The 72,089-nt window shown below is 35.8% G+C and overlaps 3 protein-coding genes across 3 annotated transcripts; all 3 read right to left on the reverse strand.

Moving 5' to 3' along the window:
* Nucleotides 1-6,238: 6,238 nt before the first annotated feature.
* Nucleotides 6,239-9,663, reverse strand: LOC119189537 (the record flags this gene model as incomplete). The annotated part of the gene is given in 4 exon segments (XM_037439514.1): nt 6,239-6,388; nt 6,666-6,727; nt 7,432-7,600; nt 8,926-9,663. Coding segments are annotated over 4 exon segments (1,119 nt in total), but the record flags the coding sequence as incomplete, so codon positions are not given.
* A 3,538-nt stretch (nt 9,664-13,201) lies between these two features.
* LOC115443116 lies at nt 13,202-16,292 on the reverse strand. Its single transcript, XM_037439761.1, has 2 exons — nt 16,126-16,292; nt 13,202-13,780 (listed from the first exon to the last, which is right to left on the reverse strand). Exons 1-2 carry the CDS (start codon nt 16,265-16,267, stop codon nt 13,605-13,607), a joined length of 318 nt encoding a protein of 105 aa, XP_037295658.1. The 5' UTR covers nt 16,268-16,292; the 3' UTR covers nt 13,202-13,604.
* Nucleotides 16,293-19,223: 2,931 nt separating this feature from the next.
* On the reverse strand, nt 19,224-25,329 carry LOC115443110. Its single transcript, XM_037439792.1, has 2 exons — nt 25,203-25,329; nt 19,224-19,399 (listed from the first exon to the last, which is right to left on the reverse strand). The coding sequence occupies exons 1-2, from the start codon at nt 25,327-25,329 to the stop codon at nt 19,224-19,226; spliced, it is 303 nt and encodes a 100-aa protein (XP_037295689.1).
* Between the last annotated feature and the right edge of the window lie 46,760 nt (nt 25,330-72,089).

Genomic DNA, 72,089 nt, shown 5'->3' on the forward strand with positions numbered 1-72,089 from the left:
AAAGTTGCTACACAAATATAATAAAGTAGGCTTAAGTAGATGGAAAAAATAAATGATTCCACGTTTCAATAAATTAAGATTGAAGCTAATAAAAAAACTTGTCTCATTCTATTGTTGCTGGTGGTAGCATATATTTTATATCCGCCCGGTGAGCAACCACCATATACAAGGTGTTCAAACCCGCCATAATGGCCCACGTAAGTCTGTCGCGTTCTGGGATCAGCCTGTGTACATCCGGTTCCAATATGGCGGCATAATTGTGTAACCTGTCGATGGGTAATCATCTCTCATCAGTCGACATTCTATTGAACTACATTCCACTTACTACTTACTATCAATTGCCATGGGGTCTCTTTGCCTCATAAAAAAATCTGATATTTAAAACTAAATCATGTCGTGCTGTAATAAGTATGCCACCAACCCACGTTTGCCCAGCAGTTATGCATTTTAATGACGTCGACATAGCACAATACAGTCTCGGCGGCGCGTCATTTTCCTAAATGTATATCACGTGTTTTCAGCGCTCACAATTATTTATACGGAACAGGTCTGTACCGGCCTTGTAATAATTATAACAGCGTTAAGGTGATCTACAAACGAAGCACCAACTTGTATTTACACGGCAAAAGTATGTTTAGACCCTGCTGTGTATTATACTTTGAATTTCGCCAATAGATTCTTTAATAATAAGTTTGAATATCTTCAGCATGTCTCGTTCCTACGTCTTATGATCAAATTAGCCAATAGATTACAGCAATGAGTTTAAATGTCTCCAGACGCCTCAATCAAATCCTCTAAATTTATCCGACATCAACCACTGATATATTAATATGTTACAGGAACACCTTTCGTTCCTGATTTCATTTCACTCAGTTTATCTGTAACTTGTAACTATAATATTATTATTAGGTAGTAACATAATTATATTTAACATAATATTCTTTGTGAATTATCGATTGCTTTAACGGTGAAAGAAAACATCGTGAGGAAACCTGCATACCTAACAAGTTCTCTATAAGAATTTCAAGGGCGTCTGAAGTCTACCAATCCGCACTAGGCCAGCGTGGTGGACTAAGGCCTAATCCCTCTCAGTAGTAGAGGAGGCCCATGCCCAACAGTGGGACAGTATATAATATAGAGCTGATATTATTATAACATAATTATTAAATCAGAGATAAATATTTTTTTAAGTCCCTTAGCCCTCAATTGAAATATCGATTGTTTGTTCTATTAAGTCCTATTTATTTCGTTTTTTTCGCGAACTAGACAACCTTGAATAGCTGCACATGATCAGAAAGTTGGGGGGGAAAGGTCCACGAGGACAAAGGCCTGATAGTTAGATCAGGTCCCTAATGCGCTGAAGGTCCTCATTAATGCAACACTTCATCGGGTAAAAGGTTGAAGCCGATGTAGAAATGCCAGAGCAGAGTGGAATACCAAACAATACTTTGTAATTCAAGGTGTTGGATGGTGTTTCTACTGTTTATCGGCGGTCGGCTTACTATCAGACGAACGGCAAGCTCGTCTCGTAATTCAAAGAAATCAAAAAAAAATCATCAAAACAGTTGTGTCACGATGCTCAATAACGAGGTACCGCGCTGGAGTTCGTTTCTCTGTTAAAATATCAAGTTGATTAAAATGTTATCCAATTTTGCGTTTTTCACGTCACACACGAGTACATTGACATCCAAACACGTCACGACTCAATTGCGTATCGCGTGTCTATTGCCAAAAATGCCTGAACGGAAATAACGTTGACGCCTTATTTCCTCTGTAGTAAATTAGACTACCTACACGAAGTAAAGAGGTTTTTGCTTCGAAAATAAACTGTATTTTATTAGGATGAAAGGCGTTTTGAAACTGGCATTTAAATGTATGAAAATGGTGATATTGAAGTAAGATAAGGAAGGTAATATTCGTTTAGATTTGCGAGTTTTTCCGCTATGTTTTGAATGTGTGGGTTCTTAAGGCTCAGATTGGCACGGGATTTAAACTACGGTCATTATGTCTGTGTCTACCTAATTGATGGCTTCAACCAAACATTTAATAATAAGTAACATATTTGACAACACAATATCAGATTGTCTGGTAATGAAAGCCTATTGAATTAAGTTTACCTATACCCAATGTTTAAACTGGTAAACATATAAATAAACAGAACTTATTTTAACAGGATCTACAATAAATAATTAAAATTAACAAACAAAAATGACCTTTAAGGTCAGGGATCCCTGTACGGGGGCAAATACGTTTTTTGTAATTATGGGCGTTCTAATACTTTTCACCTTTCTTAGGTCGTTTAGGTAAATAGCGGATTTCTAGGCCTTTTTATCTAAACGGCTATCAAACCTTTTCAAAGACGGAATAGGGCTCCCTTACCTCAAACTCTCTAACAAAATTTTAATAAAAAACCGCCAGTCATTTAATTAAAACAAACATAAAACCCACGGCCCTTCGCATATTCTCATAAGGTGTATAATACTTGACGACGCGCATCGTACTAAAGCGTGTTACTAAAATTTTATATTTCGTCGTCTGAAGGCAACGCGAAATAAAAACGTCAATAAATTCCGTGTCAAAAACATAACGCGAAAGTAAAACGCCGCGAACGATGTATTAAAGACTACGGATATAAAATATAAACGCGCGGGAAATTGCTTACGATTTACGTATAAAAGAATTTTTAAATTATAAACTGTTTTACTTATCATATTTTGCTCACGTGTGTTTTGTTCGTTTATTTGACCTGTGGCAAGATGGAATAAGTTTAAAATCATCTAAATATACCTATTATAAAAATAATATCAGCCCTGTATTATATACTGTCCCACCGCTGGGCACGGTCTTCTACTACTGAGATGGATTAGATCATAGTCCACCTCGCTGGCCTAGTGCGGATTGGTACGCAGGTTTCCTCAGGATGTTTTCCTTCACCGTTAATGCAAGCGAAAATTCACAAAGAATACATATATAATTAAGATAAGTGACAGATGCGTGCCCTTGAGTTCTGAACCTGCGGACATACGTCTCGGCAGTCGTATTTAGAGGTTAAACTAGGAAACCAGTCCAACCGCCCTGTGGAATGGGGGCGTTTGGAGAATTCCACCACGGTATCCCTGCCTGTCGGGACGGGCCGTAAAGCGGCACCGCGCAGGGGCGGCTGCGGTTGCGGACTTAGATACTTCAACGTCAGAGGAAGCCCGCAGCCGTCCTAAATGCGCCGAAGAGGGCCACCGCGGAGTTTTAGCTGGTAGGCCGTGCATAGGTTTAAGTTGTATATAGGGTTAGGGACTCGGCCCGGCGGTCGCCCGAAGGTCACCATCAAATCCGGGCGGCTCAAAGCCGGGCCGTAAGGCACGGTTACCCCAGCATAACCACTCAGTCGCCCCCCACGAAGGCTGGGCGGTAGTAATACGGCACTTTCTCCGCGAAACGAAAAAAAAAGAGACCAGTCCACCGAGCTAGTTTAATTTCGGCGTTCGAGTAAGTAATTTTCGAGTTCGAGTAAGTAATTGATGAAAAACAAATCTCCTACGTTGACTGTATAAATTTTTTATTTAATAACTTTATTGTACACCAAAAACAAAAATAAAAAAAAACAAAGAAGATAAAGAAAAGATATTATTGTCGATAGTGTCGCTCGAGGCAATTCCTTACAGACAAGACAAGCATTACACGGGATAAGAGAATTCATGAAAAAGGGCAGTTTAAGGCGTACATATTAGCTAATAATATTAGTGTATGTATTGAAATGAAATATTTTAGTTATGTTTCTATGTATGACTGCCGCGATGGCGTTGTTGTATTACGTGCCCAGTATAATTATGGCGCTAAGGTCTCGAATTCGAACTGGGAGTTGAATTCGAGACCTTTGAATAAGACATAAGAGAAAGACTTTCCCGCCCTCACACCCACCACTACAACTCCTGTAAGCCAGGACCAGCAGTGGCACGCATTTTATGACTCCTAACAGTGGAGCTTGAGTAAAACGTAGTAAAAGGGGTCCAGGATGTAATTTACTACGCACATTTCCAAACACAACGCAAATACTGAGTAGAACGACCCAATATCACTGCCCGCCCGGCAATTGAACCCAAGAAGTCAGCAATGCAGTCGCACTATAATAAAACTACGCCACTGGGCACTAGTATTTTATTTATTGTGCCTTCTAAATGTAATATTTGACCGTACCCTTTCTGAATCCAAATCTAATTCTTTGTAAAATTTAATTTGGTTAACCTTTATATTACTATACAAGATTTCGCTTGTAGATTTAGATAAGTTATTTAGCTCTATAATAGGATTTAAAACGATTCAACAAATAAAATACAGAAACTACTTTTACATTTATTTGGTTACCCTTTTCGATTAACATCCAAATATACAAGAAATTGCTAAATAAATCGAATGTCTTTTTAGTCCAATTGGCAACAAAGATTTAATAGTTTATAGGCTTGTTGTATCCACAAAGTGTGGCCTTAAGAAATTTTAAAGACAGATTACACAGTTACTAGTTCAATTATTTATTGATTTAAGGACCTCCGATGAAGGATACACGACATACAATAAAAACAATGTTGTCGCATTTTTACAATTAACAATGTGACGTGTTTCTTTAATTATAAGAGTAACCACAGCATGCAAATTTATATATTGGTACAGCGGCAAAAAAATAATATTTGTTATTAATATTGCTTAGACATATAAGAATTTATGAAAGTTACAATTTGATATAAAACATTTTTTGAAAGGAATTTAAAACCGGGAAAGGAGAATAAAACATAATAAGACATTTGTTCTTGAACCTTCTAAATATTCACGTAATTCTAATAAACAAATGATCACTGAATTAAAAAAAAAATACTCAAATCAATGCTTTCATATAAAAATGCAATCCTTAAAACTGATACGATCAAAGCCTGTTCTAACTCCAGATTTGATGGCTAATTGGATGTTATGTTGATCAAAGAGCACTGTACGGAGTCCAATCAAAGTGGAATTGGTTGCGTCCTATTTTCAAAACCTACTTGGACATATCAATTGAGACAAATAACACCTCGCAATAAAAAAAGTGGATTGAAGGAGATATTCAAAATTCAAAATGAATATTCTTTCAATCGAAATCTATTAAGCATCCACTAACAACTAGCTAACTAGCGGCGATAGGCTGGTTGGGCGTGGAACGGACTGCCAAGACGAATGTCCGCAGGTTCAAATCCCAAGGGCACACACCTCTGACTTTTCTAAAATCATGTGTGTATTCTTTGTGAATTTATCGTTCGCTTTAACGGCGAAGGAAAACATCGTGAGGAAACCTGCACATCTGAGAAGTTCTCTATAGGAATTTCGAAGGAATGTAAAGTCTACCAACCCGCACCAGGCCAGCGTGGTGGACTAAGGCCTAATCCCTCTCACTAGTAGAGGAGGCCCGTGCTCAGCAGTGGGCAAGTATATAGTACAGGGCTGATATTATTATTATCCACTAACAACAAACCTTTTTTATACAGCCACCACAAAGTACCCCATGGCACCTATTGGTAAGTGAAGTTTGGTCCAGATAGATTTTCGACTGAAGAGAGACGATTACCCTTCGACAATTGACACAATTGTGCCGGCATGTTGGACCAGGCTGATCCCGGAACTGACACTTACGTGGGCCACTCTGGCAGGTTTTAACACATTGTGTACGTTGATCGCTATCAGGGCGAAAATAATATATCCTACCACCAGCAAAATTACCACCAGTATGATTGAACTAAAGCATTACAATCACATAAATTATAATAAAATATATATAAAATATTACAATCACATTTGAGTAATATATAGGTAGACAAACCCATGACTATTTCTACAATTGAGTTTATATCCAATAAATAATTATACGCAACATCACATCTTTGTTTTGCATCGTAAAACAAACAATTACGATATATACAAAGAAAATTTTCAAACAAAATAAATGTTTTTATTACTTTTATTTTGATCATTATCGAAACAATGTTTGTTACTTCAATTTAAATTACTGAATGGCTCCGATAAAAGCGAAGTATTCATTTAATACGTTATTAAGTAAAGTGCAATTTATCTACCTCTGGCATCAAAATAAAGAATCGGGTGGTAATGGATTGTTTTCATAATTTAAATGACATATTGCCCAACGCCCGTTAATTATTTGAAGTATATGCATAATTAATAAACTTATCATTACTTTTTTATAGACTTGGGCTATTTTAACCGGGTCATGATAAAGTTCGTTGCGTAGGACGACCTCCGTCCCGCTGGTCCGACGATATTCGTAGGATTGCCGGTGGACTCTGGATAAGGAGAACGGAGGACCGAGCAGCGTGGCGCGCTTTAGAGGAGGCCTATGTTCAGCAGTGGACAGCTGTAGGCTGATGAATCATCATCAGCCTACCATCAGGTGATGATGATAAAGTTCCATCTAACTATCTGACACAACGCTGTCAATAATGTATTTTTCCGTTTCACCATCACATTGATAAATTCAGTGGTAGATATTCAACAACATAACATTATATAATTCGGCTTTAAATGGCTTTATCAAACTGCAACATTGCGATCACGAATGAAAGTCCGACGCAGATACAGGTAGGCAATAAAGCCATCCCCATGTTAATTTTGGCTATACAGTTTATTTCCACCGGGTTCTGGGCCACCATCCGAGAGAAGTTCTTGATTCTTCCCAATTCTGGCCGATTTGGATCTGCAATAAATGCAATTATATTGACACTGATTATTATTTTACAGAAACAAATGACGATGTTTAATAAACATAAGATAATATTATATTTCTGAAGAACAATAAATTTTATTTTCAGATTGATATTTAGGAGTCTATAATATACAATTGACTGGTAGTACGACGCCAAAAATTCAATAACATGACTTAACAAAAACGACGATAGCCTAGTTGGGTATGGAACGGTCTGCCAAGACGAATGTCCGCAGGTTCAAATCCCAAGGGCACACACCTCTGACCTTTCTAAAAAATCATGTGTGCATTCTTTGTAAATTTATCGTTCGCTTTAACGGTGAAGGAAAACAACGTGAGGAAACCTACACATCTGAGAAGTTCCTCTGTAGTAATTTCGAAGGTGTGTGAAGTCTACCAATCCGCACTAGGCCAGCGTGGTGGACTAAGGCCTAAACCCTCTAAGTAGTAGAGGAGGCCCGTGCTCAGCAGTGGGCAAGTATATAATACAGGGCTGATATTATTAACAAAAACATTAGCAGAGCTGGAAAAATATGTACTAACAGAAAATCGTGCATAAAAATAATTTTAGTAAGCCGACGCCGAAGCCGCAACAAAATTTAAGGTTGTAAGCCTATACATACGATTTAACTATCGATTCGTGCTAATGACAATATACATCACAAAGAAAAGTAACAAATCATCATGATACTTACACGCTGTCAAAATGTTGTAAAAGCTAGCTAAAATTCTTTTAAGTACAGGAACTCCATTTTGGACTCTTTGCGCTGCAAGCATTGCTGTTGTCACGGCAGTCAAATGATATGTGATATCAAAGAACATGGTCATCATCATTGTAACACCGCCTCCTTTTCCCTTGAAATTCTGAGATAGGAAAAAAGTTCTACAGTACCTACGTTTGTCATCTATACTAACAAAAAAACAGTTGTATTAAAGAAATCCCGCTGCCACTAATAATAAACACCCATTCATATTAAAAAGAAGTTGTGTGTAATCACACGAGGCCTGAAACAATTCAATTGTACTCATCATCATCATCATCAGTCCTGTATTACAAATTGTCCCACTGCTGGGCACAGGCCTCCTCTACTACTGAGAGCGATTAGGCCTTAGTCCACTACGCTGGCCTAGTACGGATTGGTAGACTTCACACACCCTCAAAATTCCTATAGAGAATTTCTCAGGTATGCAGGTTTCCTCACGATGTTTTCCTTCGCCGTTAAAGCAAGCGATAATTCACAAAGAATACACACATTTTTTTTTTACAAAGCTCAGAGGTGTGTGCCCTAGGGTTTTGAACCTGCGGACATTCGTCTTGGCAGTCCGTTCCACATCTAACTGGGCTATCGCCGCTTATTCACTGTACTAAAAACTTTTTCCCTAAGCTCTACCCAATTTGTACATTGAAAATCAGACCACGATTTAAAAGTGATAGATGATTTCTGGTATTGAATACTTACGCTAAGCAATGTTAGCCAAAAACGAAATGACATTAATACATGATGTAAAGTAAATACTGCAACAGCAACAGTCATCTGAAAATTACCAACACAGAATAAATTATTTTCGAACAATTTTTAAAAGAAATAATGATAGCCATGAAACAAAATTATATGCGTATTAACTTTTACATTTATTCACTGTAGATAAAATTGTACTGTATTATTTACTGCAGTATTGTAACTTAAGCACAAACCTTCGCTACTACTAAGATGCAGTGGAGGCCTGACAGGCGGAAGAGGGGGGTCAAAAGGAACAACCGTCCGAGACCATGGTATCACCATGGTCTCGGACGGTTGCTCCTTGGGAAAAAGGGTATCAACCTTTTTTTAGGAGAACCTTTTTTATTTTTTTACATACGAAACTCTTAACCTTAAACCCCACTGTGCCTGATGGTAAACGGAGTGGAGTCCAATAAAATGTCGACTGACAAGAGATGATTGCCCCTCGGCTATGCACAGGCTGATACCGGAACGCGACACACTTACGTGAGCCACTATGGCGGGTTTTAACACCTTGTTTACGATGGTCGCTATCCGAGCGGATATAAAATATATCCTAACAGCAGCAAATTATTTTCCGTGATACTCCAGGACCATAGCGATCGAAATCATTCATTAGAAGGAATCACACGTGACTCAACCTTTAAAAAATAATACAGGTAATAACTATTTTGCAGAATCAGTTACCTGACCAGAGAAACACTTTCTAAACGCTTTACTGATCTTCACGAGGTCTCCGTACATTTCGGCCCATTCTTCTATTATTTTCAAATTAATATTATCAGTAATTTTTTCACCAGCCACAATTTTCTCATCTAGTTTTGTCTTCACTTCATTCAACAATATATAAAACCGCTTAAATAACTCATAAATAATTGTCAAATATAATGAATATACAAAGTATTGAGTAAGGTAACAATAACTCATGGCAATCTCACTAATATACTGCAGAACATCAAAGACAATTAAATGATCAAGGAATACATAGTTCATTCTTTCGTACAAAACACTTAATGTCAGCACTATAAAATACACGACGGGTAATATGCAATGAGTATTCATTTTCTTTAAAGAATTAGCGTGATATACGTCATCTTTGAACTTGTTGTGCATCTTTTCTAAAGTATTGATTAGTTCTTCGAATGAACCAGATTGGCTAATGCCGCATACAATACTCAGCATAGTATAAACAGTAAACTGAAAATGGTATATCAAAATTAAGAAAAGCGTGCTCAAGTTGCCTCGGAAGTATTCGTATGTAACATAAATATCATTAGCAACAACCGCGACACAAAAAGATAATGTAATAATGACATGGAACAGCACGATTTTTTGTGTTTTTTTCTTATAAAACGTATAATTACGATAAATGCACAAAATGTTTTCGATGAAAAGAAATATTTTAATTGCTTTTATGTCTAACATTTCTTACAATACGTGTCACAACAATGTAATTTGACGAAGTGACGTTAAAATAGAAAATATGTTTTAGCGTTATTAAGTAAATTACTTACGTAACTTTTCATGTTAAACTATTAAGTTACTTCATGTTATAAGTTAATAATTAAAAGGTATGCCTGTTTAGCGAATTGACATTTTGTTTGTCCAGACAAGGTAGTTCCAAAATGGCTAGACCGATTGTAACAAGACTCCTTTTATATCCAGTTCCAACAAGCCGGCATAATTGTGTCGATTGTCGAGGGGTAATCATTTCTGATCAGTTGACATTCTTTTGTCCCCACTCCACTTACCATCATTGCTCATTGAAATGGTCATTTTCCCGCAAACGTTTAAAACAAATCTTGGCAAATAAAAGTACTGTTCAGATCATAATCTACTTGTCTCTATATCTGAAATATAGAGACGAGTAGATCATGACGCAAAGAACGGGTCGCGTGCGATTTGGAATAATTTTGCATTTTATTTTACAGTTACGCGAACGAAGCTGCTAGTAAACGTTAGTCATGCTACGATCAAAAGGTAACGCAAGCTGCTACAAATTTTGGTGACGATTATTCTTTCATAAGACTTCTTTTAATGCTTTTAGTGTTTACTTAAATAACCATTAACTGTTCACTTAGTTATTACACTAGATATTGACTGCGGTTCCGCTCGCGTGTAACATTCCCCGGAAAATGCTGTTTCGCTTACAAAGATAAAAACCTTATATTATTCTAGAACATGTTAAATTTCATCGAAATCGGTTCAACGCTTTCTGTGAATCATTTCCAATAGAAAGGCATACACTGAAAAATCTTTACTAATATTTCATCATCATCGTAATTAGTCATTAACATCTACGAGAGATGATTAAATAGCATATTACTAATACATTACTACTATTTACACTTATAATATTAGTAACAAAAATGCTATATAAGAATTAAAGTATGAAACTGTTTGTTTAAATATTTTAAATTAAAAAAAAGACCACAATATATTTATGAATATTTTCATTCGGTAAAATAAATCAATTAAAATTTTAAAGTAACAACGTAGGTATTTTACATAGCGACCCGTCGACCTATTGAAACAGATTGTTATATCCGCAGTCACACACCCATGTCCCTATAGTAAAATGGTCGTATAAATCCGCCGATTCGGATCGTTCGGTCTAAAATATCGGATGGTCTGACACTAAAAATACTTGACCTAAAACGGTGGCGGCCACCTCAAGCAGACACGAGCTCACGGCCCAGGAAATAAGAGAACGTTATTTGCAATATTTTTGCGAATTATCACGTATTGGCTTGGAATATAGGTTTATTTTGCAAATTTTTGTACTTTATGTTCTTTTATTATTAGCTTTAACAAATAACACGTAAAAAAATACATATATATAACGTATTACGAAGTCAATCAATCAATCATATCAATTCTACGAACTTTCAAATATGCACCTTATAAAATTTTACTAAAATATTATTTTGAATAAAAACAAAATTCCAACAGGACAGACACACATTAGATACAAAAATATAAAAAAACCACGAATAATTCAAAGCAAGTTCCGTGGGTCAAGCATTATCTCAGAATAAACCTTCATCCACTCCGTGACCGGTCTAACAAAAGAGAAACGAATGATTTAGTACAATACAGAAGTAGGTATAGTTTGGATTCAGAAGTCAATTGGACGTAGTTGCCCGAAAGGGAACCAGTGAATGAAACACCGATTTTGTTTAAATTTAAAACAGCGAACGTTTCCAAACGCTTGGCATGTTTTAAAAAATATCTCTTAGAACAAGTACGTGTTTACGGAGATAATTCTTGGCCGTTCTACACAACTTTTTATAAAAATCTTAATTATATACAAACTGCCATTTCGACTTGGTTCCCTCTTGCATAACAACATCCACTTTATCTGAAACGAGACGACAACGTGCCTCGAATCTCAGTGCGAACCCTTTTCTCGGGAATGCATTGCAACTTCGCATCCCTGAAGGCTTCAGCAATTTATTTGTAGGATAACAAAACTGTTTATGTGCAGCCGAGAACGGTTTCACGGTCATTTATCTTGCCGGACTTTCTTGGTATGGTTACTTACTGATGAGGATTTAGATATTGTTACATAATATTGGATGGTAGAATATAATGCTGCCTGCTTGGATATGGATATATATTAAGATACTTCGACGATAGATTCTTCGAAGATACTGAGACTTTGTGGACTATCGGTGTTTCACGTAAACACGTTCTTTTACGCGGGTCCCTATATTTCTTTTAATTTAGCCGAGATAAGAGTCGTCGACGCTCTACGACGTGTGCAGTTCCTGAACACTTGGAAGAAGGCTCTAATCGTTATTTTTGATAATACAAGCCCCAAATCTTTGGCAAAAAACACAATTTTTTTACCAGAGATGATTCGCGATTAAAAATTAAAAAACATAAAAATTTCAATAAAATATGGTTGGAAACTAGCACAGCTCAGGATCCTATTCTACATTTAATGAAATCGGAACCCAAAAGACCGGCTGCCAGTCTTCAAGACACTGAGAGCTCGGTTTCCGTAGGTCAGTTCGTCAAGAGCAAAAATATTTTAAAAAATTGTATAATTATAAAAGTAAGACAAATATTGTAACTGACTTTTTCGAAGACCAAAACCTCAGGCCCGTGATCATGAAGGCTGCAAAGTCTACAACAGGTAGGGAGATAATTATAATAAAAAACGCAATAAAATCCGAAAAATAGTTTATTTTCGATACATCTGTTGTGTATTTTAACTTACTGAACTACACTCATCATACTAACACGTTGAGCCCCATAATGCCCGGTAATAACTTTACTAATACCCCATCATCAGGGAAAGTCGGGAAGACAACTAAACATGTCAAAGATTAAGGACAAATCTCCCAATTTGTATTAGCTTGGTGCAGAGGTAATCAACCACTCAGCGAGAGATAACAGAAAGGAGATAACGAATGAGGAAATGTTACGCGCACCACGGAAGATAGTTAATCCATCAGTGATGGCAATTCTTGGTACTTATAAGTTGAGGAAGGATTGAAGGTAAATTAGGGATATCATATGGAAATAATACTAAAAGAGTATATATTTGTATTCATTATATTTAGTGACGAAGTAAAAAGTATTAATCTTGTAGTTTTCTATCTCGATTTCCGTGGAATCGGATTATCAAATTGGGGGCTGGTTGTTTATACAATTGGATTGAATTGGATTGATTGAATGGATTTTATAATCCATCCAAATTCTTTTAGCAAAAATTACTGTAAATGAAACACAGAAAATACTTCAATTTTATTTTATTGATAGTCACATAATAAACACAGAGCAGCTGAATCTAAAACATTTTAATCGTAATAAAAATTCTAAACACCGACTAACTGACAATGTTCAGTTTAAACCAAGCGCTAGAATTTGTTGCATTTTAGTAATTTTATCATATAATATAAGTACTTAAACTCAAAGATAATATATTTGAAAGTTCATCCCCAAAGTGTTAATATATTACCGATGTTTTGACTGACAACATAGCTACTGAATGGATATGAAAATATCTAGGTATTTGCCTTCAATTCGTTGTGCAAAGCATTTTTGAAAAGAGGGAAATAATTTTTAAAATATATTTCATTGAAGCTTTTGCACGCTTTAAATATCTGTTAAAGAAATTACGACCTCTCGCACAGAGATCGAGAACACCATTTTTGGCGCCGCACCAGCTAAAAGTGACGCTATGAACATTTAGATCCCCTAACGCACTCAACGTGTTAAGCCGTATATATTAAAATTTAAAATTATATTTATTTGCAATTAAAAACATCACAAAATTTTTACTAATGAAGGTATTCTGGTTGCATCTAACTTAACTGTTCGGGAAAAAAAGTAATATGTTTGTGTATGATTCTAGTTCAAACGGTGTGGTTAAACTGCAGCATTATAATGACGTAAGAGACGGCCACAGACACGCAGGTGGGCAATAAAGCCATACCCACGCCCAACTCCACCACCGAGTTTATTTCCACCGGATTCTTCAAAGCCATCCGATAGAAGTTTCTTATTTTCTTACGCTCAGGCCTATTTGGATCTGCAATTTATAAAGGTTGGTTATATAATATATTATCAAGTTGATCCAGTGTATTTTTTTTTTATTTTGCCTGCAATAATTGTATACACCAATACTTATGATTTAAGTAAAAATAATAATTTCTCATTATTTGTTTGTCTTCATTAATGTATAAGATTTTTCGTTTCCAAATAGGAATAAGAAAACACTTCATGAACTATAGGACAAATACAGATTCGGAATCAATATTACTAATTTATTAAGCGGCATCGTCAAAGTGACCCCACTGTTTCTGATGGTAAGTAAAGTGGTATCCAATGTCGACTGATGGGAGACGATTACCTCTCCCAGTCGATACAATTATGCCGGTGCGCTTGAACCGGAGGTACACAGGCTGATTTGGGAACGCAACACACTGGGCCACTACGGTACCTTGTGTACGGATGTCTCTATCTCTGCGAAACCAAAGTATATATGATAATCCCCTCCTAGCCGAATTTCGACCACGGCGGCCAATCTCAACGGAGACCAGCCAGGTACGCAGGTTATATATAGTGCACAAGTGTGTGCGCAATGCACAGGTGCACTCTCTGTTCCTTCACTCTCATAGTGCGGTGAGACGGCAATCCAACATTACCGGTGAGAGCTCAGGCGCAGGACCAACGGCTTTACGTGCTTTCCGAGGCACGGGGGTATTCACACTGCCAACTTCTTGACTCCGAGCTGCGACTGAGTAATTTTTTTTAAAATGGAAAAACCCAGTCACAATTATTTTGGCCCGACCCGGGATTCGAACGCAGGACCCCAGCGCGGTAATCCTATTTGTACCATGTACAATTACAACTGCGCCACCGAGGCAGTGATGTATGATATAATAATGTGTGAAACGGAACGTGAGTTGTGGGAGTAAAAGGGGCGTATGGGAAAGAGGGAGAAAGGGCATAGGGAAATAAGATGGCGTGTGCGTAGTCAGGGGAGTAAAACGTAATTTTATAAAGACGTAGTTTTAGTCAATTTTCATTTAATTAAGGACTGTGATTTGTATGAAGACGGTGTTTTTGTCTCGGCATTATATCCCACAATAATAATTCCTCCTAGTCGAATTTCGGCCACGGCGGCTAATCTCTACAGAGATCAGCCAGGTGCGCAAGAGATATTATAGTTGATTGTAGTAGACAGCAATCCGACATGGCCGAGAGATCAAGCGATGGTCCAACGGTTTATCATGTTTTCCGAAGTATGGAAGTGTTACATCGTCAACTTTCTGAATCCGAGGTAGGACTGAGTAATTATTAAGTTAGAAAATCGTAGTCACAGTGTTTTTGGTCCGACTCGGGATTCAAATCCAGGACGACGATAAGTCCTACTCTTTAACCAATACAACTACGCCACCGAGACAATTAAAACGTACATAAGTATATCTTACAAAAAATATATACCTATCCTACCGCCAGCAAAGCCGCAATTTATTTCCATAACTGGCAAATATGGCAAAGTTAGATGTATTACAAAAAACAAGACACTGGAAATAATAAGACATAGTAAGACTTAGCCGCAAACCACACAAAAAAGACGTGGGGCACAGGCGGATAGAGCGCCGTCGTAATTTTTTAAAACATATAGAAAAGACGAGGCATGGACGTGCAATGGGCGCCGGAAGAGATTACGGTATTCAGCTGTCCGATTTTGACATATCATCTTCCGAAGATGAAGATGTGATAGCACTGGTGTATCTCGCTAATATACAGAGGGTTATTGTAATACTCTGGTCTATTTTAATTATAGAAAATTGGATGATTTTCAATAAATGTATAAAATTGAACGTTGAATACATAATCGTCCCGCATTTTCATTTAATATACAATGATCTTCCTTCTCCAAACACCTCGACTACTCAAGGACGCAGATAGTTTTGTGTGACAGCGACGCGCGAGTGCCGACACTCGCGCCCCACCCCGCCCGCACCCCGTCCATTGGCGCTCGCAACGGTGCCCCGTCCTTTCTGTATGTTTTAGAATAGGGCGCGCGTCATGTTCAAAACGAAGAATGCGTCATGTTCGTGTCATATCCGCGTTTGACTTTTCTGTATCTTTTGCGTCGCGACGTTTCTATACATTTTGTTTGAAAGAGACTTAGAAAAGACATATGTCTGCGCCCGGTCCGCGTCTTTCGTCTTTTCTGTCTGTCCAGCGCATTAACATCTGATGTTTCAGGATGGCGAGCGCAGTGGACTTCCAAACAATACTTTGCAATTCAAAGCGTTGGATGGTGTTTTTACTATTTATGGGCGGTTATATCGCTTACCAATATCAGGCGAAAGGCAAGCTCGTCATTCAAAGCAATAAATAAAAATTTGAGCCACTTACAAATCGAAAAATTATTATAAATCCTCGCTAAGATTACTCTCAACATCCGATCTTCGTTTTGAATTCTTTGCGCGACCACCATTACTGTTATCATGACAACTATTTGGCAAGTGACAGTAAATAGAAGGTTTATTAGCAACATGTCGTCTCGAGCTGGTTTAAAGATATTGTATCCCTAAAAAAGAAATGTGATAACGTTAAACTAGAAAATAATAATAGTTGATCAGAATAATTACTTGGCCTCAAGAAATGTAAAAAATAGAATAAAACACTTTACATTTAACAGCATATTCCAAAGGCGATAACAAATTATTATGGAATATATTGTGGACACAGCAAAGGCTGCTAAAATCTGAAAAAGACGAAATTATTTATATCATATAATGACACACACATCATGCATTTATCTCCGAAGGGGTATCATCATCATCATCATCTCAGCCATAGGAAGTCCACTGCTAAACATAGGCCTCCCCCGAGGATCTCCACATCAGCCTGTTCGAAGCGGCCTGCATCCAGCGACTTCCTGCGACCTTAGCCAGGTCGTCCGTCCACCTTGTAGGCGGGTGTCCGACATTTCTCTTGTCGAAGGGGTATGCAGAGGTGCAACCAGGGTACCCACTTTTCGCCGAGTGTGTTCCGTCCCGGGATGTTATAGGGGGATGTGATAACATATAATGAATGATCAAAATTATGACACTAATGCCGATAGCAAGCCAACATTGTATTTTTAACTACTGACGGATAGTTGCTTAATGTTTATCCAGGTGCAGTAATCCTTGTTAGAAATAACAATTGCAGATCAACAAAATAAACTCCAAGTTTGTAGCATATTCCGCTGTCATCCGAAACGTGTCATAAAGTGGTGGTTTACATTAGTTTAGCCGAAAGGTAATACATATTATTTATAATATTGACATTCTATTACATACCTGTTTACCAAAACACTTCCTAAACGCCTTACTGTTACCAACAAGGATTGTGTACATCTCAGTCGATTCTTCTATAATTTTCAAATTAGTTTGATCAGTCATATCTCCAACCTTAATTATATTCTCGTTCAGTATCCTTTGCGTTTTATCTAGACTTCCGTTAAAGCGTTTAAAAAAATGTGTAAAATGGTGACAAGTATACAATATATTAAATATTCAGATATCACACGGTACCATTTGTTTATTTTGACCCAAATCAACAAAATATCAAAATAAATCATTTGGTTAACAATCTCGTGATTTATTTTATCTTGGGTAAGTACCACTGATAATATAACAGAGTACGTCACAGACGCCACAACGAATGTTAAATTCAAACAATTTAAAGATTTATTATAGGTTATGTCGTTGCCGGAGTTTCTATGCAGTTTTTCAAATGTATCGATGAATTCTGTGAAATAGTTAGAGTTGCGCATGCCGTTTATCATACATAATATCGAATAACCTAAGAATAATATGTTGTTTAAAATAATCAATAAAACCGTCTCCGAACTCTTTTGAAAGTGGTGGTACAATATTATTACATCGACAAAAGTAACTGCCGCGTACAAAATTATTTCTATAGTAATTCGTAAGATACGTATTCTCTTCGCATTTTCGCTATAAAATATATAATTGCGATATATACAAAGCATGTTTTCCACAAAAATTATTGTGTTTATTGGTTTTATGTCACACATGTTTGAAAAAATACGTGCTACTGAATGGAAAGTTACAAAAAGACGCTGAAACAAAAGGTATTTATTCCTTAATACGTTGTTTAATAATTACATTTTATCGAAGCCCAACATCAAAGATAGAATCGGATGTTAATGAGTTAGTTTTTAGCGTTCCGTACCTCAAAACGAAAAACGGAACTCTTATAGAATCACTTTGTTGTCCATCCGTCCGTCCGTCCGTCCGTCCGTCCGTCTGTCAAGACCCGTTTTCTCAGGAACGCGAGGAGGTATTAAGCTGAAATTTATATAAAGTATTCAGATCTACTGTCCCTTTGAGCTGTGCAAAATCAAACTTCTAAACCAACGCAATCAAAAGATACAGCCGTTTATGACGCAATTTTCGAAACCCGCAAGCGAATCAAAACCTAAAGGGTAGGTACTTACTACTACCTAGACCTAGAATCAAGCAGACACGAACTCACGACCCAGGAAATAAAAGACAGTTATTTCTAACATGTTTTTATTACATAGATACTTGTCCGAGCTCAATACTGGCAAAATGAAAGTAAGGTAATTGCCTGACTTAACAGCCAATGAGCGTGCGGCACTAACGTTGTTACGTAACTATCGATGTATATATCCTTTTCTAACGAATGTATGCTGCATCTTTTTATTCCTTCTTCGAGCCAATTTGTAATTATATGTACAGGTACGTGACCATAGCAAATGTGCGCCGTTTTTATGTGCCATTTTGTTAGTGTATGACACGTCTATTTGTAAAACGTCATTGAGTTATTTGCAATATTTTTGCGAATTATCACGTATTGGCTACGAATATAGGTTTATTTTGCTAATTTTTGTACTTTATGTTCGTCTTTTATTGTTAATTTATTTAGCTTTAACGAACAAAACGTTAAACATTACTTATTGTATAAATGTATATATAACTTATTACGAATTCGGATTTGATTGTTTCGTATTTTCAATTCTACGAACTTTCAAATATACACCTTATAAAATGTAGGTATTTGATTCAAGCTTATGCACGATTTAAATAATGTTAAAATGAATCCGATTTGTGTGTGGATTTGTCTGAGCTAAAGGTGGAAAGATTGTATGTTAAGTTGTTATTTATGTAACACGAAATCGTATTTCTACGCTGAGAAGGCCATATTGTATAATTACATATTATTAACATAATATGATATGTATCATGATGTATTCATATTCTTTCAAATTTGTTAAGATTTGTCTTGTTTTGTTTTTACCATTTAATGACCAAATTCTTTTAAAAATTCTTTACGCATTCAAGTTATAATTATTAAATATATTAGACATTAATTTATTTTATTATTATTTTATTTATTATTAAAAAAATGAAAATGTTCTGGTTGCATCTAACTTAACTGTTCGGGGAAAAAGTGATATGTTTGTATGTGATTCTAGTTCAAACGGTGTTGTTAAACTGCAGCATTATAATGACGTAAGAGACGGCCACAGACACGCAGGTGGGCAGTAAAGCCATACCCACGCCCAACTCCACCACCGAGTTTATTTCCACCGGATTCTTCAAAGCCATCCGATAGAAGTTTCTTATTTTCTTACGCTCAGGCCTATTTGGATCTGGAATTTATAAAGGTTATATTATCAAGTTGATCCAGTGTATTTTTTTTATTTGGCCTGCAATAATTGTATACACCAATACTTATGATTTAAGTCAAAATAATGATTTCTTATTATTTGTTTGTCTTCATTAATGTACAAGATTTTTTATTTCCAAATGGAAATTAGAAACACTTGCAAAACAGCAATTTATTCCCATCGTTGTCAAATCTGGTAAAGTTGTCGCAAGTAAAAAATTGTGAGTATATGACAATACAAAGGATTTTTGATTAACTGGTGGTAGGTCTCTCATAATATGTGAAAGTCCGCCTAGGTAGGTACCACCACAATGTCTATTTCTGCCGCCAAGCAGCAGTGTGTAGTCACTGTTGTGTTACGGTTTGAAGAACATTGTAGCCAGTGTAACTACTGAACATCTCATGTCTCCGGATGGCGAGCGCAGTGGAATACCAAATCTTACTTTGTAATTTAAGGTGTTGCATCATGTTTCCACTGTTTTTGGGTGGTCATATTGCTTACCATTAGGCGAAAGGCAAGCTCGTCTGAAATTCAAATCAATAAAAAATATGAGCCACTTACAAATCGACAAATTATTACAACTCCTTGCTAGGATTACCGTCAACATCCGAGCTTCGTTTTGAAATCTTTGCGCGACCACCATTGCCATTATCATGACCACTATTTGGCAACTAATGGAAAATAGAAGGTTTATTAACAATATGTCGTCTCGAGCTGGTTTTATGATGTTGTTTCCCTAAAAAAGAAAGGTTACAATGACTTAAAACTAGAAAATAAAGTAGATCTTGGCCTCAAGAAATAAAAAAACAACAAAAACACCTTACATTTAACAGCATATTCCAAATTCGAAAACAAATTATAATGCAATATATTGTGGATACAGCGAAGGCGGCTACAATCTGAAAAAAGAAATAACGTTATTTATAACAAATAACGTTATAATAATCAAAATTATGACACGTTACCGAACCAACATTTTGTTTCGGACCAAGCAGTAAAAATATCATTACAATATCAGCCCTGTATTATATACTGTCCCACTGCTGGACACGGACCTCCTGTACTACTGAGAGAGACGAAAGACAATAGATACTTACATATATATATATATATATAATTTTGACTTTCTGTTACATACCTGTTCACCAAAACACTTCCTAAATGCTATACTGTTAACAACCAGGATTGTGTACATCTCAGTCGATTCTTCTATAATTTTCAAATTAATTCGATAAGACATATCTCCACCATTAATTATATTCTCATGCAATATCTTTTGCGTTTTATCCAGATTTTCATTAAAGCGTTTAAAAAAATTGTGTAATATCGTGACAAGTACGCAATAAACTAGATATTCTGATATCATACGGTACCATCTGATGATTTTTTCCCAAATAACCAAAATACCAAAAAATATCGCTTGGTTGAAGAGCTTCTGATTAATTTTATCATTGGTAAGTTCCAATGATATCATAACAAAGTACGTCGTAGAAGCCACAATGAATAATAAATTCAAAAAATTTAAAGATTTATTATAGGTTATGTCGTTGTCGAAGTTTCTATGCAGTTTTTCAAATGTATCGACGAATTCTTTGAAATAATTAGAGTGGCGCATGCCGTTTATCATACATAATGTCGAATAACCAAGGAATAATATGTTGATTAAATAAATTATTAAAACCGTCCCCAAATTATTGTGAAAGTGGTTGTACAATATGATTAAGCCGATAACACTAACAGCCGCGTACAAAATTATTTCTACAGTAATTCGTAAGATACGTATTCTCTTTGCGTTTTCGCCATAAAATATATACTTAGTCTGGCCATAAATACTGTTACACTTAATTATAAAAAAATATTACATTTGAATTTCGAATCTGTCATTTTTATACGATTGTTCATTGTGTTTTCTCATTTTGGCGCCAATACATTGTAAAATATTTTGCGATATTAAAATGGTGTGGGGTGATAAAGAGAACCGAATCGCTGTGATAGCATTACACAAAGTAGGTATGGAGCCAAATGCAATTTTTAAAACTCTCCATACACTTGGTATTAGTAAAATGTTTGTGTACCGGGCTATTAATAGGTACAATGAGACCTCCTCTGTTTGTGACAGAAAAAGATCTGGCCGTCCACGTAGTGTTCGTACGAAAAAGGTGGTCAAAGCAGTAAGGGAAAGAATTCGAAGAAATCCTGTCCGAAAGCAAAAGATTTTATCTCGGGAAATGAAGATAGCACCTAGAACCATGTCGCGTATTTTAAAAGATGACTTAGGACTTGCAGCCTATAAGAGACGCACTGGCCATTTCTTAACTGATAATTTAAAGAAGAATAGGGTGGTAAAATCGAAACAACTACTGAAGCGGTACGCAAAGGGAGGTCACAGAAAAATTTTGTTTACGGATGAGAAAATTTTTACAATTGAGCAACATTTTAACAAACAAAATGACCGTATTTATGCTCAAAGCTCTAAGGAAGCTTCCCAATTAGTCGACAGAGTGCAACGTGGACATTATCCGACTTCAGTGATGGTTTGGTGGGGTGTTAGCTATGAAGGAGTGACTGAGCCATATTTTTGTGAAAAAGGTATCAAAACATCGGCACAAGTGTATCAAGATACCATTCTTGAGAAGGTAGTTAAGCCCCTTAACATCACCATGTTCAATAACCAAGTATGGTCCTTCCAGCAAGACTCGGCGCCGGGTCATAAAGCTCGGTCCACGCAGTCTTGGTTGGAATCGAACGTTTCGGACTTCATCAGAGCTGAAGACTGGCCGTCGTCTAGTCCCGATCTTAATCCGCTGGATTATGATTTGTGGTCAGTTTTAGAGAGTACAGCTTGCTCTAAACGCCATGATAATTTGGAGTCCCTAAAACAATCTATACGATTGGCAGTGAAGAATTTTCCCATGGAAAGAGTGCGTGCTTCTATTGATAACTGGCCTCATCGTTTAAAGGACTGTATTGCAGCCAATGGAGACCACTTCGAATAAGCTTTTTATATTTTTAATTGTTTTATATTTATGTATTAAACTGACACACTGTAAAAGTAATAAATGTTATTTGCAGTTAACAATTTTCTTTTTTCTTTATTACAATATTTATGGCAAGACTAGGTAATTGCGATATATACAAAGCATGTTTTCCACAAAAATTATTGTCTTTATGGGTTTAATGTCACACATTTTTGAACCACGCGAGTTTTTAAACGGCCACTTGAATGGAAAGTTACAAAATGACGCTGAAACAAAAGGTATTTAATGCTTTATACGTTGTTTAATAATTGCATTTTATCGACGCCTAACATCAAAGATAGAATCGGATGTTAATGGTTTAGTTTTTTCATCATCGTTTTTATAAAACTTCAATAAATTTCGCTATTTGATTACAATAATGGACCAACACACGATATTTTTTTTTAAATAAAAACTCATTGACTGGGTTCAAGGAGAAACAAAAATATTTTTTTTTCGCCAAATTATATTCCATGTGATTATCAATAAGTGACGTAAAAATACAAAAGTTTGTTAGCAAATCGTAATTCGTAGAAAACTAGGTCATAGAAATGTACAATTAACACGATAACCCTATGAAACTGTTTGATTATAGAGAAAAATCTGCATTAGAAATCGGTCCATTCATTCCAGAGCTACGATGCCACAGACAGACACACACATACACCGATACACACGCCTTAAACTTGAAACTACCTTCTTTCTGTATCAGGAGTTAAAATAGTTCGAAGACGAACCACGCAGCTATCTTATTGCCACAGGACACCCTGTATGTGTCGAAGAAGACCAGCGTGACTTTTTGTTGATATTCCGGTGTAATTTATATAGGGTATGGGACTCTATACAATGCTCGCTCGGGTGATGCTATACTCCCGAGAGTCGATATTAAAACATAGGGCCGATAAAACTAACAAAATCGTTCTACTCACTCCCAAGTGGTGATAGCAATAACGCATTTTAGCCGCAAAAAAAAAGGGATTAAAGTAAGAGCACACGTCATAAGTGTCGATATAGACTTAATTTCATATACGTCGAAACAGTTATACAGGATCATTTTGACATAGCGTTACTTAAAGAAACCAAATATTTGTTTTTTTTAAAAAGAGTTGATGTAAAAAAAGTGCAAGTTTGAAATAAAATAAATACCAATACTTAATAATAATTAATTTTAATTTAACTCGCTCTAATGCTACTACATTTTGAAAATAAAAATGCACGTCGTGGTCGCAGGAGGTCGCTGGATGCGGGCCGCTTCCAATAAGGCGATCTGGCCATCTTTGGAGAAGGCCCATGTTCAGCAGTGGACATCCTGTGGCTGATGATGATGAATGAACAATGTGAGGCTTTAGATCTAATGATGCAGAGTAATGGAGACAGCGCTGCATCTATCTATCTCATGATGAAGTGGTATGATTTAAAACATTTCGATAAATTAAACATAAAATAGAGTTGTACACTTTATTTTGAACCCTTTTTATAACATTTAGAAAAAAAAAACATGAATAATATTCTTGCTTTTGCTCGCGGGCCGGACAGAGATTGTATGATCTACACCTGAGATAGAAGTGTGTATGTTTAGTTTCAACAGGCCGGCATAATTATGTCAACTGCCGAGGGGTAATCAGCTCTCGTCAGTCGACATTCTATTGGAACCCACGCACCTTATTGTAAGTGTACCATTAAGTGTAGCGGAGACACTTCGCCGTGCACTTATAAAAAAGGCCTCATTCGAAATAACGTCCCGCTGTATAATTTTCAGTGATAAAAACTAGTCTATATTGTATTAATCCATAATGAAGCGTCTCTATGTGCCAGTTTTATTTAATCCATGCAGTATTCAGTATACACGTTTAGTTCCAACGTAGATATAAACATCTCCAAAAGCTATCACACTTTCATGTTAGAATAAATAGATTAGTAAAATTTTTTAAGGGATCTTTGTCTTCTATAATATTTTTTAAAGTATGAAGGTGTTTATAAAAACAAATATTTCATCTATGATTTGTGTATATGCTGTTTTTTTATCACCAATTTTTCGTTGTAACGTTTGCTCAAACAGTATTGTTAATTTGCAGCATAATAATAACATAGGAAACAGCTAAAGCCACGTAAGTTGGCAATAAAGTCATGCCCATGGCTATATTCGCCACTGAGTTCAATTGTATCGGTTTCTTGACCGCCATTCTGCAGAAACTTTTGATTTTCTTAAGCTCAGGGCGATCTGGATCTGCAATTTATAAATGTTAGTCGTTAATTTCATCTAATTGTGTTTGGTGTGCGTGTGTATGTGTGTGTGTGTGTGAGTTTGAAATGTGCGCGTATACGTATATGGGAATATGTGTTTTTGTGTATTTTTTAAATAATAATATAAATTTGAAATCCCCAAAATCAATCGATTATTTCATCAATTTGATTTAGTGACAATTTGTTCAGTGCCATAGACTTTACAGATTAGTTTATACATACTAAATGGAAAACAATCAGACACAAAGAAATTCAGTGGACTGTTACTGGCATTATTTCTTCCAATTAAATTTTTATGATTTGTGAAAAAATATATTATTAATGCTTTTTATTAGTGTTTTGAACGACGGTCTCCAACATCAATCTGTGGTTTCTGGGTGTAGCCGAAGTATTTTTGGAATATAATAATACTTGCAATATAATTTAACGTTGTAGATTATTATTCGCTTGACTGGTTGTACAGAGAATGGAGTAATTGTAAAGCAACAATTATCAGCAAAAATATGATAGAAAAAAGCACTTACAAGCTGCCAGGTTATTGTAAAGCCTCGCTAGCTTTATTTTCAACAATCGAGTCTCGTTTCGAACGTTTTGAGCGACCACCATCGCTGTCATCATGATTCCCATTTGGTATGTCAATGAAAACACCATGTTGACTACGAATATATCAGGTCGATTCAGTTGAATAATAGTGTGTCCCTAGAAAGAAGATTATTGTACAGCCAACCATGAAACTATCTCAACACGTTCAAAACTTCAAACTAGAAGCCACAATCGGCTAAGAAGATGTTACACACATATGCACTCGCTTTTTTTTTCTCGAAAGGTAGAGGCACAACTCTGATGTGCAGAGTTGTGCCTCTGTCGTTCGTGTGTATTCCCATGATGTGATAGGGGCTGAGCCTATCGCCATATCGGACACTATTTTCAGATTAGAGGCTGACACTGAGCAGTACAATATAGTTGAATCCGGCCAAGGGATTTGAAACCTCAGCGCAATAGTTTTACCGTAATTTACTGGACTACTGAAGCAGTCATTATTCTTCTATGCACATTTTCAATAGACTCGTTTTCCGGCCTCAAGAAATCCATGGAATGAAACCGAAAAAAGATATTATTCTTAAAGGACTTACTTTAAGTATTTGATTCCAAATACGATAAAAAGTTAATGTATAATGTACAAAAGATACTGAAATGGCAACAGCAATCTGAAAATAAGACAAAATAATGAGCAGCCATATTTTTTTTAAATGTTTATAACTCTTTTACCCGAATTACAAAAAAGAATCGTATAAATGCAGTACTAATAATTAGTAAATAAATACACTACTCAATTTACACCGGTTAATAAAAAAAATCTGGCGCATGCCGGTCGCTCACTGATACCTACTACTACAGCCGGCCGTTAAAAGTACACCTTTCCCCTCCCCGTGGCCCCGCACATGTACCGCTCGCTCCCTGCAACAGCGCGGGCGGTGAACTTGATCTATCAATTCCGCGTGAGTTTTCATTATTATTATTATTTTTATATTTTTATGTGACGTTTTAAATGCAAACATTAATGTTCTATACTGTTGTATACTGTCCCACTTGTGAGCACGGGACTTCTATGCTATCGAGAATGATTAAGAATTAATCCACCACGCTAGTGTGGATTGGTAAACTTCACACACTCTCAAAATTCTTATAGAAAACATCTTAAGTAAGCAGGTTTCCTCACAATGTTTTCCTTCACAATAAAAGCAAGCAATAATTAACAAAGAATACTGTCATAACATTAAAAAACTTAGAGGTGCGTGCCCTTGGATTGTGAACCTGCGGACATCCGTTTCGGCAGTCCGTTCCACTCTTAACTAGGATATTGCCGCTTAATCAATTGTGAATTTGTGCCCGCCCTTGTGAATTGACAATTACCACAGTAGCACTGTATACAAAATAAACATTTAGAAAGTCATATAATAATAATAATATCAGCCCTCTATAATATACTGTCCCACTGTTGGGCACGGGCCTCCTCTAATACTGAGAGGTAATAAGCCTTAGTCCACCACGCTGGCCTAGTGCGGGTCGGTAGACATCACATACCCTCGAAAATTCCTAATAGAGAATGTCTCAGGTATGCAGGTTTCCTCACGATATTTTCCTTCGCCGTTAAAGCAAGCGATAATTCACAAAAAATACACACATAATTTAAGAAAAGTCAGAGATGTGTGCCCTTGGGTTTTGAACCTGCGGACATTCGTCTCGGCAGTCCGTTCCACAACCAACTAGGCTATCGCACACTTTTAGTGCGCATACTTAGAAAGTCATACCTGTGCACAAAAACACTTTCTTATCGCCTTACTGCTAATAAAGAGGTCTCCATACATCTCAGCGCTTTTCTTCTATAATCTTCAAATCAATTTCATCAGAAATATTTCCACCCTCCATTATGCTTTCATGCAGCTTCGTCTGCATTTCATCCAGCAAGTAGTTTAAGCGTTTACACAATTTATGTAATATTGTTACAAATATAGAATATACCAAGTATTCCATTGATAAGCGGTAGCTTTTGACGATTATTGCTCCAACGAACATCATAATGAAATAAAATGGTTGATCATAGTAATTAACGTTTTTCTGGTCATAGATACTATCCACGGACACTATAATAATATATACCACAGATACCAAAATGCATTTAATATTCAATCTAGTCAAGAATCTATTATGAGTAACGTCTTTATTCAAATTCTTGTGTATTTTATCAAAGGTATCGACAAGTTCTTTAAATGAATCTTTATGGAGTATGGCGTTTATAATACAAAATATCGAATAGCCGACCAATATCGAGTGTTTTAAAATTACCAAGAAAAACGTCCATATTTTTTTTTCAAAGTGGTTGTACTTTACCGTTATATCGGCAATGGTTATAGCCATGTTCACAATTATTTCTACAATAACTCTGAAGAGGCGTAATTTCTTTTCTTTATCACGATAAAATGTGTAATTACGATATATACATAGAAGGTTTTCTAAGAAAATTATTGATTTTATTGGTTTTATGTCGCACATTACCGAAATAATATGTGTCACTAGAATGAAAAGTTACAAAATGACGCTGAAGTATACATTCCTTTATACGTTATTAAAGTAATTTCATTTTATCTACGCCCATTAAAGATAACATCAAACAAAAACACATTATCATTTGTCTTTACTGTTTATTAAAGAGCTTCTTATAAATTTTAAGGCCAGTTCCACAAGATTCAATTGTTTTTTTTATCGGACTGCGTATTCCACACCAGGGAAACCTGCAAAAGGCATACAGCAAGGACCTGGAGGATAGTTGGGAGGAAATATCTGGAGAAGGAAGTGTGGGAGAAAGAGAAGGAACCTTCTTAGAATGGAAGGAGGGATAAAGCCAAGAAATGTTCGCGACCCCTTAAAGCCTCAATGTGAATTGGCAACCATGAGGTATACACACTTAACTGTGTGCTTAGGACTGCGGCAAATGTCCCCTCGTGTATGGGCATTTGGTGTGGAGACCGAGCCGCAGAAGAATATCTCGGGGGAGAGAAAATTTTATTTGACAGATATCGTATTAAATAGCTAATGTATTCTTCAATCTGCCTCCTACAGGTTGACTGTAAACGCATCTAGCATTAACGTGTTTATACTTTTAGTATTCAACGTGTTATCTATACTTATAATAAATCTGTAGAGAGGTCAATTCTGTACATAAAATATATTTCCAAAATAACTATCAGGGGGTGATTAGGGATCGATACTGATGCCAAAAATGCAATTAGTAAAATTTTTGTCTGTCTGTTTGCCTGTATAACCGTTATAGAAACAAAAACTACTCAACAGATTTTAACGAAACTTGGTAAAATTATTATTCATACTCCTGAGCTGGTTATAGTATACTTTTCATCACGCATCATTAATAGGAGCAGAACAGTGAAGGGAAATGTTGGGAAAACGGGAGAAGTTACTCCATTTTTTAAGCTTCCGTCGCATGTGCAACCTTAATGGTTAAAGCTACACAGAAATCATGAATGACGGAAATGTTCTCCTTAAAATTATATAAAAAATATCCCACGACAGCATATGTCTATCTTTTATGGTTGACTCGCAAAAACACGTGTAACTTAGCAGTTCGAAGCTTTCTCATTATATTTGTCTACTTTTACGTTTATAACACTCTCAGTCATCCCTAATTAAAAAAGTTAACATTATTATTATTAAATATTCCATAAAAAAGAATCATAGAAATCGATATAGAAATACCAAAGGTATACATGAAATACGCTAATAATAAGCCATCACGCGTGAATACTGAATCATGCTATATGCTTCCTTCGATTTCACCAGGATCCCATCATAAGACCCTGACCGGACTATTGGACCACCTGCATACCACCATACATTAAAAAAACATCCCGACAAATTGAGCACCTGCTCCATTTTTGAAGTCCAAAATCCACGCGGGCGAAGCTGCGGGCGGAAGCTAGTAAAGAAATAAAAAACAATGTAGATATTATTTTATAACATTTATTTGGGAACATAGATTAGAGTGTGACTTCTGTATGTTTGTGTTACGAGTATTTTTTATATAGCCTCGGTCAAGAGACCCTACTGCACCTGATGGTAAGTGGAGATCCAATAGAATGTCGACTGACGAGAGATGATTAGCCCTCGACAGTCGACACAATTATGCCGGCCAGTTGAAACCAGATATACACTTATTGCCTTAGAAGTTGTGAAACAGGCTTTAAGTGTTCATAATGACATCACTATCGTGGTCACCTGTCCATTGAAGCTCGCAGAAGCGTCAATATTGACTCTGACATACTTCGAAATACCACTTATACTAAATAAATAAAATACTTATTTATCACGTTGACAAATAAAGTTGCACTTATGATACGCCAAAACAATGTATAATAATTATTATTTGTAAACAACAATTAATTACTTATAGTAACTATGGACATTTTAAATACAGGATAAAATTTATAAAGAAAACAAAGTACAAACCGAAGTAACCAGCTCGGGCTGGCAGGTAGGGGGAAATTAAAGGATAACTCTTATTAAAGGATCCTCACCGGCGAGGACATGAGCCCTAACCTAAGTTAACTTTTGTGCCAAACAACGTCCACCTATAACTATTAGTTAGTGCTCGATATAATAAACATTGTGCAATTTATTATAATAATAAGCGGCGATAGCCTAGTTGAGTGTGAAACGGACAGCCGAGACGAATGTCCGCAGGTTCAAATCCCAAGGGCACACACCTCTGACTTTTCTAAAAAATCATGTGTGTATTCTTTGTGAATTTATCGTTCGCTTTAACGGTGAAGGAAAACATCGTGAGTAAAACCTGCACATCCGAGAAGTTCTCTATAGGAATTTCGAAGGTGTGTGAAGTCTACCAATCCGCACTAGGCCAGCGTGGTGGACTAAGGTCTAATCCATCTCAGTAGTAGAGGAGGCCCGTGCTCAGCAGTGGGCAAGTATATAATACAGGGCTGATATTATTATTATTAATTTATTATATAACCCACATTTAATTTTGAACTGGTTTAAACTGCATGGTTAAACTGCAGTATAATGATGACGTACGAAATGGCTATTGACACGCAAGTTGGCAATAACGCCACCCCCATGGTTATATTCGCCACCGAGTTTAATTCTAACGGTTTCTTCACCGCCATTCTGCAGAAGCTTTTGATTTTCTTAAGCTCGGGCCTATGTGGATCTGCAATTTATAAATATAGGTCATCAATTTGATCTAATGACAGGATACGTTCCATAGATTAGTAGTATTATAGATTTTATAGGTTAGCTTGTGTTTTGTGTGTGTGTGTGTGTGTGTGTGTGTGTATATTTTATATGATATTATGAATGTTAAATCCCATAATTCAATCCATAGTTTCTGGATGTTTTGAGGGTTTATATGTTTGAAGTATAACAAAGTCTGTAATTAAAGTTTTAGGTGATATATTATGGGTATACCAACGAGAGGTACTTGTATTATAATTAGAAGCAACGAAAACAATACAAAATACATAAAGAAAGCACTTACAAACCGACATGTTGTTATAAAGCCTTGCTAAGATTATTCTCAACGTTTGAGTGTCGTTTCGAACTTTTTGAGCGACCACGACCGCGGCAATCACGACGGCTATGTAGTAAGTGAACGCGTATAGCTGGCTCATTACTAATAAAGTGGTATCGGGCAGACCATAATTTTCCTGGAAAATAAGGTAATTGTATAGTTAACCACAATAAAATAACAAGCAATAAAAAAAAAGTTAACTACAAAAAAATTTACTACTTCAAAACTTTAAATCATCAGCTGCCTTAATGTTCCGAAAAAACGACTCGTGAGTCGATGTCGTTTAATATTGATTGTGATTGGTCGAGAGGCCAATGCGTTAGTCACGTGTTAGTCTCTCAACCAATAACAATAAACACGTGTTTTTCTGCCACATTCTACCGCACTATACCAGGTCATTTTCACATTGCGTTACTAAATGAAACCGTATACTCGTCTTCACCTTTGCTGTCTTTGTGTCAAAAATCATCCATTAATAATGAATATTTTTATCAAATATCCTGGTGTTAGTTTTCTGATTTTTGATCATTTTGTAGTTTAATGCGATATGGTGTTTGCGTGAGTGTATTTCTGACTGAAAGTATGATGTTGCTGCTGCAACGAATTCTCTGAGCAGTAGTAGTGGCATAAGGGCGCATAACATTAAAATTACTTTTTATTAATATTTATTTCGTTCGAAACTTACACTTTTTTACTATACATCTACGGTTCAAGTAATTTATTGAAAAGTGATATTTCCAAGTAGATAAGTATGTGATTTTATTTAGTAACGCATTGTCAAAATGTATTATGTGTCGTTATGTGCAATACTTTTTTCTCCACCAGGTACTTACTCCAAGTAATCGATTCCAAATACGATAATAAATTGTTATATATTGTGAAATAGACACTACGATAGCAACAGAGATCTGAAAATAAAATAAATTATATTTTTTTTTTTTGGTTGTGGTAGGATATATTTTATATCGGCCCGGATAGCGACCACCGTACACAGGGTGTTAAAACTAGTCATGATTGCCCACGTAAGTGTTTCGCGATCCAGGATCAGCCTGTGTATGTCCAGTCCCAACAGGTCGACATAATTGTGTCGACTGCCAAGGGTAATCTACTCTCATCAATCGACATTCTATTGGGCCCTTCTCCACTTACCATCAGGGTCACTTTGCATATAAAAAAATAAATGAAGCTTTAAATAGATAAATAATAAAAAAAAACCTTTCTGAAATCCACTTTACTGAAAAAAACGACTGGCTCAGTGCGAGTTGGACTTGCGCACCAGGAGTTACATACTTAAATCTTTCTTACTTATGTTATATATACTTCACGATTTTATATTTATTCTTTAGCTTAATACTTTATACTAATATTATAAATGCAAATGTTTGTGAAAATGTTTGGCTGTTCGATATTTGTTAGAAATAAATACAGGAACCGCTGAACGGAAATTAGTTGTGATGAATTAAATCGTTTGTTTGTTTCTTTAACATAAATAAATAAAATATAGAGGCTATTTACATCCCGGTAATTCGCTCCGGTACGAAAAATTCGATTTGTTATCTGAGTTTATAGATAGATGACCCTAGCGATGTACAGATGGCGCTATGACGCTTTATTTGTTTTCACTATGTTAAAACACTTCGTAGCATACATTATGTACTACCACATCTACGCTTCCGTCTTTTGATAGCGATCGATTGGATAGTTTTCAAATGCAATCATTTTCAAACAACCAACGGGTTTGGATGATAGGATCAGTCGGAAAGCTCTTAACTATTATAGTTTCCGATATCGAATTATGCCCCTGTCCATTATCAAAACAAGCTCTATTTGCACATCAGACGTTATAACAGAATGTTATGGTAAAAACTTCCTAGCTATTATAGTTGATACGATCTCTTCACTAATTCCTGTATCAAGGAGTTCTTTCCAGCAAAAGAGCGCGCATAGCTTGTATTTAGAAGCTATCTACCTGAATTTATAAAACATATACAAAAAAAAAAACATTACTCCAATATGCTATCTTAACTAAAGTAGTTTCCAGTTATGGCCTTGAGTATCGTGATGAGGTTCTGGATTCTAAACCCAGGTGGGACCAAAAATAATTGTGAAAGGGTTTTTCAATCCTAAAAATGACTTAGTCGTAGCTCGGACTCAGGAAATTGGCGGTGTGATACCTCCGTGTCTCCAAAAGCACGTGAAGCCATTGGTCCTACGTCTGATCTCTCTCTGATCATGTCGGATTGCCGTCTCACCGGATTATCAGTAGGAAGGAACAGAAAGTCCATCTGTGCACCTTACACCGAGTTCTACGATACATATAACCATTCTATGAAATATGAATTACTAGCTTTTGCTCACGGCTTCGCCCCCGTAAAGAAATAAGTTTATCGGAATATTTTTTTTTCGACTTTCTTGATATATATCGTTATATTATGGCCAAATTACACAAAATCATTATAAATTGTAGCCTATGTGTTATTCTAATATATAACCAGTATTACTGTAAAATTTCATCCAAATCTGTTCAATAGTTTTTTCGTGAAAGAGGAACAAACATACATCCATCCTCACAAACTTTCGCATTTACAGTATTGGTAGGACAAAACAAATTCGTGATAAGTTTGTTGGAACATCAACATAAAACCGGAGATACAAAAATGATCAGACAGTAAGTCTGAGAGCAGTGGATACAAATTATAATTTCGAATCGTACCTGTGCACCAAAACACTCCTTAATCGCCTTACTGCTAATAAAGAGGTCTCCATACATCTTAGCGCATTCTTCCATAATCTTCAAATCAACTTTATCAGAAATGTCTTCACCCTCTATTACTTTTTCATGCAGCTTCGTTTGCATTTCATCCAGCAAGGAGTTTAATCGTTTACACAATTTATGTAATATCGTGACAAATATATAATATACGAAGTATTCCATCGCTAAGAGGTAGCCCTTTAAAATTCTTGTTCCAACTATCAAGATAATTAAGTAAAACGGCTGATAATTGTATTTAGCATTGTTCTGTTCATTGATAATATCCACTGATACTATAATAAAATACGCCACAGATACCAAAATGCATCTAAAATTTAATTTAATCAAGAATTTATTGTGAGTTCCACCGTCATCGATGTTCTTACACATTTTTTCAAACGAGTCGATGAGTTCTTTGAAGGAGTTAGTTTGATACATGCCGTTAATCATACAGATTATCGAATAGCCAACATATAAGGAGCTGTTCCAAATAATCAAAAAAATTGCCCATGTGCTCCTATGCAAGATGTCGTACAGGGTAGTTATTTCGGTATAGGTTAAACACAGAAAAAAACTCGCTTCTACAATAACTCTTAAGATTCGTAGTATCTTTTCTTTATCACGGTAAAATGTGTAATTACGATATATACATAGAAAGTTTTCTAAGAAAATTATTGAATTTACTACCTTTATATCACACATTACTGAAATAATACGTTTAACTCCAATGAAAACTCTTGGAATGGTGGTGAAATATAAGTGAATCCTTTTTACTTTATTGAATTAATTGTGTTTATCTAGCCAATATCAAAGATAGAATCAGACGTTAATATATTATTATTCTTTATTGTTTATTGATGAGGTACTAATAAATTTTAGTGTTAATGCACTGAAATCATTAGGGCCTTTTGATAATAACTTGAACTAATTAATTTATAGCCAGAAGGAAAAAAAAGAACACATATCAAGGACAGGTAGAAACTACAATGTATGTAGGTTAATAACTGTTACTTTGTTTCCATTCCATTACTGATCTACGTAGCCCAAATATAATTGTTATTGGGCGTTTTAAACTGATGAAACTTCTGAATTTTTTAAAGCTAAGCAATATACTTTTCGTTGTTGATCCCCTTGGCCGCACGTTAAGTACAAAACTTAACCAATAATATACATTTTATGTACATAACTACATAAAGAACATAATAATATTAAATATTATTACGTTAAAATATAACTGAACTAAAGCTTATAGAATTAATTAACAATAAACTCTTTATTTACATTTAACAGTTATCCGTTGATCATGATATTTATAGTACGAACCATTGCGAACTGAGCCCTAATTTTATATTTTAATGAGAGATAATTCGAATATTTAATGAAAGGACTTTGTTTTTATATGTAATTTTTTGTGAGCGCGGCAAAGTGACCGTACTTCTGATGGTAAGTCGAGGGAGGTCCAATAGAATATCGACTGACAAGAGATGATTACCCCTGGGCAATCGACACAATTATGCCGGTCTATTGGAACTGGATATACACAGCTGATCCCGAAACACGCCATCCTTACGTGGACTCTATGACGGGTTTTAACACCTTGTGTATTATAGTCGCTATCTGGGCAGATATAAAATATATCCTACCACCAACCTTAATTTACGGCTTACGTTATTTATATTAATTCAAATCGAACTTTCACTAATCACGAATCTCAACTTTAGAACTATTGTCTAAAAACCAACTATATGTGGAAGTGCCAACATCTCCAGTCCTTCTCTTACATTTCAACTTCAGAATCAAGGCGTGAAATTAAGTATGTGCACATTATATAATAATAATTTCTTTGGCTTTATTTCCTCCATAAGTACAGACAGATAGAGTACTCGCAAGGTGTATAAACCCCAACCAGAGTAATGTATCTTAAAGGGGCCTCTACGTGTTGGATCCATGTCCCCACGCAAGCCTTCCAAAAGGCCCGGCCTTTATGCTGTGATTTCCCGCAGGAAAGATACAACATAATAATAATAATATCAGCCCTGTATTATACTGTCCCACTTGTTGGGCACGGGCCTTCTCCACTGCTACGAGGGGTTAGGCCTTAGTCCACCACGCTGGCCTAGTGCGGATTGGTAGACTTCACACACTCTCGAAAATTCCTTTAGAGAATTTCTCAGGTATGCAGGTTTCCTCACGATGTTTTCCCTCACCGTTATAGCAAGCGATAATTCACAAAGAATACGCACATAATTTTAAAGAGGTGTGTGCCATAGGGTTTTGAATCTGCGGACATTCGTCTCGGCAGTCCGTTCAACAACCAACTAGGCTATCGCCGCTTAATATAATAACTATACGTGGATGTAAATTGTTACAACTAATGAACATAATTGCACGAAATGTGTCCGTGTCGACTCGTCAGCTCGTGTCCGAATTTCTCTTTAATCACTTATGGAACAATTTACATGATTTTAACCGAGGGAATTGATTAATCAAACAGCGACAATTTAATCTATTATCAAATGCTCGGTTTTGTTAAGTCCGTATAGTACTGGCCGGTGATGCTGTATGACGTTGTGCAATTCCCTAAATTTAAATTTGGAATTCTAGAAAATATAACGAATTTTTTTAAACTGAATAATTATAGAAAACTATTAGAATTAGATGAGAGATTGTCAGGTTTCCGAAGAGTACATCATGGATACAGCGAAGTGTAGAAGAAAAACGAAGAAAGCTGACCCCACCACCATGTGGGATCAATAGCTTGGAAGAGAGAGAGAGAGAGAATAATTATAAAAAACAAAGCGGTTTTAAAAATACATTTGCGTGCCTAAAACGCGAACGCTTCCCCATCGATGCCTTCATTAGTATCAGAATTAACGATCCGTACACACGAGGAAGTAGGAACATGTCAAATTAAGGTATTAAAGGATTACATTGTACCAGAGGCCTGCCGAACGCCAAATCGATATTAAATGACATGTACCCGACGTTAACGATTAGCATAAATTGTTCAAACAGCAATTTAGATTTCCATTTGGTATTAGTGATAACAAACAAAGCGAATATTTGACAAAACCTTGATTGGTAATCACAATTTGAAAACTAGGATTTGGATGTGGCCATATCGGTATTGTTATGCATTGTGATGTTATAGATTGTTGATAAATAAATATATTTGGTTTGTTTGCAGTTCCGTCGTCGTGAATGATTTCTTCTATAGTAAGTAGTGAGTATTTTTTCGAAAATACTAATATAACCTTAAGATGTTTTTATTACATAGATACGTTGTCCGAGCTCAATACTGGCAAGACGAAAGCAAGGTAATTGTCCGACATTCACACAGTCAACCTCCAACCACTGTCATGGCGACGGGGCGGTCGATGCTTAGGCTCACTCGGGACCAATCGGGTCCACTCGGGCTGTATCAATGCGAGCTGCTAGGGCTGTGACTATAGTAAATACTATGCTGTTTTTATGTGCAATTTTGTTAGTCTATGGCGCGTCTATTTGTAAAACGTCATTGAATATAACTGTCAAAACTTAAGACGTAGACTTAGTACTTCCGCATGCTACCCCTCCAAACTACTTGAGCTGTAACTCTCTATAATAATGTAAATGATAACATATTCAAAGTTAGGGTCAAGCAAACCTCTTCGACCCTCTGAACATCAAATCTTGCATTACCATAAATTATTTGTAGACTCCTATTCATTTCGAGGGAAATCCTTTGATATAGTGCGCAAAATCCTGAAGAAAAATTGCCATTTTTCATTCGGCTTGGATTTAGACCTCCCCCATCGTATTTATTTCCTTTTTGATAACATAAGCCATACTCTTAGGTAAATCACAGACACGGAAGGTATATTTTATGATGCAAATATTTGTTTTTTTAGCTTGTCTACTTTAATGTAATGAGGTAAATTAAAAAAATGTGCAGTGGATTTGAGTCTCGGATCTAAAATTCACGATTTGTATTTTTCAATATAAGAATCCTAGGATGGCGTGAATGATAAATAAGCCACTATTTCGTACTCATTATCGAATGCAAGGTTAATTTGTTTGTTTATTGTACGCATTGACGTATATTCTATAGACACGAACATCCATATAAAAACTATTTGTTCAAAATCTGAACTAAAATGGCAACCAAAACGTCACTGTTATAACCTATTTATTCACTTAAACAACAAATATTTTACTTATTAAACTAATATTTTTCATTCAAATCCAGGTTTACTCGAGTTCTTATATTATGAGCGCCACTCCGTACACACCTACAAACTGTTAATTTTGACCATACTTAAATCAGTTTAAATGGATTGCAGTTCAATTCAGTTGAACACAGTGAATGTTCGAAACGCCAAATCTAGTACGTAGTACATATTATATATCGATGATTGTAGGTTTCGCTGTTTTTCATTATTTGTACACAGCAATAATAACCAGTGTTGTGCGCTGTATGTTGGTCTTTATCATTTTAAAATCAAAATCATGACTAAATATAAAAGATATGAATTATTTAAATGCTATCTAAATAATTTTACCGCCATTTATACATAATTAACAAAGAAAAACTTGTTATTAAATTAGTCTTTTTATTTCTATGGTTAGGTATACATTTGTCTTTTTTACCTGATTATGAATATTATGTATTTAACTCAATATTGAAAAAGCATAGTACCTACTTTTCCTAATTACTCGAATTTTTGGACCTAATCTATATATATAAAAATCAATTGCTGTTCGTTAGTCTCGCTAAAACTCGAGAACGGCTGAACCAATTTGGCTAATTTTGGTTTTGAATTAATTGTGGAAGTCCAGGGATGGATTAAACGGTGACGAACATAAATAATAAATAACGGAAAATACTAAAAACGACAATATAAGTTTTCAATACAAAATGTTCCTAGCCATGAAACATTCGATGTCTTTTGTCTTTTTAGAAATAAAGAATTGGCCTGGCTGTCACATATATATAGGTGCGTTCAGAAATTTGTCTGTTTCATAGTTGTACTATGAGGTCCGATTTCTTTGGTTTATTTTGTTCAAATACAAAACATTTCAGAAATAAATAAAGTGTAAAAGTGTCAGTGGGTTCTTAAAAATAGAAAATAAATAAATAAATTTCAAGACTATTATTAAAATCTATCATCAATTTGTCAGTGCGTGAGAACTTTATTTAATGTTATTGTCGCAAAATGCCACGGAGAAGATGACTTAGATCGTCGAAGTTTATCAAATGTGCGACGAGCTTCTTCACGTGCAAGCCGTACTGTTGACTAACGGGAGACAGATAATGATAACATACGTATTGGTATGGCAAAATTGCGTTCCACGATGAATAATAATAATAAATGTATGTAGGTGATACGAAGTTCACCGGGTCATCTAGTATTTAATAAATCGTCAGTAAAATAATCAGTCACAAATCACAATTGTCAAAATGGCACTGGCTTTTCCGATATCAACATCATAATTTTATATTACTTCAAAAGCAAGCCTTTGTGGCTCCGAGGTGTAGTTAGCGAATATTGCCAAGTTGCCAAGCGCAAGCAGTCTGGCACATTCGACCGCTCCCGTATTTCGCAGTTTTATTGCACATTGTCATGGAGATAATATCCGGCGCAGAGCGGGGCAGTTAAGCCTCTTACAGATATGTTAGAACATTCTTAGTGTCGATCAGGTTGACAGTTATTGAGTTTATACGAAGTAATTTTACTCGTAGTTTCGCGTGCCATCGAAGACAAATATAAAAAAGTCTATGTCCTTTCTTGGAATCCAAGGCTACCATTGTTGGTGCAATCATTGTTTATGTTATGTAGGATTTTGTGTTTTTAATTTATTATCTTTGTTCCAACCATAAACTTCTTTCTTTCTTCATTCTTTGTTTCAAATTTCATCAAAATTGGTTAAGTCGTTTAGACGTGATACAGACTGACAGTTACTTTCGCATTTATAACATAAGCTTAGTGTTGTGTTCAGACTCGTTCATACTTCGTGTACGGGGAAATCCCAGAATTAATTTGCTTACATTTTGACAGTCCGCATTTGCATTTAAAAATAACTAGCGGGGTGGTCAATTGGATTTAATTCTCACGGGAAATGGATTACCTAAAATCCACGCAAATTTTTATTGTACAATCTAGAATCAAGCTTGAGAATCAAAGCTTTCTCCAATTCAATACTTAAGATACTGTTTATTATTTCAAAAGTTAGTTTTTAAATACCTCCGAAGATAAACATTTAGCATTATGATTATACTAAATATAATAGAGCCATTTACCCTCACAGGCTTAATCGCGGACAATATTGATATTGCCTAACGTAAGGGGAAGGAGGTATCGCTAAAGAGGGACGGAATAGGCAATTCCCGAAGCTAACAGCTTCCTCGTCGATGTTAAACGTTCATTCTTTGACCTTTCTCATTTAAAAAAAATGGTCTTATAACTATGTACTATGAATTATCTCACAACCTATGGTCTCTGGATTTTATGACGGTATTATGGTCAGCATTTTTGTCTAAGCTGATAAATATTTTGTTTTGTTAAATCATTAATGTATGTTATATATCTATATATATAAAAATGAATCCCTATTTCTCTTGGTTACGCCATCACGCGTGAACGGCTGGTCTGAATTCACTATTTTTGTTGTTGTTGTGTTTGCTATCGTCAGGAAAAGGTTCTTATGAAAGAAATATTCAAAAAATTGCGCGGAAAATTAGAAAATCTAAGGAAACTTAACGAAAATATTACTTTTATATAACTGTCAATTGTTTGAAATTACTGTCAGCGATTGACCGAATGCGCGCTGCAAATTCATAATTAAGATGGGACAACGTCTGTCGGATCAGCTAGTCAATATAACATTTTGATTTTCAGATTTAAATTTGTTCCAAAATCAAATCTATTTTTTACACTTCAAATTCTGTCTACAACAACAGAATTAAAAGGAATATTATGTTCTTTATGACTTAAACATTTTTGCCTCAAACGTAACTTTATAAATCCCTTAGATAACTTGGATTTCAAATAATTCCTTACACGTCTAACAGATTTGTTAATAAAATTTACTTTGAAATACTTACAAATTCGTTAATATTTTATTAAACTACTTTTCAAACAGCTCTTCAGACGTTTAAGTATTTCTTTACAATTAATTTATTAACTGAAATAACCTTGAAATGAGTTATAACATTGTCTTATTTAATATTCTTACTTGGTGCTTAATTGTTAGGCTGAAGGTACAGAATGTTTTAGTATTCACCTAAAACCTTAAATACTATACTTTGAAATCGTTTAAATGTACCATTCTGTATTCTTTATTATTATTACGAACATAGGTTTCAGGAAAAGTTAAATACATGTAAAAAGAGTGCGCGGTCTGTCAATGGTACAAAAGAATAGCTAAATGTCTTTTTCCATTGTATTATATCTGGGGACCATAGCGCAGTATATCAAGGAGTATTCTTGATTCTAAGTGTGAACGAGAATCAAATATTAATACATATATGTTTTTGTTTATTACATACACGGCTAATTGAAATGCTTGCTGATGACTTTAATAAATCCTTTATAGAATTATGAACACAATACGTAGTAACAAATACGATGTAGTGTGTAGATCTCACGGTAGATTGATGTTCATCAATGAATAACACAGGTCTACAAAAAAAATAATTTTGTTTGGTGTTGCTTATTCTATGTAATAATTTGGTTAATTAGCTCGCCAGAAGTCGTGCGAATCGGTCAAAACGTTGAAGCTACGTTCAAATTTGTATCAATCGATAATAATCTAAAAAATGTATTTTAACAGACTTAATGTCATTAAAATAAAGTATTTTTTTTGTTTAATTTATAATATCGATATGTCGTCATCGAGAAGGTGTTGTGTAAATAATCCAAATACATTTTGTTACATTTGTAGTGAATATGTAGTGTAAAAGTTTAGAAAACCTATAACAGATTCAGTGAAGAAGACATACCTTGATTACTTTAGTATAGAGATGACTGGCTTTAGTATAGAGATGACTGGCTTTAGTATAGAGATGATGATGGCTCTGGACAAACCATGGGTTCCAAACATTGTGTGCAAGTTATGTAGTGAGCATTTAAGACAGTGGGCAAACGGTAAACGTAATCATTTAAAGTATAGTGCTCCGATGATTTGGGCAGAAGACAAAATACCTCGATTGTGTTCAGATGACGTACCATCTCCTATGAGTCAAAATCTTTTAGATCTATCAGATTCGTCGGACACAGAAATGGTGGAAGTTTTTTCTGATGAATGTGACAGTGATTCTGAAGAATCAACTGCGCCTTCACTTTTTTCTCAAGATGATTTAAGTGATTTGATTAGAGACCTTGACCTATCGAAAGAGCGATCTGAACTCCTAGCATCTAGACTCAAAGATAGAAATTTGTTATCTCAAGGTACGAAAATAACATTTAATCGTGATCGAGAAAAAGAATTTCTTCCGTTTTTTAGTTCAGAAAATGATATAGTTTATTTTAATAAAATTGGTGGTCTTCTAATGAAACTGGGGCTCGCAAGGTACAAAGCTGAAGAATGGAGATTGTTTATCGACAGCTGTAAGCGAAGTTTAAAATGTGTTTTGCTAGATATTGGTAATAAACACACAGCTGTCCCTATTGCTCATTTAACAAAATTAAAAGAAGAGTATCAAAACGTAGATCTTGTTTTGGAATGTCCTAAAGACATCCATCGGAGAAAATCTGTAAAGAGAAGCTTCTAACCTGTTAAATAATGTGTAATTAAATGGAATTAAACGTATCAAATTAAATGTTCTATTGTTTTTTAATAAATTAATTAAATACTTTTTAAATTATTTACCGATGTGAAATCTCGAAAACTACACGTAGCATTAAAAAAATAACTATAAGGTTTTTGTCAGGGTACTGAATGTACTTGGAATCAGTTTTACTTTTAGCGGCACCAAAATCATTGTAGACCTGTGTAATAAATACAAATTATATTTTAATGATTGACAATAAGGCAAAGTAAAAACTCTGGTAAAATCTATCAAGTTGTATGCATTGACTAATGTACGCTACAAAACCAGAATTATTAATCAATGTAACTTAAATTAAAAACTCTTTATTTTTTTGGAGATAATTTTATAACATTATTTTTTGGCAAATATGTGTTAAGTGACGACAGCAGACAACGCTTTATTTATAGCAATTAAAAACTACTGGTGAGTATAGTAGGGCGTTTTAAACAAACAAATAACCGTACAACGTGAAAATTTGTGTTCAAGCATTAATAATACAACATTAATTCCCATCTAAACAAACAGCGGAACAATATAATCTCAAAGGCTCCGGCGAAAGTGTGATTTTCCTTAGATTTACTGCGCTAAGGCGTTTTAGCGAATTAATTAAGTCTCAAGTTATCCCGAGCTGGGCTAAAGAGTAAGACGAATTGCCCTTCCATCTTTAGCGGGTAAGCGGTCTTATCGCAGCCTCTGGCACGTTGGGCTTTCCGCGATTTACGCCCAGCAAATCTATTTTACCGCTGTATGTAAATTGAGGTTTAGTTGTTAACCTTATTCGAAGAAGAACATACGCAAAGGCGTATGAGTAATGAGGGTAAAGACCCTGAAGGAGAGGTTAATGCACCAGGATATCAATATTTTACCATATTTGTTGCATGATGTGATAAAGGGCAATACCAGGCATAAATTTCAGAATCTTCCCTGAGATTCGAACCCGGGACATCGGGAGACCAGTAGTCGTACTGTGTACACAATTTAACTACGCCACCAAGGCAGTCCCGGTATATAAATTTTACGAAGGTAAAAATTAACCATACTATTGGTTTTATAAGGTATTGTTATTAGGTCATATTATTTTCGTTACTACCTTTCGTTGGGGACTTTGCCTTATTGAATATCTTTCCCAGTTTGTTATATTGTGCAGTTTGCGGAATAAAAAGTATTCTATATGTTAATCCAAGTTATGGTCTATCTATATGCCAAATTTCATCCAAATCAGCAGTTTTTGCATTTCCTTTTAATAAACATTCAAACATCTTAACTAACATCTAAATAAAACGGTTTTCGAATTGTATCGCGGTTTTTTATATTTTAATTTTCTTTCGACGATTTCAAGACTGCTGCCTTCCCTGACTTACAAAAAGAAGTACACTGACTAATTTAAGAAGAGTCGAGCAGTGTTATTGGGTTTTTCAACCCGGCGTCTGGAATTTATTCCCGAAAAGGCGATAGGATCGCCCTATATCATGGGACGGAATATACACGGCGAGAATTGGGTGCATTAGTTGCATCTCTACCTACCCTTTTTAGTATAAAAGGCATGCGTGTGTGTATAAATAATATTACTAGTCTGGATCTCATTTCTAGACTAGTTATTTGATGGACATAAAAAACTATTAGCCGTCTGAAAGACGTTACCCGCTTACGAATGACTACAATAATAGTTATACGAATTGCGTCTTAGGTATTCACCGTCAGAAATGATGTTACCTTAATTAAAACTTTTAGTGAACATTCCGTAGTCTCTATGGATAGCGAAGCTCGAAAGCATTGTCATGCCTCTATTTGTGTGTAGTCGCTTATTTATTTATAATAATAATAATATCAGCCCTGTATTATATACTTGCCCACTGCTGAGCACGGGCCTCCTCTACTACTGAGAGGGATTAAGGCCTTAGTCCACCACGCTGGCCTAGTGCGGGTTGGTAGACTTCACACACCTTCGAAATTCCTATAGAGAACGTCTCAGATGTGCAGGTTTCCTCACGATGTTTTGATTCACTGTTAAAGCGAACGATAAGTTCACAAAGAATACACACATGATTTTTTAGAAAAGTCAGAGGTGTGTGCCCTTGGGATTTGAACCTGCGGACATTCGTCTCGTCAGTCCGTTCCACACCCAACTAGGCTATCGCCGCTAGCTATTTATTTATACTTATTTATATTATATTGACTTACCCCCTTATTCATAGACGTTTTTTATCGAATGACCGAGTAAGGCTGTGATAACAAGTCTGTTTCTCAGTGCTGACGGCATGGCAGTCTTCGCAGTGCGTAGACGTAGGGCCGTTGTGATTGGCTAATATTGAAATACAACAATAATAACCAATCACAACGGCCCTATGTCTATTTCTCAGAGCCGTTGGGCACTGAGAAACAGGCTTGTTATCACAGCTTTACTCCGTCCTTAGATAAAAAACGTTTATGAATAAGGGGGTTAATGTGTGCGCAGAAATGTATTGTTTGAATATGATTTTGAGCAATGAATGTTTAATGCTCTGCGTTCGGGATCTTTCGAATTTCAATATTTACTGTTTCCTCGTATTTTCACCGACTTCAGAAAAGGAACAGGTTATTCGACGTGGTTATTTTTTTAATGTTTGTTACCTCAGAACTAGCTCATTTATGATCCGATTTGGACTTTGTAAGCTTTTGGAGTTAAATTTTTTGTTAAAATATATATTTTTTGAATATTAAAATACTATTTAATGAACACTTTTATGTTGTTATTTTTGATCCGAGTTCTGAATTAAATTATTTTGTGGAAATAATAAAGTCATAAAACAGTAATTAACGCGTTGATGGATAATTATGGGTAGAGGGATGTTGCCTGCCTTTGTTTTATGTAACAGGAAAAATGTCGAAATCCATTCAAAATTTTTTTTTTGGTTATAAACACTTCCTACCTACAGCTACTATTTTAATATACAGACAGATTGAAGTGTTTGCAGTTGCGAAGGGCGACATATTTCGGAATGGAACCCGACACAACATGTAAACATAAATGCGATCTGCAATCGTTCAAATGATATAAGTTACGAAAGGAAAGCCGGCAGTAATCAAGTTATATGGACCCTTTGCCACTAGTGTTCAGTATCTTGACTGGTAACATGTGTTCTAGAACCCAGAAAGTCTCCTGGTCTTGGAATCAGGATAGTAAAAGGTGTTTCATATTTAATTTCCAGTTTCTTCAAATAATTTTATAAGTTTTCATTTCGAAACACACACCCACTTATGTCTGCTACCTGCCTAGCCATGCCGACGGGTGCAAATTTGTAATGACAACATATACGCTATAAGGTCGAAATTCGCTCATGGATTAGGTCGATATAGAAATTTCGGTATGTTCAAGGACTGAATTTCACGCTCTTAATTTTTGTGCTTAATACATCGAGAAGATATAATACTCAGTTTTATAGAGATCTTACTATCTTCATACGGATATAAAAGCATCAATTTACTGTGTATATGTTTGCGTGACAAATGCACACAAACCGATATATTCTAACAAATATGTAGGGCTCAATTTAATCACCTTACGTATCTAAAGCTTGTAAACAACACCGATTCAGAACAAGTCTGAGGAAACCTCGCTTACATTTAAAGTGCAGTTTTCTAGTTTCGCAGTGTTTGCCGACGTCTCGTATTCCTTTGGGATTCTTTTCGAAGTTGAATATCGGGTTATCGGATAACTGGTATAACTATTCCAACACCAAATGTATAAATATAGCGACTGTTCTTTGTGCGGTTGTGACAGAGTTGATAATGGTTTCAACATTCAGTAGCAATAAAAATACCTACAATATGTAATTCAAGCAAGAAGTTGTAGAAAAGAATGTTCGAGACATTCTACGTTCAATTACTGTCAACTGTGTCGAGGAAAAAAGGCAATTACAAACATCTAGGCTCTCTACGCCTTAAACACAATCCTAATTTCAGCGCTCATAAATCAAGCCGCCCCGCTGATTGCGCAAAGAAAAATCTCACATTTTAATTTTGAACTCAATCCCTTTTGAAGACAGTATAATATAGATTTAAACTCCCGTTTGTACTGCTATTCATTTTTTTATTAATTTTCGTTAACCCGAAACGGTAGTCATTATGATCCAAACAAATTAGATCAGGCGGTTCTAATGCAGTTAATTTAAACTGAGTTTTTAGATTGCAACATAAATGGAATTAACAATATATATTCAGCTGTTGTTATTATAATAATCTTTAAACAAAACACGGTGAGTTTGATGTTCAAATAGAATATCGAGTCATTATAACATTGCGTTACTAAATGATACCACGTACTTATCTTCTTGCAAATAATAATTTCAAATAAGTTACTCGAACGGTAGATGTAATATAAAAAAGCATAATTTCGAACAAAATAAATATCAATAAAAACTTATTTTAATTTATTCGCCCTAATGCCACCATTACTACTCTAAGAAATTCGTCGCAGCGACATCACACTTTCAATCACAAATATACTCACGCACATGCCATACTCGCAATAAACTACAAAATGATAAAAAAATCGGAAAATTAAAGGCATGAATTTTGATAAAAATATTCTATACAATGTTAGCAGAGGCAAAAAAGAGTATATGGTTTGAGTTTGAGCATTTAATAACGTCAAATGACCCTGTATAACTCTTTAATCTTTACCTTTTTAAGTTCTTTACTTACGTAGTTTTTGTTCTCAGCATTAAAAATGAAACAACCCAATGTGTTCCCAAACATTTTTGACTGTTATATCAACACAGAACTGGTTCTTAAAATCGATCACGCTGTATCACTAAAGTTTTACCTGAGCTGTGTCGAATTTCCCAGGCGGCCGCGCTCTGCGGGCCTCCCGCGTAAATGTTCATCTTTGCTATTACAAAATTGTAAGAGGACTATGCTTAGGTTGAATATTTTTATGTAAATTACTAAGACGTCCGTTATTTTCTTTTCTATTGTGTTTATATCATGAGCCCGCGGCCTCGCCCGCGTGATAGTATTACAAAGTTTTTCCGCGTAAATCCCGACCCACGAGATTTTTTACAACCAGGCAACAGTAATCGTTATATTTCAACCAATTTACATAAAACCGTAATGTACTTAATCTAAAACCTTCCTCAAAAATTACATTATCTTTTAGTAAAAACAGTACAAAAATCCGTTCAGTAGATTTTGAGAAAATCGATCACATATAGCCAGACAGCTTTTAAAGACTTTGTTTTGTAATATGAATAGATTACGTGTTCGATGAACGTCTTGATCTAGTGGCCATGTACATAGACTGTGAAAACGAAACCAATTTTGATTACCAGATTACGTAACACTTAGATTGTTCTAACAGAACGTTCAAATTCGGATTCTTGGGTGGCAGGCAGACCTTTGAACCAGGTTATTTCAATTTCAATCTTTACGATCCCACAATAGATGCTGTATTTTCTCCACATGTAAACTCACATTACGAACATTAAACTATTCTAGTGACTTCATAAAATTAAATAAGCGGAGATTTTTATATCTTGGGAAAAGAAATTCACGTGGAGCCGATAGCAAGAGCTCACTTACTATTAATTGTACCTAATCAATGGAATGGTATTCACTTTGCAGCCATTTTTAAACATTTCATAGCATCGCCACGCATGCAAGTGATCCAATTTACACCCTAGCATTGTTATATTAATTATCGTATATATCGTATATAAGTATTAGTAACTTGACATCTTACAAATAACGGTACGGAGTGCATTACAATATCGAATAGTAATTTGTAATTTCAGATCGGGTGTTATGAGTACTATTTTAGTAATGATGCTTACAATCTGATGAACAGCTTATCTGTCTCTTTATTTTTTATCGTTAACATGGCAAAGTAAATTGACTGGACTTAATATTGAGAAAATTAAAATGTCGACCGCAAGAGACAAAACATTTTAGACGTCATGCACAGTTATGAGGACCTGCCTAATTGCTTCTTCACGTTTCACGATTTAATTATGTTTAAAGAAACAACAGTCTCCACCACGACTCATCCAAACATTATCCTATTTCTTTACACACAACAGTATACTAAAAATAACATTACGCGAACGTTCTCCAACCTATCAAGCAAATAGGCGTTCACAGCAATAAAATAGCGCGAGAGGCGATGCGTCGTCCCTAATGATACTTTCCTTCATGTCGACATAAATCGCCTCACAGACGCTCAGGCGAAATTCAGATAACCTGCCTCTTAAAGGCGAGTGTTGCAAACACCTATGAGAAGTAAATTTTAATAATAGCTCTTGGAAGCATCTCAAAGATTTTTGTGTAAATTATTCTAAAGTGTTTTATGATTTCGCCTAAAGTAAAACTGTCATGTGGTTGCACCTCTGCCCCTCCCCTGAGGAGCCTTTATCCCTATAAAGGCGTGTTTTAAACTAAATGTCTCATTCTTTTTATTTTACTTAATCTCGAATGTCTCTTTACGTCTTTCGGGTACAATCCTATCATTCCCTTGCCATGGATTTTACGATCTATGCCCATAAATCCGTCTGTCTAATGACAGCACGTATTCTTCCGATACGCCGCCGCCTCTTTGAGACTTTAGTTAAATGGAAACGGATTTGAGATTGTTTTTTATCTGTTTCTAATCTTTCTTTACTTATTATTGTATTTACATTATACATTAATAATACGATATTAATAGTATAGGTTATTCCACAGACTTCCCAATTGATTAGATTTTCCTTATTTACCTTCATCGTTATTATACCATTAAAATAGTTTCATTTTAACAAACAACCTTGTTAAACACTAATGCTAAAATAAAGCAGTTAACAAAATAGTAAACAAATAGAATGATCTTGAAATTCAAGATAAAGGAGTTTCTAACAGGGAAGGCCTGTCTGATTCCAAGTTAAATAACAATAAGAATGTAATTGAGGCAAACACAAATACATAAATCATTGTGGAGCGGTGGCGGGATGTGATTGATGTCTCAAACCTTTGTGCTGGTAGCAATTACAAGACACCAGATACGAATCTAGACAATTCAAAATCTTTAATAAGGACCTTTATTAGGTTCACTGGGTAGGTGTTTAGTATAGTAAGGTTAATGATTTCTTATGTTTACGCGAATGTTAGACATTAAAATTAAACTATATTTCGATTTTTATCGCAGTTTTAATACTTTAGTTTTCTCTCGATGTTTCGAAGACTTTGCAGCCTTCATGGTCACGGGGGGGACTGAGGTGTTGTTCATCCGCAAAGTCAAAGTTACAATATCTACCTACATTTTACAATTATACATTTTACAACTTTTTAAATTTTAGCTGTTGGTGGTCCGATCTACGCAGAATGAGCTCACAGTGTCTTGAAGTCTAGCAGCCCGTCTTTTGGGTTCCGATTTAATTGAATGTAGAACTGGATCCCAGGCTTATGCAAACTTCCAACCATCTTCCCTATTGAAATTAGGATGTTTTTTTATTTCAATACCTCGCGATGATTATTATGTTATGGGTTGAACAATATTATTCGATAGGTAATTACTACACGTAGGCTCGCCAACTGTCACATCATGGGGCAGTATACACACGACGGAAATTGGGTGTACTACTTGCGCCTCTGCCTACCCCATCGGAGATAAAAAGCGTGAATGTGTGGATTTTATTTCATTTACATTGATGTAAATATAAATGAAATAAAATATGTCATATATGTGGTGAGAAACCCCGAAAAGTAAGTATATTAGCCATTGCAAGGCCAACAATCGCTATAATTAAAGGACAATATAATTTATACTGTAGTGTACTTACTATTAAGTCCACTGGTTACTTTGGCAGTAAAAAGCCGTGCCTACAGGAAAGGAAACCGCTGGGAAATCATAACTAGTGTGCAGATAGCGACGATGTTCCCAAAATACTAATGGATGATTTTTTAGTTAAAATATTTTTACGCGCTAAATAGCATAATACTTTAAAATATATATTTTTTACATTATGTACATCGTATAGAAGGCCATTTTGACATTGAGTTACTAAATGAAACCACAAATTCGTCTTCACCTTTACTGACATTGTGCTAAAAATTATCCATTAATAATTAATATTTTTACGAAAAATTCTGGTTGTAGTTTTGTGATTTTTTGATCATTTTATAATTTAATGTGAATATGGCGGACATGGGTGTATTTCTGACTGAAAGTATAATGTTGCCACAGCAACGAATTCTCTTAGAGTAGTAGAAGTGGCGTTTGGATGCGTAAAATTAAAATTACTCTATTAATATTTACTTTGTTCGAAACTTACACTTTTTTATTTCACGTCTACGACCGAAGTAACTTATTGTAAAGTGTTATTTCCAAGTGCATAAGTATGTGGTTTCATTTAGTAACGCGACGTCATAATTACCCTGTATAAACTTATCAATGGTGAAAACTTAAATGTTCCATAAATCGGGCTCGAAGGACCATAACTAATGACACACTTTCCATTTTTTTGTACTTTTTTTATTGGATTCGCCCGGATTTAAATATACAACGTGTGCCGGCATATTGAATCAAACAACGCAAATATTTGAATCCTATCGCAGCCGTTTTGAAAGCAGCTGCGCCGGCCAATATTCCACAGTTATATTGAATAGAAACCATTTACAAAAGTATTACTATTTTGTTATTTCAGTCATTCTTTTCTAGTAACAAATATAGTACTTGTGTTTATATAATTGATAGTCCTAAAGCCGTGATGACTTATAAGTATGATTTTATGAATATTGGTTGACAATATAGTAGTTGATAATATCCTTCAGAGATTTTTTACATATTTTGACAAACAAAATTCTATTATCTCCCCTTGATAAAATAACGCCGTCAGTCAGTAGCGTAGCTTGCCGTCGAGGGGCCCTATTTTTTTTGGGGGGGCTCTTAAAGGCAGTGCAAAACTTTTGGGCGCCCGCTTAGTTTAATGTAGGTATGAGACAAGCGGGGCCACAAGGCTCGGAGGCTCCGTATCACTAATACGGCGGTAGCTACGCCCCTGGTCAAAATCTATTCCGTGGTTTAGAAGCCAAAAAAATATCAAATATTTAATCTAGTTCAGGAGTTCCCTAAGTGTGCGCCGCGGCGCCCTGGTGCGCCATAGAACGTAAAGAGGGGCGCCTTGAGTCGATCCTCTAATTATTGGACACAAATATTGGCGTCAATTTTATATTGTGGTGCTTTAATTTTCGTTTCGAACAACCAAACCTAACTACTATTTTTGTAGGTACCTATTTCTTTCGACTGTCTTCAAACATCATGATTTTGTCACCCGCATTGCTCTGGAGGGAAGTGGACAATTAATATTTCCAACTCCTCCCTATCTTTCTATTTGATTAATTTCGTTGCGGGATAATGACATATTAGTTTACCCTGAGACTCGCCGAGCTTCACTGCTCGGTGTCATAAAATGCGTGCCACTGCTGATCCTGGCTTACAGGAGTTGTAGTGGTGGGTGTGAGGGCGGGAAAGTCTCGTTTGTCTTCAAACAGTTAGCTAGGACAGGGTGCCGTGAAAAAATACTAAACTTGTAACTGCGCCGCGGGTTCCAAAAGATTGGGAACCCCTGATCTAGTTCATTAAGTACTTTCAATGACTGTAAGAATAAACATTCTTCCCAAAACGCTGAATCAGTACATGGGCGTCCTTGACCCCCGCACCCCCGCGCCAAATACGTGTCTGTCAACGGTCTTTTGTACTTGAAACCAATTATTTCGTACACAATGTGACTAAAATTACCGAGTTAGCATTGTTAGCATCTGCACGGCTGAATAATAATTGTTAAATTCATAGAACCCAGCAGTAATGGGATGTTCGTGAAATGTGACCCTAGTTTACGCTTCGTAGTTAATTTTGAGTTCAACCTTCCATGATTACGTGTCGTCTGGTGCCTATAGGTGGTTCTAGATTCGATTTCCGGGTTGAGCAAAAAAAATAATTTAAATGCAGACAGAGTTTGTGAAATCTAATTCTATCCCAGGATAAATGATAGAATACGAGCTCATTTCAATTATCATTGGTTACAGAAAATCCAAAAATAAATGAAAAATTTCCGGGCCGATAAATTCTATTTTAAAGGACTGCCGAGACGAATGCCTATAGGTTCAAATGCCAACTTAAGTCAAGTCTCCCATAGCTCTGACGTTTGTAAAAAATATGTGTGTATTATTTTTTGAATCGACGCTTGCTCTAACGGTGAAGGAAAACATCTTGAGCAGACCTGCTTGCTTGAAATGTTTTCTATAGGCATTTTGAGGGTGTGTGAAGTCTACCGCACTAGAACAGCGTGGTGGACTAAGGCCTAATATCTGTTAGTAATAGAGGAAGCCCATGCCCAGCATTGAGCCAGTATATAATACAGGGCTGCTATTTTTATTACATAACGAACAGTTTTATATAACGAAAATCATTCAATAAAACTGATATGCTAGTTCAAACCTGAATCTAACATTATAATTTTTTATAACCCTTTCTAAAGATTGTGTGTTGGTAATCTGGACCTTACTCTAAATTATATGATAAGAAGATATAGTTTTGACACTTAATGTGGTGCTCTAAAAATCAAATTGTAGAAATGTACTCAAATATGGAAGATGTCCGAACAGAATTAGGGAAATCTTACCCGAGGGAGATGCGGGATCTGTCGCCTCGAGATATGCGATTTGGGACTTACTCCCGCACCTTCATATACTTAGCCAAACTATATCTACTTATATGCTAACTATATCTATAAATATAAAAATGAATCCCTATTTCCCTTGGTTACGCCATCACGCGTGAACAACTGGACCAATTTCACTATTTTTTTTTTGTTGCGTTTATTATTGGCAGGAGAAGGATCTCATGAAAGAAAAAATTAAGTAAGTTAAGCGGAACGTTAGAAAATTTAAGAAAAGTTAATTTCAGCGATTGACAGAATGCACGCTGCAAAATAGTTGACAGGACATCGTCTGTCGGGTCAGCTAGTTTATTATATATACGTATCCTTTTTAAGATATAAAAAAACGCCGCCGTAAAGAAATGAAGAGTATCAAAAACGGTACGGTACATTCTCTCACGTATAACATAATTTCAAAAACAAATCTTTCAATATCACCAACCATAATCACGTTCTAAGTATAAATAAAACAATATAATACTAAAAATATCGCAATAAAATATAATAAGTGAAAAAAAATTGCGGTTAGTAGCAATAAAATGCACCTTACACCTTTAATGGCATATAAAAACAAGTTAAAAACACCCAAATATTTATTAATAACTATAACCACATATCATGGAAGCAACATATGGTCACTACGTGCAGTGAAATGCAAATGATCCGCGTTTTGCATTCTTATAAATATTTTTTTTCATACGTGCTGTAAAGGATTGATATAAACACGTATTATTTTTTCTTAATAAAATAATAATGATTTCTTATGTTTACGCGGTGTAAGATATTATAACGCGATAATATATAGTTTTATTTTGATAATAAAATGTTTTTTTTACTTGACATACGTTTGTTGGCCTGACAAGGGTCGGCTTATACAAACACACTGGATTTTTGAGTGAGCGCTTTAGACGTTCGCAAACCTTGAAAAATTAAGTGACCATGCTAAGGATACCTCACTAGCTGGTTACAAACCTCGACTCAGGACGGCCACTGGGAGAGAATGATACATCAACGATTAGTGAAAATAATACTTAGTGTTAGTCTCTTTATTCACACACACTACATCACGCATTTATCCCCGAAGGGGTATGCAGAGGCGCAACCAAGGCACCCACTTTCCGCCAAGTGTGTTCCGCCCCATGATCTTAAGGGGGTGAGCCTATCGCCATATCGGGCACGAATTCCAGACTCCGAGCTGAGACTGAGCAGAAAAACCCAAATATCACTGCCCGACCCGGGATTCAAACCCAGGACCTCAGAGCGCTGTCGTACCGCGCATGCAGTACTACTACGCCACCGAGGCAGTCACTTTATTCTACTGTTCTTAATATTACTGACCCGTTAAATGAGTATTACAACTACTTATATGCTAGATACATACACCATACACTGCAGTACAATGCAAAATGAGAACTAAAATAAATATACCTTAAAGTGTATTTTGTCAAAAAGGTTAAAATTTGCTGCATGCATTTGATGTATGTCCGTTGTGTAAATTCGAAACAATTTGAACTACGTAAAACACACAAATATATCAAATCCGGCTTGTTTCAAAGAGGATAATATTATATGTATATATACGCTCTTAGCGACGATAGCTTAGAGAGGAACAGACTGCTGAGATGAATGTCCGTAGGTTCAAAACTCAATGGCACGCACGTCTCACTTTGCTAGAGTTATGTGTGTAGTCTGCGAATAATACCTTGCTTTAACGGTGAAGGAAATGAGAAAATCTACATTCCTGAGAAGTTGTCTATAATAACGCCAGCGTGGTAGACTAAGGCCTTCTCAGTGGAGAAAGCCCGTGCTTAGCAGTGGGACAATATATATAATACATAGTTTACCGTCTTACCGAACTATGAGAGTGAAGGAACAGAGAGTGCACCTGTGTATTGCAAACACTTGTGCACTATAATATATCGTGCGTACCTGGCTGATCTCCGTTGAGATTGGCCGCCGTGCTCGAAATTCGGCTAGGAGAAGGTCAATATTATTATTATTATCACTACATAGTATAAAACAAAGTCGCTTTCTTTGTCCCTATGCCCCTTTGTATGCTTAAATCTTTAAAACTACGCAACGGATTTTGATGCGGTTTCTTTTAATAGATAGAGTGATTCAAGAGGAAGGTTTATATGTATAATAACATCCATTAAATACTGGAGAAATACTGTTATTTTGTTATGTCACAGTTTTTCTGTAGTGTATTTAGTATCAGCATTGCACCCGTGCGAAGCCGGGACGGGTCGCTAGTTATTATATAAAATAATAGTTTGCAAGATTTAAATTAAACGTCATGCCTTCATATTACCATCTCCCATTCAATATATCTCAACAAAAATGTCCTAATCTACAAGCACAATACATTCAGTACCCAGACCACGTAACCATCAAGCGACCACCCTTCATCCGCACAATATATCAACCATGATGCATGAACAGGATTTACTCTTTATTATGACACATTTTTTACCTACAATAATATACTGACTTCATCCCAGAGCATGGCCGAGTGCGTCTATATTTCTTTATTAGCAAGCTATTAACGGGAGAGTTAATCTGAATAAATGTTTGCACAGCAGTAAATTTTAAAACATTGTCCAACAAATATATTGTTTTATAACGGAATACGCGTATTTAACTAGGGTACTTCATGTACCCGCCCTGTTGGGGGCGTTTGGAGATTTCCAACACGTTGTCTGCCTTCATAAAAGGTGACTAATAGAGGCCATAGGGGGGTCGCAGGTGGGTTAGCAGTGGGCCTGCCTTTAGTGTATGTTGTGTGTGTTGAGCATATTGTAGTGACCCCGCGATAGACAGCAGTGCAGACCTCACGGTACCGTTGATACTGAGGGCATTCTTCGTCGTGAGGTAATTTCTGAGTCCCACAATAAGAGATTATTAAAATACATCATGACTACTGCGCCATTTCTTGTTTAGAATTCAAAGCCCGTGTTATATTACTGGTGTTTACGGGCAGTCGTAACATTTAAGCACGATTGATCGAACATTCAATAATATAATAAAAAGTGGTGCTGGAATTTTAAGTGGTAGAGTCTATCGCAGAAATACCTCGACCAGGGTACCACCTAATAGCAAAGCATGAAAGTTTCTGTAAGGGAACTTTATACAACATATAGATACGAATATATGCATAAATACGGTCTGCAAATTGACGTAAAATCCCATTATTATTAGATAATGGGATAGGGATTAGATAATAGGAAAGGGAAGCTAACAGGAATAGAGTTATATGGCCCCTTCACCACAGGTACCACCACTAGTTTCTAAAAAATACATTTTTATATACTGGCGTAGTACTCCGTCGTACTTGATGGTAAATTGAGTGAGGATTCCGATCGAATGACGAGAGATGATCCCTTGTCAATCGATACAATTATGACTGCTTGTTTGAAACCGAATATACATAGGCGCCAAGATTAGTTTTAGGGAGGTGCATCTACCTCTATACGCATTATACTACATAATATCATTAAAGTTCTTTGTTTCTAATTCAAATCGCGCAAATGAAAATGCTTTATCATAAAACCGCTGTGGTTGATACTTCCCATTGTTGCAGATTTATTCAGTGACTAATATTTTTTGTGATTTATTTCTGAGCGGGTGCACGTGCACCTACTTGCACCCCCCTCCAGGCGCCTATACACAGACCGATCCAGAAACGCGACACACTTTCATGGGTCTTTCTACCGGGTTTTACCTTAAAATGGAGACTACTAGCGTCAGGACTAACTCATGTGTACCTGTGCTGTAAAAAAGAAAACGGTTAAATTGTCTGCTGGCCTACTTTTTCTGTCCTATTAGATAGACAAAGGACCCACGCCGGCTTTTAGTTTCGCGCACTGGACACTGTAACATCGTTAGTTCCGATATATAGCGCCAGTAGAATGTGTTCTCTTTGTGCGTTCAATTATAAATCCATATCACATTTTGAAAATCGAAACTGCAAGGAAACGTCTCTCGCTCGTCACGGCTATTGTGAGCAATAGGTTTTGTTTTCATATCCACAAGCTATGCCTGCGGCTTTGCCTGCGTGGAAAATGTATCACAAAGCTTTTCCCGCGTAATCCCGACCCGCGAGATTGTTTCAACCACGCGACCTTTTCAACAGTAATTGTTATATTTCAGTCAATTTACATAAAACTATAATGTTCTGTTAACCTAAATCTTCTTCAAGATTTGCACTATATTTTAGTAAAAACCGTATAAAAATCCGTTCAGTAGATTTTGAGAAAATCGATCACATACAGGCAGACACCTTTTGGGGACTTTGTTATATAATATGTATAGATATTCATTGCTTAAGTACTAAAGGCATAGGTATAGCAAGGCGTATTATTAGAAGATGCTCAGTTTCGCTCTAAATTGCGATATCAGTTGAGACACTGTCAAATTAAAGTCGGTATTTTGAGGTCGTAGTTATAATCAAACAGATATCAACAACATCTCAAATGTCTTTGGCGAATTTTGATAGATGAGTTTTGTTTATTAAATAACATCGACACAGCTAAGAACAAGCTATTAAACGACAACATAAGCTTCGTTTATTGACAATAGTTAAGTACATTTTGTCTACTTAAGATCCTACTCAAAGCTGAGATTGATTCATTAACACGGTCCTAAAAGTTGTAGAGTATAATAAGGAGTATCTGATTCGTCAACTTTGATACGAAAGACAATCACTGAACGTTCCCATCCAGTATATAAAAATGGAAGCCGCCTCGTTCCTTTTTATGCAAAGAATCTGCTATACTCCGACACGACCCTCAGCGCTCACAAAGAAACAACGTGATCTTTCAATATCCCCTCCCTTTGTCGTCTCAAAAGAGAAAAAGTGAATTTGAGCACTAAACCCACCTAATCGACAAGCTGAGCTGCGACATTTTAAACTTTATTTTAAAACGAATAAGGCCGAGATGGATGCTCTATCGCAATATAAGCAATTGTGATTTTTTTAATATCCGTCCGAAGCTGTGAACAATAAGACGGACAAAAGCGGGTGCCGCATCAATCTCTTCGTGTACCATCCATCTCGGAGCTGAGAAGAATGCGATTAACAAGATGTAAGAAACTCTCGGCGTCATCGATATATATGTACTACGTACTACATTTGGCGTTCCGAACATTCACTGTGTTCAACTGAATTGAACTGTCGTCCATTCAAACTGATTTTAGAGTGGTGTCAATATTGATGTTTGTGGTTGTGTACGGAGTGGCGCTCATAATATAAAAACACGAGTCTAAGTGTAAACCTGGATTTGAATAAAACATATTAGTCAGATAAGTAAAATTACTTGTTGTTTAAGTAAATAAATAGGTTATAACAGTGACGTTTTGGTTACCATTTTTGTTAAGATTTTGAACAAATAGTTTATATGGATGTTCGTGTCTATAGAATATACGTCTATGCTGGGCGTGTTTTTTCTTTTTTTTTTTTTTAGTACTCACTGCTCGAGCCTGCTGATAGTCGAACCTCATTCTTAGATAAATATATTTTGAAATTACTTTTTCATTAATATATGTTTTTTTTTACTGATTACTTACCATCTTTCTCACACTTTTCTTAGAGAAAACCAAATTAAATAACGGAATAGATACTGTTTATCACTGAAATAGCATTCGAAATTTGCGCGTACATGATCGTAAATCAATCATAGATCTTCATTGTTTTATGGACCCCTCATCATTTTTTAATTGTGTAGTCTCCGAATAATTCAAGTGACCGCATATCATTTACAATTTGCAGCTCTCCGCCTACAATATTGTCTGTATGAGCGACGTTGACTGATGGTGCTTACACTAAACCAATATTAATATCGCGCCCGGCGTCTTTATTTAATTACACTTTAATGATTATAATAGGTTTAACTTTACTATTCAATGTAATTTTACCATTCGATATTTTGTATCTAGGACTGATAGTAGGTCTCTTATCCGCCCTGTGGAATGGGGGGGTTTGGAGAATACCACCACGGTAAACCCCTGCCTGTCGTAAGAGGCGACTAATAGGGGCCACGAAGGGGGTCGTCGGCGGGCAGCAGGGAGCTGTCCGCCCTAATGCATTTTGTGCATTTCTTGCACATTTTTCGGTTGACCCCCCCACATTTAGGAGACGGGCCGCAAGGCGGCACCGCGCAGGGGCGGCCGCGGACGAAGACTCGGACCTGCTGTCTCAGGGAAGCCCGCAGTCGTCCCTTTTTCGACCGTCGCCCGAGGGTCCCGGGCCGCTTCAATTGTCGGGTCGTAAGGCAACGGTTACCCCAACATAACCGCTCAGTCGCCCCCCGCGAAGACTAGGCGGTAGTAATAAGAGACTTTCTCCGCGAAAACAAAAAGAAAAATAAAGGTCTCTTATAAACTCTGGTACACGGGAGTCCCGGCCTTCTAGCTTTCTGTCTTTATTTAATTACGCTTTAATGATTATAATAGGTTTAACTTTACTATTAAATTTAATTATAGCATTAGTCATTTTATATCTAGGACTGATGGTAGGTCTTTGGTACACCCTGGTACACGAGAGTCCTGTCCTTGTGGCCGTCTGAATAGGTACTACCGTAATGTCCAAGTCTGTCTTCAAACCATGAAATAAAGAAATGAAATTTAACTTGTAAAATGTTATACATTATTTAGATTCCGTCAATATTACCTCTACCATCAGTTCGGAAAGCAGTTCTCACCGGAAAGGTGTTGCTTTATATTACTGTACTGGATGAGCCTTAATATGTTATATCTCAGGGTTTCCAGCGCAGTGGAGTGTCAGGGAGAGATTCAAAGTTCAGGGTTCTGTATGGTATGACTAGTGTTTATAGGCGGTCGTATTGCTTACCATCATGCGAACGCCATGCTTGTCACGCCATTCAACTGCAATAAAATTCTATAAAAACATCCACTTGCTATTTGCCAAACTTTTTCAACCCCGAGCTCAGTCCAAATACATTTTTATCAATTATGGTAACATTTATCGAAATTTTCAACAACAAACTCGATCGGAACACCGAAATCTCATTTTTAACATTTATAGTACACTTGATGATTTACTAGCCGGTTATAAACACAATATATAGGTACTGAGTTGTTAAGGATACCAAATTCACCATATTCTAGAAAACACGATGACATATGTAATGTTGAAGTTTCCTAGATTATTAAAAACTAAAAAGCACGAATGATATTGTACGATTCGTATATAAACGTCTTATCTACTGCAAGCTGCAGTTAAAACTATTAGGATTCCCCATATACGTCTGAAATAGTTCGGGCGACCATTTAGAAGAAACTGATAAAGATACGTAATATAGAGACCCGTGATAGGATCTAAAGAACAACTAAAAGTAAGTAGAAAGTAATTTAAATTTCAGGACAGATTGTGTTATACAGCACGTCCCGCATCAAATATGATCAGGCAAAAAATACTACTACGCTCTTTTAGAGGAATAAAATCAAATTGTGTGCCAAATATCTTGATATTATAAAACATAGTTTCCTCTCGGGTCTATCTGTCCGACCTTGATAAACTCAAAAACTGCCAAAGGGATTTCAATGAAATTTGGGATGGAGGTAGTTAGAGACTCTGGAAAAGACATAGGCTCCTATCCCGAGCAAATTTATGACGGATTTTTATCCCGAAAAAAAACTTTCACGTGGCCGAAAAGAGAAGCTAGTTTCATCTAAATATAAATAAATTCAGCGGTCCATGCGATACTTTCCTATAAACATCGAAACATATGCACAAACTGTCATATTTTTCCTAGGCTTACTAAATACAAAGGACAGATAAAAATTAGACTCATCTTTAAATTTATGGAAACGCAATTATATTCGGAAACAAACACAATAACCATTCATCACTAAATTAAAAAACAAAAACGCACGCTTTTACAAATTCCAAATTCGGATTTTCAGCTAAAAGTTCGCATATAAATTAATTTTATAGCACCAAAGCGATTACAAAAGTAATTATAAACGAATATCGATAATGTAACCGTAGTTACATTGCTTTTAAATTAGAATAGTTGCGGTAATGGATATTATTTGACGGTAAATGAGCCATTTAAAGTTAGTCTCGGAAGTTGCAGGCGAACCGTGATGTACTTCAAACTTATGTATAAAGTATAAAACTGCAATTATGGTACGGCTATCCGCGTCTTCTTAATTAATTCCGTTCTAATATAGAACGTCTTTAAGTGATTTTAAGTTTTACCGTCTTTGTTATTTAGTAGACGTTAGTGCTTCAAAGTAATAGTAGCAAAATAAGGTTTCTTCTAAGTGCGTCTTAAAAGAGAACACCTTACATCGAAATAATCTTTAAGTCTACATTTTTGTAACGTTATCTTGCATTTTATGAGTAATAAATAATCCCTAAGCCATTTTGTGGGATTGTATTGTTAATATAATATCAAAATGAACATTGAAACCTGTTTTCTGTTACTATTTTTATATTATTTCGTTTATCTAAACGTCAATGTTTTGTGGCCTTCGTTATCTCCTTTTATAGTCTTTACTATTATAGCAATAGTTTTATAAAATCAATTCGATAGTCCACAATAAGCTCATGATATAATGTCATTGTTTTCCGAACCATTAAATGCCTATGATGGGGAGTGTGATAAATTCATTATAATCCCTAAATGTGGACACGTTTGCGCTCGCCAAATTCGAACAGACCTCAGGCAAGGATTATAGGAGCTTGAGTGGACGCGACTTTACTATTTAACTACCGTTAGCTAAATACCTTCAGCTCCTATGCCTAACCGTGTGTTAAACGTTAGAATTAGGAACTTGGTTCGTACAGTTTGTGACTAGGGGGGTTTCGATTGGTGGTTAGATGTGTTTCTAGGAAAACTTATAGTGTTCCAAATTCATTAGACTGGATTTCTTTTTATACGACTACGACGAAGTGATAGTAAGTGGAATGGAATCCAATTGAATGTAAACTGGCGAGAGATGATTACCCCTCGACAGTCGATACAATTATGCCGGCCTGTTATACACAGGTTGATACCGGAACGCGACACACTTAGGTGGGCCGGTATGGCGTGTTTTAATATCTTGTGTATGGTGGTCGCTATTCGGGCGGATATAAAATATATTCTACGACAAGCAAGAATTTTTTAGAAAAAAAGTTTCTATAATTTGATAAAACGTTTATTGCGAACAAAATGATAAATCTTCTTATTTGATAAACATTTTATTTCTTGGTAGATATCATAAAGTAAGTATACATTATCATTCTTACTTATAAACTTGTTTTAACGTTAAGAGGTGGTTAAGAATTGCTTAAATAGCTGTCAAAAACATCACCGGTTTCCTAGTTTAAACCTTATTAAGAGGCAAGATGGTGGAATTTCATTAATAATTTGTATTTAAACTAAGCATAGCTTAGCGAATTTTTTATAAGTAAGACTGAACATGTAGCTACACTGATTTTCCCATAAAAATATTTCCCAACGTCATATTGTTAACAATATTTAAATAGGCAACAAATTCCCCGATAGCCTTTACGACGCCATAACTCCCTGTAAAAGCCCGTGAAAGGTTCCTGACAGCCTCCAGCTCCATCATTAGATGCGTCTTCCGGAAGCCTATTAAATTTAATAGCCTGTCTAGCAGTTTTTTATAAAAAATGTTCTTGGCTTTAATTTCAATTTACCTGTTGTAAAGATTATCGTTCTCAACTTTGCCAAATATTGTTTTCATAACATACCAGCTTAAGCTCGTGGGTCCACCCGCGTGAAAATATTTTTCAGATTGAACGTCGACTATTTTTTTAGAGAAGTTACCAATTTCTCATCCACTTAGTTTATTTGTGTGCTAAAGTTCATCCAAACCTAATGAGCGGTTAACGAGTTCTCGTCTTATAACATAAGTCCTTCATAAATTTATAATATTAAAATAAATATTATTCATGTGTTTCTTATAAAAAGGGTGGAAAAACCTTCTAGACGTCTAATCAAAACAGGCATACAATTAAATGGACAGAATTGAAGATCTATAGAAAACTAAATTACACAATTAAAAATATCTACGCAAGTTTACATCTCTTATATTGGCATCTTTTACCGTATCCTTGCAATATTACTGTTTATATTTTAAGTGAACTTCCCTATTCACATATAGAAACCAAACCCCAAATAAGTTCTGGTTTGAAATGATTTTATTTCCAAACAAGATGTAAATTTACGATGGGCCGGCTTTGGGTTCGCGGCAATATGCGCAAATCCGTTGATATATCATTCGTTCCTCGTATTTCACCAGTTGTGTTATAATTCACATGTGGCGCAGTAGATTCGTTAATCAGGTTCATTTCTGTTACGAAGGGTTCATATAAATCGACTCCTGCCTGCATCCCCTTCGTAATTTATGTAAAATCTAGTTATTATTAGAGCGATTAGCAGACTGCATTTATCCATATTATTATTACTTATATGTTGCGTTGGGTTCCATTTTGGAAAAGTTTCACCCTTTGCCACTTCTGTGTTAGTATTTATTAATTCATTATGTGTAAGAATGATTGCATTAGCGTGAATGAGCTCACGAAAAATTTGCGAGGTTGTAGTTATTCCGCGTTTGGTATTAACAATATCGCAGATGACACCAAAAATAAAATTGAATTTTGATAAATTATCATAAGCTATTGATTGTAATATTCTATCTGGACTACCCGAGATTTCTTACATAACTTGTTTGTCAACCACACTAAAATTTTCAGAAAATTGATTAAATATTAAATTCAAACTCTATTCTCGCATAAACGTAAACTCAAGTATAAAACAAATTCAAACATGGAGTCCATATTTATTTTCTCGAAGCTTCAAAGTTTTAAGATTCCCCTCAAACAAAAGCAGCAGCGCAAGATAATTACTACATTAAAATAATAGTTTCCGATTGTGTGCAGGGAACTGCGTGAGTTTGACGCTTTGCCAGAATCCGCCATCTATATCTGAGATATATGAATCAATGTAGAAGGTATTATTGAAGATTTATTATTCTAAAAAATGTTCTATGAGTTGGGTTTATTTTCCTCGCTAGTTTCACATTTTTAAGGTGCCAATAGGGTTATAATCAATTTGACATTGTCCATAGTCCAACTTAAACCCCTAGGCTAAAGAGTACTTATATTTGTGAATACTAAAATAACATTCAAATAGACAAACTTATTCTGGTTATAATCTCTACATAATAACATTACCATAAACTACAAACTCCTTTACAATTCAAATTACATCTTCGTGTAACGGTTGGATCCTTTCTTCAAACAATCACATGGTTCAAGTTTTTTCTTTCTCCCCTACTTCCTAAGCTGTGGTTCGAAGCAAGGGCTCTTTTGTTCTAGTAAAGGCGCCTTAAGCGCTCGTCCAATCAACTCAGCGTAGGAAGCAGCTCTCTCGATTGGAAAGAAAATTAACATTCTAATTTGCAAATATGGTGCACTTCTCTTCGTTTTTAGGTCGTAAAGAATAGTAATCAATGTGTTATGATTGTTTTTAATAACATTGGTTAAGACGAAAATTACTGTTTTTATTTTCCGCAGTACTTTAAAACATGTTTTTGTTATAAAAAAAAACATGGGAGGTCGGTCGTAAAAATACTGTAAAAATAAATTTATGTGTTAAAATGTTCATCACTCCATTTCCAGTGTCCAGGTGATAAAACATCAGCGCACATTAGTTTTGTGTGCGTTGCTTTTATGCCTTTTAAAACTCGTATATTTCCGAGGCGCAAATTGCGAGCGTCCTCTTTTCCTGATTCATATACGTTGTACAACGCCATGTTGTTTTTTTTTTTGTTACCAACATTTGAATTTCGAACGCAATATTTTTATTATTTTATCTATGTGTAATGGCCTATTTTAATCGAATCAAAATTTTTAAATTGACAAAAATAATGACGAAATGCAAAATATATTTTATTATAAACCATGTACCAAATATTTTTTGCTGTTATTGCCAGCAATATGAGTCGTGTAAATATGGCTGCAATCATTTATGCAAGTCGGAAATCCTATAGGCGGCTTAAAACAGACCAGTACAAATGGTACGTAGACTATTCGCAATATGTTCTAATGTTGAGGAAGTAATGAATGAATCTCGGTGAAAATATTTGCTCAACACAATGATATATTATGTTAATAACAGGTTTTTGTTTTCTGTACGTATGCCGCGACGTAAGTTATTTATTATTTCGCAGGCCCGTCGCGAATGAAAATAATGTAAAGGCATGTTCGACAAAGGAATTGTAATATTTTTTCATTCGTATGGGCATGGATATAGGGTTGGATATAGGTAAAAATACAATAAATATGTGCCATGTGATATATAAACAAGTGCTTATACAACCAAATACTGTTTTACCCGCAGACGCTAAAGGTAAGTAATCAATAAATTGCCTTTTTTTTTAATTTTTTTTTATTTATTGCTTTGAATGACGAGACGAGCAAAAATTTTGTTTGTTTGTAACGTCATGATGTATGATTTAAAACATGGTGACTATATTATGAATTATGGTATGAGAGTTCGGTCTCTTGGGAAATTTCAACAACATCCAAATATTTTCATAAACTTTCGCATTTACATTAGTGGGATTAGTTAACGTTCCGCCCCGGCTTTGCTTGAGTGCACTAATTACAATCTATAACCACAGGAGTTTTAGGGGAACAATACCCACCACACCTAAATGACATGAAATAATTTATTTGAACCTGTAAAATAAAATGTTAAATAATAGATTCCGTCAATATTAACTCCACCAGTTCAAAAAGCGGTTCGCACCAGCGAAGAACGGGCAAGAAACTCTGGTGTAAGTCTCTTCAAAATTAATTTAAGGTATAACAGTACATGATACAGATAAAAAATAATACAATTGTTTTTTTTTGTGCTTTTAGAGCAGTTTCTTAATATCACCGGAATCAATCAATAATGCCGGCAACGCATCTCCATGCCCCCTGGTATTGCATATGTTCGTGGGCGACGGTGATCACTTACCGTTTGCTCGTCTGCCCCCTATAACATAAAAAAAAAACACTCCCTATCGCCCATAGGGCTAATCTGAAGATTACCAAAAAAACTTCACTTTTATACAATCGCTCCAGCCTCTTTAGAGCCCATAATGAACACACATACATTTATTTTTATATAGATTTAATATCCGTATAATTTTACCAACATATACATTAAATACAAACGATATAAACTCTTCGAAACCACGTCGAAAATATAAATCCAGCGCGGACAAGTTCGTGAATAACAACTAGATGTTGCAAGTCGATACCCCGGGTTGTGTCGACTTGTTCCCGTCCTACATTTAGTTTTTCTGTTTGTGCTCCAAGTTTCTCGAATTATAAGAAATAATTTTATGCTTTTCGTAAGTATTATTCGTTATATTCTCAGTTTTTGTTTGAGTTGGTACAGTTTTTAAACAAATAACTAAGTTTAATAAGGCTTCAATGTATTTAATATTTATACAGAAGATTTATGTATAAGGAAATGTTCTCGCGACGCCATGATAGAGAGAGAGAGGCGAAGAGAATAGATTAACGATCGTGTATCGCGACATTGGCTATGAGCCTTTTTGCTCTTAACAATAAAAATATGAATTACTAAAAAGACGCTCAGTATGATTCACACACTGCCTAGTAACAATGCAAACACAGATACCTAAGGATTTTTTATGAAATTAGTATAAAACTAACCGCCTCAGTGGCGTAGTTGTACTGCATGCGCGGTACGGCAGCGCTCTGAGGTCCTGGGTTCGAATCCCGGGTCGGGCAAAGTGATATTTGGGTTTTTCTGCTCAGTATCAGCCCGGAGTCTGGAATTTGTGCCCGATATGGCGATAGGCTCGCCCCCTATCACATCATGGGACGGAACACTCTTGGCGAGTAGGTGCCATGGTTGCGCCTCTGCATACCCCTTCGGGGATAAAATGCGTGATGTTGTGTGTGTGTGTGTAGTATAAAACTAACCGCCTCAGTGTAGTAGTTGCATTACGGTACGACTGCAGTACCGAGGTCACGCGTTCGATCACCGAGACGGGCAAAGTACAGTATCAGCCCGGAGTTTGGAATTTGTTCCCGATACAGCGATAGGCTCCTTTACCACATCATGAAACGGAGTACAAATGGCGAAGTCTGGATGCACTAGTTTCGTTTCTGCTTACCCCTTCGAGGAGTAAAGAAGGGAATGTATGTGTGTGCACAAGACTCAAAAGCATTCAAATACTTTATAAATACAGCGTTACCTCACAAAGCTTCCAACTACCTACATATATCTACGAAATATACAATAACAATTCCCCGATATTTAGAGCGCGGTAAATCTTTCAAATACAAAACGTAACTGGATATAAGGAGTAGAACGGAGAGCGTTCGGAAACCATACATCTGTGCAATTCCCTGCACTGTGGTTTGGTAGAACGTCCGTCAATTGTCGCAGGGGCTCGTGAATGCCTCTGTGTTCTACATTTCCAGGGATTTGCGTAAAACCGGCCTGATTTAGCTTAGTTTTACCTGTAGGTTTACCGTAAATAAGAGCAGTCTTTTATGAAGCAAACGTTGTCATGGACATCAATTAGAATACTATAATAGTATATAGTATTCAAATTGATTTCAATAAAAAAATATTAAAGCTCTTCAGCAAATATATGGAATTGTGTATCAAATTTCTTGAAGAGATCAACTCTCGTGAGGAGGTACCAATTGTCTTTTGCCTTTTTAACGCTATTTGAGATGTTGATTATTCATCTCGATAAGAATATTTATTAAAAACAAACAAACTGCCATTCCTTTTCATTCGTAGAATAAAAATAAAATGTATGGCAAACAGTTTGCATCTTTAGAACTAACTTTACGTCCAAAGCACTCAAGAAACATCAAATCAAGGTAAACATTAAAAAATAAAGATAAAAATCGCTTTTCAGTTGCATCGAACTTCTATCTTAAATCAAATAACTAATGGAAGTGCAATATTGAAAGTGGTTTTTCTATTGTATTGGTTCTATCTTACAGATGAAAACAAATAAATTAAAATCTTTTCAAATTGTAACTGAGAAAGAAATTACAACTCACAAATAAAGAATGAGAACTTTGCACTCTAAGTTTGATTTGCATTTTAATTAACTAATGTGACGAAACCACTCATCTGGAAAATGGCCACGACTGCTCGCAGACTGTAGCAATAAGGACTAAAATATTTAGTCACAAAACATCAAATCATCCTGAGGCATCAAGTCCCATAATGTCCAAAAATTACACTGTCAACAAAATTTCAAACCGAACACCGTTTGTACATAGCAGTATGGAGGCTGACATGCAAGCAATAATAAATAAAGCAACATGTACATAGACGGAATGAGACATGAACGAGGCCTATCAGCAATGAAAGGCCCATGTACTATTTTTGATCATTTATTTCGCAATGCACCATCGTGCATTTTACAATATACGAACCATATTCTCGGGTGAGAACACCAGCTGTACAATGTTTGGCAGTTAATTACCGTTTACTTTGTCATGACTAGCAACATGATTGAACCAAATAGATATTCTATTGGTCATTTCAGCTTTCATATTTACGATAGGTACGAATTTCTTCTATTCTTTCTTTTTCTTCTATTAATTACTTCTATTTTTAAAATATTTGCCAGGATTTGAAGTGCAAAATGACAAGCACGTCCAGTGGCGGCGCTAAACGACGCGAGGCCCCAGGCGAAAGAAAAAAAACGACATGAGGCCCCGAGCGGAGCAAAAAAAGTTCTCCGGTTTTAACAGTTTTGTCAGTAAGATGGTAAAATAAGGTCCTCCGAGGCACCGCGCGAGGCCCCAGGCGGTTGCCCGGTTCGCCTCCCCAAAGACCGCCTCTGGATACCTATACTATATTATAATGGGACGGAACAAACTTAGTGAAAAGTGGAGGTGCTATAGTCGTGCCTCGACTTACTCTTGAACGAGATTTTTGTCCGGGCACTCAGTGAAATTATGACCTATATTTCGTAGTGAAGGTGTTTTCGACTGAAGGATCAAATTCCGGAATGTAAATTTTGAGGATTTCATCAATAAACACGTTTATCACTATTTAATTATAAAACAAAAACAAAACAAATGACGTATAATAAAATAAGTGTAACCGAACATAGTACCCTACATAGTTATTTGTAGGCGTCAATGTTTACAGTAAATTTTATATAATGTTATCCCACTACTTCGCGAATTGCATCTAGATTGCGCGGGGTTAAATCCCGCCGTGCATCTTCCAAACTTGAGAATATTTGTCAAGCTTTTACAGAGGAGAGCAATTTGGCACACTCTAAACAAACGTGAACAGGTGAAGGTTTATAGTTATTATTTTTAAATATTCCTCATTTTTATGCTTTGCTTATGTCCCGAAAGCTTGATTATTGTATACTTTACTCATTGGAAATAAGAGCTATTGTTATAAGACAAATCTTATCCTTCTGTATTAGATCATGGATATTAGGCTGTCAAGTGAATATTTACAGTGTAAGCGATATTTTTATAATTAATATTTTTTAGTAATGTGCGCAGTATCTCAGATGTAAATTGTTTTGTACTATTATTTTTTTGTTAATTAATCCTTGTGTTATCTTTTTGAAGAACTTATAAATAAATAAAGCCACAGTGTTGTCTTATTCCAGAATTCTAATCAGATCTATAAGATTCCAAGTAATATAAGCTGCGCATGCGCCTATAAACGTATGGAAAAGAAATTAAAGGCGAACACTGCGTCTCATTCTCTAAAAAATATGTAGATGGCCGCAAATTAGCTTTGTCTCTCTTTACAATGTTACAAATGTAGGTATTGCTCTAACCATTATTTGACAATACCGCACATTATCAATTAACAACCCATACATAGAACAATAATGGGGCATTCGATTAACATACTAATACTGTATTAATTCCAAAACTATGTAACAAACACGGCGTGCGGACGGATTTGCATTTATATCGGTTGAAGTTAACGCGATTGTAATTTCGGCATTATATATATTCGAATGTTCGTAATAGGCATATCGATGTTAATGGGGCAGCTAGTAGTAATTATTAACTTAAGGATTATGTCTTAATGTAGGAGATTATGTCCGTAATCGCAGCTCATCCGCAAATGGGGAGGTTAATTGATGCTGATTTTACCATTAATTAACTTAGAAGCTAATTAAGATGTATTCAAAACCTTAGGCCAAACAACAAAGCATACTACTAAGAGCGCGTTTCGACAAGCTAGCATATTAATGGTCATTAGAGACTGACGTGATGTATAGTATCTGATTTCTGTATATATATTATAATTCTCTTTGGTATCTGCCTTCTAGATATGTCAACGATAGCATTAGACGTTATACTTAGAATTAACACTGTACTTATCAGGTCACTGCCGCGACAAAATAAAATATGCTTTTAAACTACGAACATTTTCACACAGACAAAATATTTAGTTATAGACTGGACATAAGGATCAATTTGCGCTTCCAAAGACAGTTGGTAATAAGTCGTCTTATTTAAAATGTCCATGTCACAAGATGTCACAGCGTCCTTAAACATTGATATGAAAATAACATTATTATAGAATATTTTCTAATATACGGATTAAAAACGTACAAATTATGATATAAAAAAATATGAAGTATTTGTTTTGGTGTGGTACTATTTCACGGTGGATTGAGTAACCATCGCATGAGCGCATTATTTTTGTATTCTAATCTTCACAATGTCAGCTCTATATAATCTCAGAACTCTTTGCGTTTTAAGAATTTGCATTTTTTAACTAAGGTTTGCAAGCGTGCTAAAGTATTTCGGTCAATTTAACTAAAGTAAGAAGAGATTATTTCTCAACGAGGAAGAATGATGGTGTTTTAATGTTGTCGACGTTGTCACAAAAAATCTATTTGTGACAACATTATTACACACAATGAGTACTTAGTTTGATTATTTTTTATTAGCGACAATAACCTAGTTGGGTGTGACTGTGGAACAGAATGCCGAGACGGCAGAGGTTCAAATCCCAAAGGCTCACACCTCTTTCTTTTTTCAAAATATATGTGTATTCTTTGTGAATTATCGCTTGCTTTAACGGTGAAGGAAAATATCGTGAGGAAACCTGCGTACCTGAAAAGTATTCTATTTTGAGGGTGTGTGAAGTATACCAATCCGCACTAAGCCAGCGTGGTGGACTAAGACCTTATCCCTCTCAGTAGAAGAGGCGGCTCGTACCCAGCAGTGGGACAGTATATAATATAGGGCTAATATTAATATAATTTTGAAATGTTGAATAATTATAATTTGTCTACTATGAAAAGTAACACGACACGCAACGCTTGCATTATCAACACCTCAATATTATTTCACACTAACTAATAACTCCTGATCGTTCCAGCATACAATTCTACCAGCCTAGCTAGCACTGACTTACAAAAAAAGCTAATTACATCTTTTAAAAACGTCCGTCTAGCATGCATATTTTCTACGTAAAAGTAGTAATATGTTAAACGCTCTTTTTACAGTATTAAACATTATATTAACAAAAATAATTACAGAATACAATGTTAGAGATTTTTTGTCTACATGCAACCAGAGAGAATAATAGAATAGTCCGCGTGACATATTTTCTCATCGGCCAGCCTGCCCGCGCAGCCGAATACTTCCGGAAACGTCCGATGTCATCAGCTAGGTTGGCGGCGCGTTGCAAATATTTAGGTAGCTCTCCACTACCCTGCTTTTACTGTACTTTTGATTATAAACGCTTTGTTAAGATTAAGGATATTATCGTAAGTATATACCTAATATTAAATTAAAATTATTTACAAATTTTATCACGGTTTTTTTATATTATAATTCTCTCAGACATTTCGAACACTTTTCATCCTTCGTGATCCACGGGGCGGTCTGAGGTGTTAGTCACTCGAAAAGATAAAGTTACAATATCTACCTACATTTTAAATTTTAGCTGTTGGTAGTCCGATCTACACAGATTGAACTCACAGTGTCTTGAAGTCTGGCATATCTAATAGTTTTTAAGAATAACGTTAATATTACAAGGATAATATAGCCAGAAAAATGGCAATTTAATG

This window comes from Manduca sexta, chromosome 17 (genome assembly GCF_014839805.1).
Source record: "Manduca sexta isolate Smith_Timp_Sample1 chromosome 17, JHU_Msex_v1.0, whole genome shotgun sequence".
NCBI classification, from domain to species: Eukaryota; Metazoa; Arthropoda; class Insecta; order Lepidoptera; family Sphingidae; genus Manduca; species Manduca sexta.

Coding starts and splice junctions, on each gene's coding strand:
- LOC115443116 (XM_037439761.1), bottom strand. CDS start 16,267: ATGTTGCTAATAAACCTTCTATTTACTGTCACTTGCCAAATAGTTGTC. Junction 13,781..16,125: donor TTATAATAATTTTTCGATTT/GTAAGTGGCTCA, acceptor TATAAATTGCAG/ATCCAAATAGGCCTGAGCGT.
- LOC115443110 (XM_037439792.1), bottom strand. CDS start 25,329: ATGGTGTTTTCATTGACATACCAAATGGGAATCATGATGACAGCGATG. Junction 19,400..25,202: donor TTACAATAACCTGGCAGCTT/GTAAGTGCTTTT, acceptor TATAAATTCCAG/ATCCAAATAGGCCTGAGCGT.